The 70,325-nt window shown below is 46.9% G+C and overlaps 2 protein-coding genes across 2 annotated transcripts; one reads left to right on the top strand and one right to left on the bottom strand.

Moving 5' to 3' along the window:
* Positions 1-19,329: 19,329 nt before the first annotated feature.
* Positions 19,330-38,350, bottom strand: TMPRSS3 (transmembrane serine protease 3). Its single transcript, XM_038141693.1, has 13 exons — positions 38,114-38,350; positions 36,681-36,825; positions 35,066-35,176; positions 34,063-34,179; positions 32,554-32,677; positions 31,044-31,169; positions 30,051-30,094; positions 29,148-29,313; positions 26,736-26,905; positions 25,229-25,324; positions 23,981-24,123; positions 22,672-22,824; positions 19,330-19,997 (listed from the first exon to the last, which is right to left on the bottom strand). The coding sequence occupies exons 1-13, from the start codon at positions 38,129-38,131 to the stop codon at positions 19,977-19,979; spliced, it is 1,434 nt and encodes a 477-aa protein (XP_037997621.1). The 5' UTR covers positions 38,132-38,350; the 3' UTR covers positions 19,330-19,976.
* A 1,634-nt stretch (positions 38,351-39,984) lies between these two features.
* On the top strand, positions 39,985-61,397 carry UBASH3A (ubiquitin associated and SH3 domain containing A). Its single transcript, XM_038154246.1, has 14 exons — positions 39,985-40,169; positions 44,304-44,357; positions 45,667-45,853; positions 47,364-47,562; positions 48,258-48,427; positions 49,819-50,027; positions 50,804-50,930; positions 52,990-53,098; positions 54,543-54,665; positions 55,423-55,515; positions 56,810-56,954; positions 58,916-59,022; positions 59,533-59,639; positions 60,330-61,397. Exons 1-14 carry the CDS (start codon positions 40,057-40,059, stop codon positions 60,465-60,467), a joined length of 1,881 nt encoding a protein of 626 aa, XP_038010174.1. The 5' UTR covers positions 39,985-40,056; the 3' UTR covers positions 60,468-61,397.
* Positions 61,398-70,325: the final 8,928 nt, after the last annotated feature.

Here is a 70,325-nt window from a genome sequence, read left to right as displayed (position 1 = left end):
TGGCAGCGTGTAGCCATGATATTTGATGAAAATCCTTTTGCCAGGATTTTTTTTCCCCTGAGAAGCTGAGGAGCCTCAGGAAAGAAAGAAAAACAATAACTGTCTGCTGCTGTGGAATGCAACAGGTCGATGTTGGATGTTTCTACTTAATAACCAATCAAGGAGGCAGCTGGGTCAGACTCTCTGGGAGTCACAAGACTTTATTTATTCCATTCTATTCCCGTCTCGCCTTCTGATGATTCCTTTCTCCCTGTTCTTTTAGTATCGTTTTAGTTTAGCATTTTTAACACAATACATATCCTAATATAATAAACCAACCTTCTGGAACATGGAGTCAAGATTTCACGTCTCTCATCCTTGTCCTGGCTATCCTGAATGCCACAGCAGTGAAAACACGAGGCAGCTGCTCTGATGGGTTGTGCACAATGGGATAACTGCAGGGTCGGATGGCACGAGAGGCATCATTCTGGAAATGTGGAGTGATGCTGCTCACCTGGGAAAGGAGCAATCCCACCTTTTCAGCTCCAGCAAAGGACCCTGAGCTGGCTGTGATCACTCGGGCTCCTGTGTGCAGGGTGAGGATGACAGGAGCATACGGAGGATAACAGTTTGGAGAAAACACCAGCTCAGTGCTTAGCAACCGTGACAAAAGCAGAGGACAGATTAACAATTCTTAGGCAAGGAATAGAGAATCGCAGATTTACCAAGTTTTTCCATTTTACAAACCCACTCCGTGTCTACTTTTTCGTGCTCTCCAGCCTGTAAAAGTCCCTGTAAAAGGGGACAGCAGTGTGGGACAGCATCCACCTCAGGAATATTTGTGCACACCAGGTCTCCCCAGGTCCAGACAGGTCACGGGAGGCACAGCTCATGGTCTCATCTACCATAAAAGTCTCAGAAGAAGTAAGTTAGAAGCACATGAAGGAAGATGGTTCATCACCTGGCACAGGGATATGATGCAATTTAGCTGTGGATGCTAAAACTTCCCACAAGTCTGAAAAGCAACTGGATGAATTCATTGAACAAAAAATGTTTGGGGCTGTCAAACCCCCAAACTGCACATCTATCTCAGGAAATGTCTAAGCTGCAAATCCTTGGAAGTTGGAAGAGTATTTTTGGGAAAGTATCGCTGCCTGTGGCTGGCTGGATTTGGGCAAAAGTTGCTCATCGTTTCTCAGAATAAAACAACCAGAAAGCATTTAATAAAATGATGGAGCAGGATTGGGAAATGAGAATAACGTGGTGTGTGACTGGATTAACTGGCTCAGGAAACCGGGCTAGGGAGGGATTAATTTGGCCAATCCCATGATTTTACCATTGCATCTTTTGAGTTTCATCATTTCTCAGGGACATCTTTTCAAATAATCTTGTGAAAGTTTCAAGCTCAAAGCCAAGATAATCCAGTTTGGGTTTAATGCTGAATCTGGTGAAAAGTCCTAGTTTGGAGAATGGAAAATGCTGATGGGTGGATCTTCACAGATCATTCAGAAACTCACCAAAACCTGAAGCAAACCCACGCCTGTGGATTCATTGTGATTCCCAGAAGACCCAAATCCAGCACTAATTGTGACGTGGAGAAGGTTTTTGGGTCTGTTCCCTTCCACAGTGACTGGCGGGAAGGAGGGAGGGATTAATTCTTGCAAGTTCAGTGAAAAAGCAACACCTGCAAGGGGCAGGAGCCAACATTCTTACTGCACACAGGGACAGGGGGTCACTGAGATCACCCAGCAGCCCCAGCCACTGATGTTCTGAGGGCAATGGCATGAAACAGCTGATAAACACTGCCCACACTGCATCACTTTAGCATAATTCATTCATTAATGTCAGAGCAATTAGCAGTGTAAATAGGAGCAGGCAGGGGTCAGCAGCCATTCACCCTGCAAGCCAAAAGGAAATGCTCCCCTTTTAGTGTTCTGGCAGTTTCTTAGAGCAGATTGAGAGCTCTGGGTTTCACCTCACATGTCAAGGACTGAATAGTATTTGGGACACATGAGATATTAAAAAAAATTAAAAAAAAATCCATGGCTCTCATTTGCTGCTATGGGAACAATGATCAAAACTTTGAAAGCCAGGCAAAGGGCTGCAAGGTTATTTCTGGCACAAATAGCTGAAGAGATAAATACAAATGAGAAATGCCTGAAATAGGAGAAGCAGGAGACTTGGGAAATAATAAGTGAGCCTAAGACCCTGTGTGGGAGGAAAAGGTCATTTCAGAGAAGTTTTGCCCTAGTGGTTTCAAAAGTGGGCAGCAAAAAGACACTGCTTGAGCTGCTGGTGGTGAGGACTGGAAAGGCTGAGAGGGATGTAGAGTGTGACAGGGTCTGTAAAAGAATTGAGGTCAGAGAGTGACCTGGGCTGGCTCAACTGAGCTGATAGCAAAAATTACCTACAGAGCTGGCAGAGTGGAGTCGAGATTATTGCTGTTTTTAGCAAGTTTCACTCACTGCTCTTTTCATTGATGACTGTGAAGGGAGGAAATATTGGCTAGGAAGTGTTTTTTCTGCATCAATTAAATGTGGTTAAAAATAGAGGGAGAAATATTAAGCTCCAGTGTTAGCAAGAGTTGATATATGATGATTAGTGGGAGAGCTACTTCAGGGGAAAACTGTGTCTCTGTTCAGTTCAATTCTTCAAGGGATTTAACAAAATAATGATAGAGAAAAGGCAGAAAGTAGAAAGAAAAGAAGCAGAAATTTCAACAGAAAAAAAAGAAAGGCTAGCTTTATCCTCACTTTAGAGATTTTAAAGAGACTGGGCATACAAAATGAACTGTAAAGTTCTGGCAAGAATCAGAAAAGAAAAAAACAATTCTCTCGAGACAGGAAAATCTTAACAGGAACATCTTATTTTATTGTGGTTTTTTATAAAAAGTTACTGCAGGTGAGAGCATTGCAGGAGCCAGAGCTCAGCCTAGAGGAGCACACCGGAGGTTTCCAGCTGGGATGAAGGATGCCCCAGCACAGGAAATGGCACCTGAGGCTGCCCTTGCTGTGTCCTGCTTACCCGGAGTGACCCCAGGAAAAGTGCTGCAGCCTCTCACTGATGTACAGCTGAGGAGCAAGAGCTGGATCAAACGCACCCAGCAGGATCAAAATTCGGCTGCTGGAGCTGGCTGGGATCTCTCCAACATAAAGTTTTGCCAGGATGAGCGGATTGAAGCAGAAACTTGATGCCTGCAAGGATTGTGTTGGCAGAACAGTGCTGTGACAGCTCCTCCCCACCTGAAGGTGTTCTGGGATGGGGCAGACAGCAAGCAAGAGGGGTCCTTGCCACCTCAACAAAAAGCCATTTGCAACAGCTCCTGGGAGGGAAAAATCCATCTGGGCTTTTAAAAACACCAAAAAACATCACACCTGGTTCATGAATTCCCTGAGTCTGGAACAACCAGCAGCTGGGAGGACACGTGGAGAGGACGCTTCCCCTCTCACTGTGGCCAAGTGTGCCCAGGGCCCGAGGCAGCACAGCTTTGCCCTTCCACACTTGCCAAGGATGTGGCACTGCCTCAATCTTCCCCACTTTCATAGGAAGACCAATCTCAGATGTTCAGGGCAAAGTGAAAGCCAGAAAACCTCTTTGACAGTGAGAACACGAAGCTAGTTTGGTGCAAACAGCAGAGCAGTCAGGTGTTGACGATGACAGATTTTGTTCACATTTTCTCTGCATGTCACACGGACAATGCAGTAGCCCAGGAGGGCTCTCACGTTGGATCACTGGGTTAAACCTGTCATTTGTAGCACCATAAAATGAATTGTCAAACAAATTTCCCTCCACAGCAGCAAAACAGCAATTAATCCATGCTCATAAATACAGGGGGGAAATGCTAACGCTGCAGTAAACCAAGCAGCTTCCCTCTCTAATGTATTTTGCTTTTCATCAATGAGACCTGAATTCTCAATGTCTCCCCGCTAATGGGAAAATTCTTAAAACCTAATTAAAAGGTCTCTATTCAATGGGCTGTGGAGAATTTATAGCAGTGAAACTGCCTGTGTCAGACAGATAGTCCTGTGGGATCTAATGATGAAGGGCTGCAAGTCAGAACGGAGAGGAAAAGGAACTGGGAGAGCAAAAATCACTGGGCAGCAGGCTGGGCATGGTTTCAGGCAGCTGTGGTGGCGTGCAGGGAGGCTGGGGAAGGGACAGGGCTGGTGTGAGAAACAGCTACTCACTTTAATTTAGAAAGGTTTATTAAACCTTATCAAAAGTACAACAGAAGACTGAATAGAGAAAATGTTACGGCACCAGGAGCAGAGGATTTTCCCCACCATGTGCTCACCCACACAATGGAGGTTTCACCTTTTAATTCTTTAGCCCCTCCCAAAGTTCTGTCCATCAACTCCTTCTTCACTGTCCAGTGATGGAGTTTGCTTCCTCAAATCCTGTGGAGGTCAGGTGTCACCAGAGTGACAAGCCAACCCTCCCAAATGTCCCAGCCCCGGCTGCCCCTTGATCACAACACGGGGGGTGAACAAAACCCCACCTTTTCTTAACCTTTATACATGCTATTTGTCTGTGAATTGTGAGGGTCAATCATCACATTACTCACCTGTCACAGCTGGGGACATGCTGGTGTCAGCCCTAAAATGTGCTGGTGAGATCCAGTGGCTGTGGTAAGAGCCACTGAGGCTGCTGGGAGGGCAGCAGCAGCACCTGTGAGGAAAAACTGATGCGCTGAGAGCAGGCTCTGCCACTGATGAACTGCATGGAAACCTGGTGGATTCAGGGGGAGCTCACAGCACTTCCCATTTCACCAGCCACAGAGCAAACAGCGCTTTTCTCCCAAAGGAAAACCAGTTTGCCCAAAGCTGGGACAGGCTCTGGCCCAGCATTACAGGCACGTTCATGCCCAGCAGGTAAATAAAGGAAAGCAGCCCAGCTCTTTCACCAGCCCTGCCCCACTGAAAATGCTTCACTGGGGGCAAACGTCCCCCTGCTGCACCTTCAGAGAGCACTGCGTTCAATTCTGAGCTGCTCCACAAGCACACAGCACGTTGCAGCCAAGGGTCTCCCACTGGAGATGTTCCAGAGCCATCTGGACACAATTCTGTGCTCTGGGATGCCCCTGCTTGGGCAGGGAGCAGGGATTAGATGAGCCTGACCCATCCTGTGAAGGGCTTTGCAGTGGCAGCACCCGCTGCTGACAGGAGGCCAGCGGGGTTTAATTGCTAATGAACTGAATGACGAGCTTCTGCCTGTTGGAACCCACTGTTCCTCTGTTCTACAAATGCTCTCTCCGGGTTTTTAGTCCCAGCCTGGTTGGACTTTGTTTGGAGTGGTTCAAAACCTCCTTACTCACCTCCTCGATAACAAAGGAGAGGGTTGGAAATGTGGAGAACGTGAGGCCCCTGTAAAAATAGGGGACTGCTTTCTGAAGAACCCTTCCCCGCCTGCTGAATGTCCTCCCCATATGGCAACGGGAGCAGCCACTTGCACCTAATGCCCACTTAATTTTTTGCACTAAGAAGGGCCACTGCAAGGGGAGAAGCTGAGAGGGGAATTACGTGAGCCAGAATGAAGCTTTGGATGTTGGGAGCCCCATTCTCTGCTCTCACCTGAAGGTTTCAGGACTGGGGCTTTTCCCCTCATTCTCCCCTCTAGCCTGGACTGGAGGTAAATCCCTGGCTCAGTCCCTTTGACCCTTCAGGATATTTTTATTTAATAAAATTGCATTAGCAGTAAGAGAAAAAAAAGTCCTGCCAAGGATTTAAATTATTTGTTGCCACCTCTACAAGCCCTGCTGCTTGTGCTGGGACCTGTGCAGAGTAACTGTTATTTAGTAAATGCTTTGTTTGCTATTCCTAAGGGTAGTTTTATACAAACTTTGATTAGAACGTTCCCTACCAGTTATGGGAGTGAACACACTGGTCAGGAATTTTTAGCCAGAGGTTTTCTTCCTATGCTGGAACTAAACTTGGCCGTTGCAGCTGCATGATGTAACAAAATAATCACTACTGCAAGGCCTAATTTGGTGAATTCCTTGGTATTACACTGCTCTCAGAGGTTTGCAATGTTCAAAGCAAGGGATCCCTATTGCTGGCCTTAGGGAAGCACAGACCTGCAGAGGGTGTGAAATGGTGAGACACCCTCAGCAGAAATGCTCCTGAAAAACAGCTCCCAAACAGATTTCAGGTGAGGGGACAGCTGGGGAGGGCTTTAAAGGGCAGCCTTGGCATTGAGGCTTTCTCCTTTTTTTTGAAGGAGCTTGTCTGGACACGGAAAGGTGAAATTCATTTGCTTTAGATGTCCCAGGTGACAGGGATCAGCCTGGCATGAACATCTGGCTCCCATTCACATTAGGTGGGTCATCCTAGTGCCAACAGGACTTTCTGGGACTTTCCTGACCTCATTCATTTCACCTTTTAATAGAAGGAAAGAAAACAAGTTTGCCTATGTCCTTGGAGAGACCAATTGCTGTGCCACGGTGGCAGCAAAGTGGGTGAACAGGGGCAGGATGAGGACACGGTGCTTTGTGTACTCCGTCATCTTTATGTTCCTGTAGGATATAAAAATGTGAGTCATCTGTCTGTGGGACTGATAGAGAGAAAATGAACCCTTAAATAATCTCTTTCTTCCTGTTTTTAGTTGGTTAAATCCAATAGGCTTTGTGCATGGAGACCCCTACAAAGCAGATGTGCCTTAAATCCTGCCCTTCACTGAGGTTTGGGCCATTCCTGTCTTGAACTCATCCCTCTCTCATGCCACAGCTCAAAGGAGGGTGAGATTTAGCAGAAAAAAAAAAATTTTATTTTAGCATCCTTTTACCTTTCCAGGAATTTTAAAGCAAAAAATTTGCTCATGCCATAGTGAACGCTCGTTTAACAGCTTCAGGGTTCCTGCTTGCACTGCAGGTCACCCCTCTGACTACAAGTCACCTGAAGCTCAGTGTGGGCCACTGATGGCTTGATGTGACATCTCATGGTCACCAGGGAAAACAGCCCTGCAAAAGCCCCATCCTCATGTTCCTGCTGGTGGATCTCAGTCTGATTCCAGGAAAATGCTACAACAGTCCCAGACTGAGGTGGCCAGACCCTTTTCCACCTCCCCTACCCACCCCAGGAGGCAGCAGGGCTGTCCTGAGCCCCTCATTGTGCTGGCTCAGTGTTTGCTCCTGCAGGAACAAGGCTGGAATTGCTGGATCAGCCTCTGCCCCTGGTTTTGGGAGCCAGCCTTTTGCTCCAAGCTCTTGCCTACCTCATTTTCCCCGCAGGAGAGTCAGCAATGCCTCTCCTCAGGGAAGCAGCAGGATGAAAGTAGATTTCAGCAGGTTCTCTGCTTCACCCCCTTGCCACCCAGCTAAACTCAGAGGGTGTCTTTCCTCTCCAGTCCTCCATAACAAACCTAGAAGTTAGCAAAACTGGCTTTGAGATCACAAATTAATTAGGTTGGGAAAGACCTCTGAGATCATGGAGCCCAAAAAATTCTCCTCCATGTACTGAGGGGTGTGGTTAATTACTCAGAGCTAAAGTCACGGGAGTAAAACCCATCTGAAATGAGAGATCCCTGCAGGAGATGGGGAGGGATGAAGCCACAGCCCTGCACTTTTTGCCCCACTTTTCCTGAAACCACAAGTGCCCAGGGATAAAGCAGCAGGAGTTTGGCTTTGATTGGGCCACAGGGAGGGCAGAACCTGCCCCAGCCATGGCTGGACCCTGCCTGGATCTGGGGCCATCCCTGACCTGGAGGAGCTGCAGCTCTGGAGCCAGTCCTGAGGGCTGCAGGGGAAGGGCTGATAATTGCAAACTCCATTTTTCCTCCAGCTTTCCTCTTCTTCAGCAATACTGGGACAGGAAGCAGGAAGGAATTAATGACCAGAGATAGAGGTCTTTATTTTTTCTTGACAAACTGAGCACGTTTGGGTATGCCCACGTCCCTGAGTGCTGTCCCTCAGGGCTCAGTTTGGTTGTCTGCACCCTTGGTGCCAGCTGCCATAGCCCGTGGCACCTGCAGCACTCCTGGGAGCTGGGCAGCACCACACAGGAGCTGGGGGATTTGCACAACACCCCGGTGTGAGCATCCCAATCCATGCCCAGCCTCTCTGCCCTGCCACGCTTCCTGTGCACAGGTGGGCCAGTGCTGCTTTTTTAAAAGATTCCCATGATCCAGGGGTTCTGAGGGGTCAAGTTTCCCCCTTCCCCTCCCTCCCTCCACCAGCATCTGAGCACATCCATGCCTGAGCTTGCTGCAGGAGAAAGGAATTGACTTTTTCTGGTTAATTTGTGTACTTAATGACCTCGAGATAGAGTTGTTTCCCTTTGGCTCGGGCCAGCACCAGGATTACCCTGAGCTCCTCCTAGCCCTTCTTCTTGCTCCCCAGCCATGCTCAGGAGACCTCTGCTGTGGGCACACAGTGGCATTTGTCTCCCCAGTATTCCCAAGTCCTCCTCTCATGCCACAGCCCTGGAAGAAGGGACACCACACCACAGGCTGTCCCCTGAAGGCTGCGTGTCCCAGAATCACTGGTTTGGCTTGGAAAGAGCCTTAATCATCTGGTTCCAACCCCTGCCATGTCACAGGGTGTCACTGACATATATTATGAAAAATCCTTTTGCCAGGATTTTTTCTCCTGAGAAGCTGAGGGGCCTCAGGAAAGAAAGAAAAACAATAACTGTCTGCTGCTGTGGAATGCAAAAGGTGCATTGTTGATTGGTCCATGTGAGGTGTTTCTACTTAATAACCAAAGATCCAGCTGGGTCAGACTCTCTGTGAGTCACAAGATTTTGTTTTTTATTCCTTTCTATTCCTGTCTCTCCTTCTGATGATTCCTTTCTCTCTATTCTTTTAGTATAGTTTTAATATAGCATTTTAATATAATATATATGATAATAATAATATATAATAATAATAATATATATTTTAGTAGAATGTATATGATAGTATAATAAATCAGCCTTCTGAAAAATGGAGTCAAGATTCTCGTCTCTTCCCTCATGCTGGTTGCCCTGCAAGGACCACAACAGGGTCCTTGTCAGCTTCTCCTCGGTCCCTCTGCTCCTGCCCTTGCCCTGATGGGTAGCCAGCCCTGCATCTGAAGTAGCCACGAGCTCAGGGCTGCGCTGCCTTCCACTATAAATAGGCCCAGCACAGGTCAATCCTCTGAGCAAAGGGCTGCTTAGTGAAGTAGGTTATGGTCCTGGCCTGCTGTTGAAGTAGAATATATTAATCTTCACACTTCAATGTGGTATTTTTTTTTCCTATTCGTACCAGCCCTTCTCTCTGCCTGCAGCCCAAACGCTGCTGTGCAGGGTGGTGTGTCCCTGAGCAGCCTCTGAGGGGGTGGCACTGCCCTTCCCTGTGGGAACAGGCTGGGCTGGAAGCTGGAAACATCAGCTCTTCAAAGGCGCCAGCACAAGGGTGGAATGAGAGTGATGCCAGGAGACCACGGGCAGGTCCAGGTGTAAGAGCTGAAATGAGGGGTGTGGGACTCCAGGTGGCTCTCCAAAATGCAGTTTATTGTATGCAACATGTCACAGCAGCCAGGGGTGACAGAGCCTGTGCCTACAGCTGTCAGCTCCAGCTGCAGGCAGGCCTGGAGACCCTGAGTTTAGGTTACAAATGCATTATATACTTTTCTTTTGGTTACAACTGCATTATATACTTTTATTTGCTGGGCGTCTTAATACAGTGGAACCAATCTATACCTTAACTTTTATCTACAGCCTATCACAACTACTATAATTACCATATTCATGTTACTATTCTCCAATCACTAAAATTTAGTACATTACAGTTTGAGCTAGAAGAGGTTTTTCAGTTTTCTTGCAGTGGAAAATTCAGAGACCTTTTTTCTACTTGCAACATCAGCAGGCTTGTTTGCCTGTGCTATCTTTTTGCTTGGTAAAAACATCTTGTTTGGGGAGGGTTTATCCTTTGCTCTGAGCCATAAAAACCCCTCTAACTCACACACCCTTTGCCTCCTTGGTTATCCAGTAAGACTGGCTCAGCAAATCTTTTCTTCCATATCAAAACTTGCTTTCATTTCTAGTCCTTCTTCAGGTTCTACATTCAAAAATCTTTCTGCCAAGCACACACACCTGTGAGACTTTCTTGTCCAGCTTTCATCCTTCCCAACAGCCGGGGATGGTCCATGGGACAGAGGACGGTTTGTGTGACAGAGGATGGTCCCTGTGACAAAGGAGGGTCCATGGGACAAGCAAAAAGGCTCAGGGAAAACCCCTCAGCTCCACTGAGACACTGATGATGGGTTTGGCGGCTGCTTTTGGCCTGCTCTGAGGCAAACCAGCCCTTCTCCCTCCATCCCCTGGCAATGCTCTGCTCCAGCCACCTCACCAAGGATGCCCCAGGGGCCAGAGGTCCAGCCAGGGGCTCTGAGGCATCACAGCTTGTCCCTGCCTGGCCACAAACCCCACCAGCACAAATCCTTTGATCCTGTTTCACAGAGCATTGCCCAAACAACACCTGAGAGACTCTGCCTGTCCCTGTGCCTCTCCTACTGCTCCTTTTCCAGGGCAGCTAAAGGCACCTCCATAAGAAAGCTTAAGGTTAAAGGTTTTCTCCATAAGAAACCCTAAAGTTAAAGGTTTCTCCATAAGAAACCTTTCTGAGCTGTGTATAGCATGGATTGTACAGGATGATGCCACAGAAATGTATTTAAATAAACCTTACACTATTAGCAGATTAACTAAACATTTTGCAAATCTCTTTTCCCTTCTGAATATTGGCTTGTTTTTTGAGTTCATTTATCTTGGAGAGTGAAAATTGATTTTATCTTGTGTAGCACAGTCCTTGGGGTATGTTCTCAATGCCACTTTATTTTTCCTGGTGTCACATACACAACAGAGTGAGAGGCACCCATACAGAATTTGAAAGCATCAACACAGCTTTACTCCCTAATTCTCTGCTGGTAGGATGGGGCTGCTCCCTTTGAGCTACTGAATGGTTTAAATCAGCTTTTCACCAACTCGAGAAAGAAAGAAGATGAAACAATTCCCGATCTGATTGAGGAAAATGTGATTTTTCATCTGCTCAAAAAGCAGCACTGCTGGGACAGCAGATCTCTGTGGGACTGTGCTACCACAGCTCAGAGAAACACAAATCATCGCTGTCCCAACCTTTACCCCCACTCCTTTTCTGAGGAATAATGCTCAAACTGCCTTCATTTGCTGGGTCCATCATGTCCACCATGATCCTGTTCTGAGCTACATTTCACCTCTGCACATCACTTCACCTCTGCACATGACTTTACAGCTGTAAGCATAATATTCACTTAATGTTTAATATTTCTTGATAGTGAAGCAAGCTCCCTATGAAGTGCTATGCAGAAGCCCAGGCTGATTTCAGGTGCTGGATTTTACAGTTCCTGGATGCTGATAGAGAAACTCCTGAGCTTTGTCTCCGGGTCACTGCTGCCCCACAGCCAGGGAGGTGCTTGGGGTTCAGGATAATGTCCATCTGCAGGCTTTGGGCAGGATGTGGACCCAAAAGAAACAATCCCTTTTGAGGCTTTTATTTTACACCGGTTGTGTTTACTCAAACACACTGATTGTAATTGTGGAGCTTTTAATTGTTTTAATTTTTTTTAGTCCCTTTTGATTGACATGTTTCTAGCACATTTAAAGCTGGCTAGTGGCTGATCCTGGGCAAAGGGAAGTTCAGCCATCAGTTGGGCATTCTCACCAGCCTGGCTCTCATTCATCACTGGGTGTGTGTTCTGCCAGCTGCTAAATCAGTTTTCCAATACAGTGAATCACCAGATCAATGCTTTTATATGTGTGTGCAGCAATATTTTCTATTTGCTTCTTAAATTATGCATGCGATGGGGAGCCTTCAAGCAGTGCTCAGTCCAAGGGACAAAATGAACGGGGGCTGCAAGTGATGGGGGCAAAAAAGGAAGAAATTGTTTTTTTCTTTTGTGAGGCAAATATGTGCAGCCCCAAATGAGACAGGATTTGCAGAGGGGCTTGTTATTATTCCTCCTTTCTTTTAGCAGTGTTTGGTAGATTTGGTACCTGTGCCTTAGGTAAAAGGCAGAGCAGTGGTGCAGTCCTTCCACTCCAGGCTCTCCCTGCCTTGCTGGATAACGTGCAGAGGTTGCAGCACTGGGGAAATTGGGATTATGGGTCTGGTGGAGCTGCAGTTCTGCTGCAAAACCATCCCTGGCAAAAAAAAGCCTGGGAGAAGCCCCATTCCTGTGTGTGCCTGTGGTTTCTGTTGCTTCCTGGGAACTTCCACGGGGCCTGAAGAGAGCTCATTAAATGTTACACTCATTGCAGGGATTGCTATCCATAGGGACTGATTAGGGCTCAGTCAACATTGCAGGGCTGGTGACGTCAGTGGGGTACAAAAGGTGACACTGCTGCCTGCCAAGCTGTGGGGCGGAGGGGTTACCCCAGGCAGGCACCAGCTGGGTGCAGGCAGCCCTGGGGAACAGGCAGCCCTTGGGCAGAGGAGTTTTTGGGAAGAGGGAGCTTTTGGGAACAGGCAGCTTTTGGGAAGAGGCAGCTTTTGGGAAGAGGCAGCTTTTGGGAAGAGGCAGCTTTTGGGAACAGGCAGCTTTTGAGGACAGGCAGCTTTTAGGAAGAGGCAGCTTTTGGGAACAGGCAGCTTTTGGGAAGAGGGAACTTTTGGGAACAGGCAGCTTTTGGGAACAGGCAGCTTTTGAGAAGAGGGAACTTTTGGGAAGAGGGAGCTTTTGGGAACAGGCAGCTTTTGAGGACAGGCAGCTTTTGGAAAGAGGGAACTTTTGGGAAGAGGGAGCTTTTGGGAACAGGCAGCTTTTGGGAACAGGCAGCTTTTGGGAAGAGGGAGCTTTTGGGAAGAGGCAGCTTTTGGGAAAAGGCAGCTTTTGGGAACACAGAGCTTTTGGGAACAGGCAGCTTTTGGGAAAGGGCAGCCCTTGCAGGACTGCAGGAGCCTTTCCTGGGGGGAAGGATGCTGTGTGGGCTGGGAGCTCTCCCCAACAGCTGCCCTGTCCCTGGGATGGCTCTGGCTCCATCCCTGCTCAAGTGCTCACGCTTGAGTTGTGTGTGGTATTTGTGTGATTCTCCTGAGTGACAAATCCCCCTGTCATGCAGGTCCCTGTGAGGACAGGTCTCACAGTGACATCCCTGGTGTCTCACAAAGGGATGCTGGCAGTGCTCAGAGGGCTGTCAGGAACAGCAGTCATCACCCTCTTCTCCAGCAAATCCCTATATCAGGCAGGGACCAGGATTTTCAGGTCCTAAAATCAGCATTTGCAATGGGAAGGGGATGAATTAATCACCTGAAGCAGCATTTCTGAATTTCCAGTCCCAGTCTCCTGGACTGTGAAAGGGGGGGAGCAGAAGGTCCTGGATATAAACCACAAACTTAAAGCTCTTTAACTTTTCCAAGGCATTTTTTCCTTTTTTGGTTGCTGGCTTATGTTTATTTTCAAGTCTATCTGCAGTTTGAGGCTTCATTCCCTTCTCTGCCTCCCTCCTTTCTCTGCAAACACCCCCCCAGGAGGCTCAGTTCCACAGGAGTGAAGGACGAGGTGCCCAGAGGGGCTGTGGTTCCCCTGGGAAGGAGCAGAGCTTGGTGCCCAGATGTCACTGGAGCAGGGGACCAGGATCTGCTGTGAGTGACGCCCGTGCAGGGACAGCAGGGCAAGTCCAGGGATGCTCAAGGGCTGCCTGGGACTGTGACAGGGGCACAGGGCAGTGTGACAAGAGGCTCCACCCTGGAGGGGTGAGGAGCTGAGGAGGAGAGGGTGCTGCCTTAGGAAGGGGATGAAGGCTTTAAGTTATCTTCTACTTTGGGGTTCTGCCTGTTTCTTGCACGTGGGGAGCACGTCTGCCCTCCTTCCTCTGGGCTGCCCAGTCCCCCCAATCACTCCACGCCCTGGTTTTGGCTGGGATAGAGTTAATTTTCTCCTCAGTAGTTGGTACAGCGCTGTGTTTTGGATTTAGCAGGAGAATAATGTTGATAACGCGCGGATGTTTTGGCTGTTGCTAAGTAGTGACCACTTTAAAACAAGGACTTCTCAGTCTCCCATGCTCTGCCAGTGAGGAGCTGCACGAGAAGCCCCGAGGGACAGGACAGGTGATCTGAAGAAGCCAAAGGAATACTCCATGCTGAGGAACCTCATCCTCAATGTAGAAAATGGGGGCAGTTGTCTGCGAGGGGCTGGGGCTGGGCTGGGCATTGGTCAGTGGGTGGTGAGCACTGGGCATCACTTGGCTCTCTTGGGTTTTATTTCTCTCCCTCTCTCCTTTTCAGTGGTGTTGTTGTTGCTTTTATTAATATTATTATTTTCAATTACTAACCTGTTCTTATCCCAACCCACAAGGTTCACCTTTTCCTTCTGATTCTCCTTCTTCTGAGGCAGCTGCGTGGGACTGGAGTCAAACCTCAACACTCCTCATCCTGTTGGACAGAATTTGAGAGAGAAACTGCAGGGGACACTCCTGAAGCCGTGATACCAACATCTGACAAGTTTTTGTGCCAATTTGTGCCAGCTCCCACTGAGGGAAAAGCAGGGATGTGGCAGGTTTGGCTTGGCACCAGCTGCTGGGCTGGTGGTCTGCTGCCCGCCCTGCCTCCTGCCCATGGGCAGGGGACATGAGGGACAGCCAGCAGAGGGGAGGTTGGCATTTAGGGACACAGAGCTGTGGAGGAAGCAAAGGGCTTGTGAGGCAAGAAGGTCTGTGAGAGGCAGAGAGGATCTGGGGCATTGCAGAGGAGGAGCTATAAAAATCAGGGATTATGGGGGCGTGGGTGGATGTGGGGATGCAGAGCCACGGAGGGACAGGGACACAGAGCTCTCCAGCTGCCATGGACATCCTTTCCTCCTTCTGCGGGGAGAAACAGGAGGAGGAGATGAAGGAAATCTTGAACAGGTGAAGGAAATCTTGAACAGGTGTCACCTTTCTCTTCCCTCTTCAGTGCAGCCATGGTGCCATGAAGTATTTTGTTTCTAAAGTTTAACTTCCACTTCCCTACCAGCTTTTTAAAATTCAGCTTTTTAAAATTTTTAAATTTTTTAAATTTTTAAAATACATGGCTGTAAGTGTCTGGCACTGGGTACCTGTGCAGAAATCTTTTTATGTGATGGTCTTATTTTTGCTCTGAGGCCTGTAAGCTGTGATCCCATCCCAGTCCTAGTAAAAATGCTAATAAAAAAGGAAGATTGCTAAACCTTTAAATAAACTTTTTTTTTCTTTCTGTCACTGGTGAGTGACAAAATAATTTCTAAGGAGAAGGTTCTTTTTTGCTGTTAATGTCCAATTACAAATTCAGCCTCCAAAGGGAATAGACAGGTATTTGGAGATGTGGATAATAAACTGCTCAACAGATCTCTCTGGATCACAGCCAGCTCTGCAGTGACATCTTACTGCTATTCCACTGCCACTTTTTTAATGTTTTGAAAATAACAATATATCGCAGCATGAGGAATCCTGAGGCTGTGATTTCCAGGGCATCCCACAGCACGAGAAGCCAGCAGCACTAGCACACAGCAGTCACACAATTTGGGGAGCTGGGGTCAGCACCACCAGAGGAGACCTGGGGATGTCTGAGGATGCTCTGACCACCCTCCCAGGTGCCTGGGAGTTCCCTCCTCTGCTGGGGGAGCTGCATCTCCTCAGTAACTTCTCCTCAAACAGCCAAAAATGTGACAAGTGCTGTGACTGCATTTGCAGTATTCACTGCTGGTGGCTGAGGCACAAACTGGTCAGCGTTTATTTATTTTTTTTTTTTTAACAGAGGGTGGAGGCAAAGCTTTGCTGTATGCTGCCATCTGCTGTGGGCTTCATGTGATTATGAGCATTTCAAATTTTTTTCTGACAGAGATAATGCTGCTTAGAGTAAAGGTGACCAAATAAATGGCACATGGAGTTGTATATGTAGGATCTAAAACTCCCTTTCCACTCGACTCCCTATGCAAAATATCCTTCAAACAGTGGGAAACCTGCAGGAAGGAATTATGATTTACCGATGATTTTAAAAGGCAAATTATTTCCTCTAAGTGCTTCATGCCGTGGTGCTTCAAGGCATTCTTGTTCTTTTCTCTTCCCTCATGCTTTTTCCCTCCCTCCCTGCCTTCCCTCTCTCACCTGAAAGCTCCAGGGGGACCAATTTATGGCTGGCAGCCTCAGAGCAGAGCTCTGACGTGGGTGCCCGAGGCAAGGCCAGGCTCCTGTCTCAGCTGCCAGCCCTGTGCCTGCATTTGCCTTGAGTAAATACACTCCAGCATTAGGAGGTGGGGAAATCAATAATCTTTTTTTTCCTCTTGCTCGTTGCATTTTACAATTGCATTGCTCAGACTATTAAAGCTCTCTTCAGGGAAAGAATTGGTGATGGAGTCAGTTTTCCTTTGATCGGGAAATCCTGGTCTGGTTGTATTTTGACAACCCGTAAGACTGGTGCCTTTTTTACCTCTCCCTTGCCAAAAATGATGCAAACTACTCAAAAACTTACTCATACACCTGGTGTCAATGCTGGGGCCACAACCTGCTGTCCTCTGCTGGGGCTGGAGCTCCACCAGCAAGAAAACAAAGTGTGACAAAAGCAACAAAACAAACTTGGAAGCCTCTGCTGGTGTTAAACACATCAAAAGAGAGATTAGAGGCAATGATCGTGTGCTCTTTCAGTCCAGATAAGAAACACTTCCTTGTACCTTCCCTAAAGTCAAACACACCAGGTAAGCTCCTTTCTTGCTGTGCTTTATGTAATCTGGGGCTCTTGGTGCCCACAACTCTGGAACTGCTTCTCACAGGGCTTTTTTGTTGGAGGAAATAAATTCGGCCTGCAGGTCTGAAACCGGTGCTGCACTCCCAGAGATGCTGGAGTGCGTGCACCTTCCAGGGATCCAGCCAGGCTGGAAGCAGCCCCAGCAGGATGCACAGAGCAGCACTCGGAGTGAAAGCTTTCAACCTGCTTTTTTTTGGGTACTGGAGACACTCAAAGAAGTGAAGAGCCAGATCTAATATTTTTTCAGCTTAATGTGCAGTTCTTGAATTTGCATTTACAGACTTACTTGAATCTTGCCCTAAGGGCAGAGCTCCCCACCTCTGTGCTGGGATGCCCCTGGTGCAGGATGTGTTAGAAGCATGTGGAAAGCAAGCTAAATGCATGTCACCTCTTAGGAGGCACTTTGCCTTCCTCGGACACCAACCTTAGGCTCTCATTTTTATGCTTATCTCTGACTCTTTACAGAAATTTCTTGCTTATTTGTCCATCACGAATGGAAAAGAAAATATTTTGGGTTGGCCAAAGGAGAGTTCCTCCATGTGATATTTCTCAGAATCTCTGGCAAAATTGCATATTGAATAAAAAGCCACTTGTGGTTCATCCAGACTCCCCAGCTTTGTCTCAGTTTCCTGGCTAAGCTGTCATGGTGACAGGAACAGATGATGAACGGCAAAGGAATTTTTCTCCACGTGCTGGACATGTCTCACAAAGTCCAGCACGTGGAGGACATTGCCTTCATTTCCTGACAGTCCGTGACATGCTGCTGCAAGGCTGTGCCCACAAGCAGGGTGTGTTTCTCAGGGATACCGTGGTTGTAATTTAACCCTGTGTCACAGCAGTGATCCGAGTTCCCAAAGCAGAGGCTGTTTCATCAGCCTCTTTAATAACGTGGCAAACAGACACTCCCCTAATAGAAAGGTCTTAAACACTCCCAAGGTGTTTACCATGAAACCCCTAATCAGGATTGCTTAAACCAGGGCTACCTTCAGCCCCACCTGCTTTGGCAGCCCTCTGTACCTGCACGTGTGGTGTTGAAAATGATTTTTGTTGGATGAAGAGAAGAAATGCCAAGGAAAAAGAAAAGTTGGGTAACCTGCCTTAAAAACTCTCTGAAAAGTTGCTCTCCTGTGCACCAGTTCATTCCAGCTGTGATACTGATAACCAGCTCATCAGTCCCACACCTCTGAATAAAGCACAGTGCCCATGTCCATACAAACCATCCCCCACAGCAAATGTCCTAAACCCCCAGGTAAATTCCCTTGGCTTAATATAAAGAAATATGTTAACATTGTGATTATATCAATTTTAAAGCCTCTGGCACGAATGGTAATGGCATATGGAGGGGGAGGAAAATCCAGCTGCAGGGAGAGACTCTTTCATGTGGCAAGGGGGCTGGAGCTGGATGATGCAAGGTCCCTTAGAAACCAAACCATTCCATGATTCTGTCACTCTACATCCTGCCTGTGCATCATTAAGACAGCACAGCGAGGGGTCTAGCAGAAATCAGAAGGAAGAATGAAGGAAGATTTGCAGGCTCACTGGGCTGGGTCCACCCGTAAGTGACTGTCATTCATCTGGGGGTCAGTGTGGCTTCTGCTTGGGACAAAATCAGTAGCTTTCCACATTTTACACTGGGTTTCTCTTTAATACAAAAGCAGACCACAATGGATACTTATCATACGGCCTCTTTATAGAAACAGAAGAGTTCAAAAGGAATTTTCAGGGGTCCTTTCAGAAATATGAAATAACAACACTGTCAGCTCCGAGAGCAGCACTCTCATCTCCAGACTGATGATAATGCTAAAATATCAGCCACGCTGGGCTGTGAAAATGTCACGTTAGCAATCAATAAACATGAAAACTCTTCTGAAAATGTCTCAACTACGCAAGGGTTCAACATACTTTGTTGTAGTTCTGTCATGCTTCCGTCAGTTGAAATTAATCCCAGTTTTGGTGTCAGCTTTGCAATAACGATTCCCTCTTCTTTTTAACAACACGCAGGCTTGGGAAGTGCTGTTTCCATTGCACGGCAGTTTCTTCAATCAGGGGGAAAGGTTTTGGAGCAGTGTCCTGTGACATCAAGGTTTGTATCCACAGAACAGGGTGGAGGCTGACAGTCCACGTGGGTTTGCTGTTTTCTCCCGGATTTGACCCAATGCGTTGCAGCAAAAATTAAGTTCTGATTCTGCTGGCGCTTTCTTGCAGCAGTGGTGATGCAAATACTGATTTAGAAGCACACAGACTGCTTCCAAAACCACATCTCAAGCAGATCACCAGCACCTGATCAGATGATAAGATCAATTTTGGCTGATATTGGAAAGTTCTGACAACATTATCCATTATTCAGCCCACGCCATCCCCGGCGATCAATTCTGAAATTGACAATTTCACCCTGGGATTTCTACAAAGGGCAAGTGTCAAACAAATCAGGCATTTTCCAGCCTAAAAATAGCTGAGACTGTTGCAGTAAAATGGAAATCAGGAAACCCCAGCAGCATTCAGATATTTTGTCCTTTATCTGGCTGGCATCAGTCCATCCACACACTGATCTCACTAAGAGGCACAAAGGGTGTAGGATCTGTATTGTCCCATTAGCAGAGAAAAGGAGGGAAAGCGAGGCATAAAGAAGCTCCACTTCCATTTAAGTTCAGCAATCTCAGAATTTTCCAGTCTAGTTACAACCTGTTGCCCATTTCAGAGCTATTTACTGCAGGAAAACACACAAGAATTTGATTTTTATGAACTTTGTTCACAGTGACATGACAATACATTTGAATTCAGAGGTTATTTTTTCTAAGAGTTGAAGGTACTTGTCTAAAGTGCCAACCTTCTGCTCCCTGCTTGCTTTTGGATTCAAAGGAAGCTGCTGCTGCCTGTGCAACAGAGCACAGACCTCTTGTGTACCAAATGAATGCTTTCAGGAAAAAAGGTATTTTTGTAGTCTTGTTCTTGGAAGGTTAAGTACAAAAATAACAGTGAGCAACCTGATCTATAGTTATTCTAGTCTTCTTCTGCAAAACTTTATTGTGACAGCATTCAGGGTTATCTGCCTTAGCTTTTTTTTCTCCACGTGCAATCTGTAGCTGACAGTAAACACACATACTGATCATCCATCTGCTTCTTGCACCCAAAACAGGCTGAATGTGCAACAGTTTGCATCAAGTGCAGCTGCCAGTAACAAAAAGAAACGCTGAAAGGTGCTCTGTGAAGGTCCAGAGCTCAGAGCAGGTGACCAGAAGAGTGGGCTGGGTCCTTCTGCAGGGCTGGAGTGAGATGTGGGTTTTCAGGAGCCCAGAGCACGGCCACTCCCCTCAGGTCTTCAGTTCTTCTCTCTGGGGGAAAGAAAAACATTTATGCATCCGTTGCAAATGCTGGTGTTGGCACCCACTGAGCTCTGGAAGGGTTTTCCCACTGCACTCAGGTCTCCAAGAGGGCTCAGGGGCTGCTGGAGCTGGTCCTGCCAGCAGGATCACAGAAACATGGAATGGTTTGGGTGGGAAGAGACCTTAAAGATCATCTCATTCCAACCCCCCTGCAGTGGGCAGGGACACCTTCCACTATCCCAGGCTGCTCCAAGCCCTATCCAACCTGGCCTTGGGCACTGCCAGGGATCCAGGGTCAGCCACAGCTTCTCCGGGCACCCTGTGCCAGGGCCTCACCAGCCTCACAATAAGGAATTTATTCCTAACATCTAATTTAAATCTACTCTCTGTTGGTTTGAAGCCACAGCCCCTTCTCCTGTCACTCCAGGCCTTTGTCAATAGTCTCTCTCCATCTTTCCTGCAGGCTCCCTCAGGCACTGGAAGGCTGCAGTTAGGTCACCCCAAAGCTTCTCTGCTCCAGTTTGATCTGGGCTATGCCCCAGTACAGCTCTGCCAGGTACAAGCCATTCCCTTGGCCCCACTTCCAAAGGCACACTAGTTCTACTTTCTTTAGGTTTGCTTCAGAGTCCATTAAAAAGCGTCCAAGTTTCCATGTTGCACCTGAAAATCCTTTCTAAGGGGATAAACTTACATCTGAAGGATATCCTTCTGAATAATTCCAATATTTTAGCTTTTGGCTCAACAAAGATTTTGCTGTACTTTTTTCCTCCTTTGATCACTTTGTAATGGGGATCTGTGATTTCATGTGATATGAGCTCTTAATCTGAAATGTTTGTGTATGCAAATAAATCCCAATGATCTATTCAGGGGGAATAAAATCAATTAATATTACAGGTCTTGAAGATTCAGAAACATTCTGTTTTCCTTCTTTCTTTGACTGACAGATAGGCTTGTGATAGCACAAATCATCATGTGCGATACAAGTTGTGAAAACAGCGTGTGTCACCCAGCATTCAGACGTGGGCTGAGCTGAAATTGCACACATCACCTTGCTTTGGGCGTCCGCTTGTCTGTGGATGTTTGATACTGGCACTTTGGTTTGAGGAGGAAGTCTCACATATTTCACCAGTGAGACGGCCACAGGGGTGGCTCCAGCCTGTGCCTGCACTGCTGGGTTGCTGCTGCTGGGATGGCACCGTTGCTATCCATGCACTCTCTCATCCCCCCCAGGCCGGGTGGGGGAACAGCAGCTCTGTCTGCCAGGGCAAGGCTGCAGCAGAATGGGATGCACACTCTGTGGCTTTGCCACAAAGACAGGAGAATCTCGATTAAAAGCCTCTGCACTGCCAGAACCTGTCCAGAATCCTCCCAGGGCACTGGAGGAGGGTTCTTCTGCCTTGCACTTGCCCTGTCTAGTGCCACTTGAAGTGTCTGAGTGCACTTGGCACCACCTGAGCCTACATAGGGTACCTGAGCCATCCCCATAGGGATGCAACCCAGGGCGAGCTGCAGATCCTTGCCTTCTGCAGGAACAGCTGTGAGCCTGGCAGGACAGCCTGAGATCTCTGAAATGGCTCTGGATGGCCCTGCCTAGGCAATGGAGCCCTGCCTGGAGTCCCACCTGGAGCACGGTGCCTGTCTGTGCTCAGCTGCCTGAACCCAGCAGCTCTCTGGCAGCACCTGAGCTGCTCTCCTGTCACTGGGCCAGCCTTGGGTCAGCTACAGAAGGTGGCTGCAGTGTCCCCTCACCTCCCTGTCTCTGCTCTCCTTCTAGCCAACACCGTGTTCCCGCTGCAATTTCTTTGGCCCACTCGGTTTCCACTCCCCAGGCTCCTCTGTGGCAGCCCCAGGGCTTCAAACCGAGTCACAGAATCACAGAATGTTAAGGGTTGGAAGGCACTTCTAACATCAGCCCATCCCAACCTCTCCTGCCAGAGGCAGGGACATCTCCCACTATCCCAGGCTGCTCCAGGCCTTATCCAGCCTGGCCTTGGACACTGCCAGGGATGGGGAGCCATCACCTCCCTGGGCAACCTCCCCACCCTCACAGTAAAGAATTTCTTCCTGTCTAACCTAAATTTCCCCTCTTTCTGTTCATACCCATCTCTCCTTGTCCTGTCACTGCAGTTCCTGACAAAGAGTCCTTCTCCAGCTTCCCTGCAGCCCCTCCAGGCTCTGGAAGGTGCTCTGAGGTCTCCACACAACCTCCTCTTCTTCTGACTGAACAGCCACAGCTTTGCCAGCCTGTCTTCTTTGTGGAGGTGCTCCAGTGCTCTTATCAGTGCTGTGTCCCTCCTCTGGACTTGCTCCAACCTTCCCATGCCCTTCCTGTTTTGGGGGCACCAGGACTGCACACGGTGTATTCCCCAGGGATCTCTCTCCTCGCCCCCATCTCCTGACTCAGCCCTTCCACGCCTCCCTGCTCCCTGCTCTGCTCCAGTCCCCCTCCCCTGTGATTCCCACCCCTGTGGATGTGCTGTCCTCTCCTCTCTACCCCTGTGGGGTGCCCCCAGCCCCTCACCAAGCCCCAGCACCCTGCTCTGCCCAGGGGCCAGTCCCAACCCCCAAACACCCCCTCCAACTCCACACGTCCATACAACACAGCTCAGCTCTGACAGATACGGGCCAAACCCCGTGTGGCACAAAGTGACAACCAGAGGTGACAGCCAGGGCAAGCCCAGACCTCCATCTGCTCATGGATCCAGTCCAGGAAGGAGGTGGTTCTGCTGTAGACGCCTGGCTTGTTCTTCTCTGCACAGCCCACTCCAAAGCTGGTGGTCCCCACCAGCTTCCAGACACTCATATCTTCACATGCTAAAGGCCCCCCACTATCTCCCTGCGGAAAAAAAGAGTTAAAATGAATGTCAGCACGCCAGAAAAGGAGGGAATTGTCTGTTTGGGGAGGTAAGGGGAGAGACATAATCCAGTAATTCAGAATCTCTTGTTTCTGCTTTGTTCTAGGTCCTGGGAAAAGCACATGACAGCAGGGCTTGGAGACTTTTGAGACATGTATGAGGTTGTGTTTTGCTTTCCCTGGCTCCTGCCTAGTGAGCTGAGCTGAGCCCAAGGTTGCAACACCAAGGTCACATCTGACCTCCTCCCCTGCCTGCTCCTGCCTGCTTTTCCAGCCCTTCCCAGACACTTTCCCACACAGATTCAGCTCAATGGACTCACATTAAGTACTGAAAACTTCCCATTTCTTCTTTGCTGGGACAGTTTCCTGCCCTATGAGAACCAGAGCCAGCGCAACAACTGGAAAAAAGGGAATTTGGAACAAGCCTGTCCCACTGGTGAGCAGGGCTCCTTCTGTCACGTGGAGCTGTGTGCTGAGCACGCTGCCTTTGGCCAGGTCTCCTGGGCACAGCTGCTGCCAAGTGCCTTTTTGGGGGGATTGTGTGCAAAAAAGGGGATGAAATGCAGATCTAGGCACCCGCTGCCTTTGCTTTTTTGGTTTTTTGGCCCAAGTGTGATTGGGATGGAGCAAATCTGGAAACATGAAGTTCACAGAATCGTAGAGAGGTTTGGGTTGGAAGGGACATTGAAGTACGTGTAGATCCAAGCCTCCTGCTTGGAACAGGGACATCTTCCACTAGAAATTCTTCCCCAGCCCTATCTGGCTGCTTTTCACCATGGGCTTTCTGCACCCTGCAGGTCTCTGGAGCTGCTCACAGTGCAGGGAAGTGCAATTCAGTGCAGTGCAGAGGTCACAGCCAAGCAGAGAAAGGATGGCACCGTGCTGCAGCACATGCAGCAAAATATGTCTTAAGCAAATTTGGCTTTAGAAGTAACAGATAAGGTCCAGAGAAGAAGTATAAAAAGGAAATTGTAGCGTGTGAATGCACACGGCCAGTGATTGATAATTGGGGTAAGCAGAATAAATGGCACAAACCCAAATGTTTGCCCAAGAAAAGCCTGGGAGTGCCTTCTGATAACTTATCACTCATGTTTTTCCATTTCCAATGAGCACAGTTGCAGTTTGGAAACTTCCATACCTGGCAGGTGTCCACCCCTCCCTTTAGGAAACCAGCACAAAGCATTGAAGAAGTTATGATCCCACCGTAGACGTCCCTGTGATTGCAAATTGCATTGGAAATCAGAGGAACACCTGCATAATTCATGGTGTCAGATGTGTCACCTGTTAAAAAAACAGAAAAAAAAAAGGAAAAAAACCTTGAAAATAATCTCCATTTATAAACAGAATGTTTTATATACAAAGAATTGGCAAGGAAGGATGAAAGAAGCGTGGTTAAATGGCAAGACAAAAGTAAGGCAACTTGGTGTCTCATCACTTACAGAACACAGCAATTATCTGCTCTGCAGAGATGTGGATTATCACAGTGTATGAAATAACAATAAAATCTGGACATCGTGTGTTTCCACTTCAAACTAGACAACAATGATACTAATAAACTAAAAAGCTGGTTGAACACTGTGTTCAGTACTAGTGCCAAAACCTGTTCTGAATTTATCGCCTGTTGGTCAACAAATCATCTGCAAACATCTGATTTACTTTCTAAATATTTATTTTATTTCATTCAGAGCCTGAACAGATCCCTTCTACAAATGGGAGTATTTGCACACTGCCTATTGTCAATTTAAGGCTGGTTTTTTTTTTTTTTTTATGTGGCAAACCTTGCTTTCATTTTCCCCCCACCTTTGGCTGTTATCTGTGGGTCAGGCAATGTTCTGTTCTTGTTCTCTGAACAACAGGAACACGTTCAGTGACATGAATGAAGAGTGATAAAAAACAATTAACGGGTGACAATTCACCCATTTTCACGTTTCAGTTTTTATTATTGATTAACATGACCCATGAGTCATGGTGAAAAAAAATTCCCTTTTCTTTTTGATTTTGTTTTATCCCACTTCTACATCACCTTAAGATACACATATGCTTTCTCTAAAAAAAAAGGGATGGTTAATTCTTGCATTCATGCTGTGCTTTCTATGCTTGGAGTTCTATAGGGCACAGCCTGTTTGACTGAGGCTGAGTACAACACTGAGCACATTTTATATGTGTAATTTTCAACTGTTTCAGAGGATACCCATCCATTCCTTGTGATAAGTTTGCACAGCACTTTTGCAGCGCAGTTTGTGCATAAAATTTAGTAATATGTCTTTTTTCCCCCTCCAGATATTCCAGAAAATTTAGTGTTAAACAGTGCCCCAACCAAATCCTGTTTTTACTGCATGTAAGATGTGTGCACGTAGTGAAATCATCAGCAGGCAATTTAAAATACCTCCTTCCACAGTTGCTCCCCATCCTGATACCCAACACATTTTCCCTGCTGGGAAATGTTCACCAAAATTGGGCAGACAGATGGGTTCAGTGTGACCTATTTAAAAAAAGAAAAAAAAAAGGGAAAAAAAAGAGAAAAAAAAAAAAGAGGGAGAGAGAAGAGAATCAAAATTTAGCAAAAAAACGTTTATATGTCTCAGAAAAAACTTGAAGATTTGGCTTGCAATGAACTTGTGGTGAACACCACCCACTCCCCACATAAATAGCCTGGCAGTTTTCTGCAGGTTTTTGTCTTGTGGGCAACACTGAGGGTTTGAGACAGCACCCACGGCAGCCCCTGTGAGTTCTGGGTATGAAGCAACACAAGGAGGCATCAGCAGGTCAACAAGTTGAAGAATGAGCAAAAAAGAAATGCAGCTGAAGGGCAGGTCAGAGGTTCTGGGGGTGCTGGGGTGAGACAAGGAGCTGGGTGTGCATATCCCTGAGAGGGCAAAAAAAATCCTTGGATTCTTTGCTTCCTCCCACCCATCAGCTCACAGAGTTTTGGTGCCTCTGTGCTCTGAGACATGGAATTTCATGGGGTAAAATCCGAGCTTGATGCTTGCAGGGACAAACGGGTGCTGAGGAAAGGGAGGGAAAATATAAAATATGACTGGGCAGCTCCCAGGGGTTCTGTTCTGCACAGTGCAGTGATCACAGCTCAAGGCATCAAGCCCCCAGCATGGGACACAGTGGCATCGTGCTCAGGTGCAGAGCCACTACTGTTCCTTAATATTCCTTCCTACTATTCCTTATTCCTTAAATATCCCTTAATAGTCCTTATTCCCAAAGCTATTCATGAGCAGAAGAAATCAGCAGAAATATGAGACAAAACAGAGCAAAATTGAGATCAATTTTTGTTAAAAGTGAAATTTTAAACCATTACAAGGGAATTGATTTAGAAAATGACTGTCTGGATGTGTCAAAGAGCACCAGCTCCCCTTTGCAGCCAGCTCACAGTGATTAGAAGGTATTGGCAGGTCTTTCATTTCATACAATATTATTACATATTATTTCAACTCATTGTATCAACTGCAGGTAACATCCTAACAAGAAAATAACATTAGTTTTCATTTAAATAATCACTACATTCAAATTGCCCTCTCTTTTCTTTGAAAATCAAGCTTGATTTTCAGCTTGGGACACTTCTGGATCCCCCAGTACTCATGGAAAGGACATGATAAAAATCTCTGTGACCTCCAAGCAGAATGAGGCAGGGTGTTTATTTTAGATAGGAAAAATATTTAAAAAGAATAAAGTTGTTTGCCTATTAATAAATGCCTGCAGTAAATCAATACCAGAGTGGACTGGGAACGTTTTGCAGCACGTTGTTGCTGTCCATGCCTGGATATGGAGCACAGAGGAGATGCTCACACTGAGGCTGGGGGGTTTCTGCTGGTGCTGTGTGGACAGGGGGGTTTTAGCTGGGAAGGTGAGAAAGTCAAGTGAAACTCCCAGAGATAAATTACCATTGAGAGCCAGAGGTGCTGCCAGTTTCATCAGTGCTATGTCATTCCCCATAGTCTTGGGCTTATAATTCCGATGGTAAATGATTTTTTCCACTGAATGTGGGTGAACCTGGGTGTCCTGCTGGGTCACAAAACCAACCTGAACGCTCCAGGAGCTCGGCAAGTACAGGCTGGAACAAAGAGGTAGAGGAGAGGGTCAGACCTGCAGGAAAACCCTCAAGTTTTTCTAATTGTCCCCTGAGCTTATACGTACAACAGGCAAATAACTCCAGTCTGCTGTACTGGCTTACCTCTCTATCAAGAGTGGCCATGTTTTGCATCTAATTTTTAAAAATGTAAAATTAATTTTCCTAAGACACTGGGTGACTAATCTAAGTAAGACACTGGGTCACTGGTACATTATCAGGGCAATCCTATGTATCTTATTACAAATAACTGAGAGTTTTGCATCAGCCCAGCTGTCTGTGCTCCTGTGAGACCCCACAGCTGCTGCCTGGCACACCTGCACTCAGCCAGACCTCAGCAGCAATTGTGGCAAGGCATTTTCAAGGAGGAGCTTCCCTTCTGGAAGGTGTTTGTGCCCCACTTCACGAGCTGGCACATCCTTCAGCCTCCAGCACATGAGCAGCTCCTCTCCTTTTGGCCTCGTTCCCCTGGGAAAAGGCTCCAGGGATGTGGGTTGTATTGCCAGCTCCCATCACCCTTCAAACACTCCACAACCACCTGGGCAGAGGGGGACAAAGTCAGGGGCAAAGGTTCTAAAATGTTGATTTCCCAAGTAATTATTTTTATGGCAACACAGGGCCCTAAATAGGAACGTGGAGTGGGGTTTGTCCATCCCATCTCTTCTCTCTTCTGCGTATAAAAGTGTCCTACAAGACCTTACTCAGAGGAAGGCATCCACGTTGTAGGTGCTTAAAAGTGGTCAGACAAATCCCATTTTAGCTGTCTAAATGTCTTTGGTGAAAGTGGCCTGGAGTTTGTAAGAGCAAGAGGTGCTCCTGCACTGTTAGCATCAAACAAGACTGCAAAACCAGACAGCTCATTATAAATATGTTTGTCATTACACAGAGTTTAAACAACTATTTAGCATCTATTTACCACCTGAAGAAGGGCACAAAGGACAGTACAAGTGACTAATAATCACTGATTGGTCCTGTCAACTTGAAAAGAAACCTGTAATTTATCTTGGAGCTCCTGTGGATCAGAGAAGCCAAACACAAATTCTGTACATGCAATTTACAGAAATTGCAGGTTGGGATACCTAAAATCTGGCACTTAAATCTTGTTTTAAGATGTTTTCCCAGGGAGCTGGGAGTGGCCAGAACATCTGGAAACTGGAGTCCTGGGCTTAGATCACATCTTGGGGAAGCTTTTTTTCAATAAAGACTCATGCAAAAAGAAAGGAACAGCTTAAATGTTATGATGCCTTTTGGGGACTACCTTAAAACAGATGTCAGACAGAATTAGGGAACAAAAAGCAGTTATATTTATTGAAGGGCCTTCAGGTACATTTAGAGCAGACAAAGCCCCCCAAGGGGCTGCACCCAAAATGGATGATGGGTCACGGGTCTGCACACTTTTACAAGTTTGGTCCATTTGCATTTTGGGAATGTGATAGATGAGGAATGCAATGGTTGACTCTCATAATTAAAAGGCAAATATCATGTATATATGTTCAGAGAAGTTTTATAGATTTATAGCTGTGTTTTACCCCCCCCCCCCCCCTTGCACTGATATTATGGGGTGGCCTGGGTTTGGGAGATTTGGGAGGGTCAGCTTGTTACTATGGCAACACCTGATCTCCTATGGAGATTTAAGGAAGCAAACTCCATCACTGGACAGCAAAGAAGGAGTCCAGGGACAGAACTTTGGGAGGGGCTAAAGGGTTAAAAGGCACAACCTACATTGTGTGGGAAAGATCCTCTGCTCCCAGCCCCGCAATATTTTCTCTATTCAATCTTCTGTTGCATTTTTGACAAGGTTTTAATAAACCTTTTCAAATTTTGGAAGTGAGTGTCATTTCTCACAGGGGTCAATATTCCAATTACAGCTTCAGGTAATGAAGTCATTTACCCTAAGTTTGCTTCCCCCTAACTCACTTTTGTCTACATCTCTTGGAGCTCAAGACAGCGAGGTATCTTTGCTTCCACCTCTCAGGGCCTGAGACAGTGAAGTGTTCTTTATCCCCAGGCCTGGAGAGGAATCGTTTTGTCTGACCAAAATGGGAAAGCAGCTAACACTCTGTATGGAGTTTAGAGCTGTACACTGAAGAATTACAGGATTACAAACGCATGAAAAACACAAAAGCCAAAACCCCGCGGCATCGGCCACGGATGCGACAGCGCATCCTGCGGGTTACTTTTAAGAGCAAGCAGAGCGTGCCCCGAGCAGGGGGATTTGGGCACTCACTCGTAGACGCAGTGGGCAGCCGTGAGGATCCAGAGCGGGGTGATGACCGAGCCTCCACACAGGTGGTGGCCCTGGAACTGCAGGCTGACCTGCCACGGCCACTGCCGCGGTGACGACGCGTTGCCCCCCACGATGCGCGGCCCGTAGCTGGCGCGAGTCCCACACGCTGCCAGGAAGCAAAGGTTACAGTCCAGAGAGGAAACGCAGCCCTGGTTTGGGTCCCATTCAGCCCCTCTCCTCCCAGCCTCGCTGAGGGTGGGAGGTCTCTGCAGCTGGAGCATCCCCACCCCATCCCCATGGCCACATCCCAGAGGTTTCTCCTCCTCCCTCCCATCCCTGCAGGTCTCTCATGGTCTGAGGTTTGTGGGGTCCATGTCTCTCCCTTCCCTGCAGGTGCAGTGCTCAGCTGAGCTGTAAAACCCCCCTGCTCTGCCCTCCTTCACCCTCAGGGTCCCACACAGGCAGGCTCAAGCATCTCCTCTCCCCTCATGGTGATTTTGCTGTTGTATTTTGAATTTTTGTATCCCTCTCTGGAAACGAGATAGCATGGAGAGGTGTGGGATGAGAATTCAATTAGGCAGAATTTCCCTTTTCCTGCCAAGATGCCAAAGACTTGGAATTATGGTGTGAGTCCATGGACTCAGCACACAGTCCTTAAATATACACTTGGTACTGGGATTCTCACTGAAATGCTCCTGCTATCTGATGCTCCCAATCTGCCCTCCCAGCCTATTTTCACTTTCTGAAATTCTTTCAAATTTTACCTAAAAAAATACCATTTTTCTTTGTGTGATAAGGTGACAGTATAATATGCCCTGAGTACACAGCTGCTCCCAACTCTTGCCATGCAGTGGATAAAGAAGGAGAGTTTCTGCTTTTATTTTCACTTTTTCTGATTCTTACCCAAACACTTTAAGATGATCACATTGCCAGAAGTGCATTCCTCCCTTAGATGAGAAGACAATGCAGCGTTAGTCCCAATTCAAAAATACCTTGTGTTTTTTTCAATATTATACAATTTTCCTGTGCACACAAACATAAGTAACTCATATATTGAAAGAGGTTCAAAGGCATGAACTCATCCAATCTTATCAGGGCCTTTAACTGGAATACTGAAGTCGGGAGCTTGGCCACCCTCAGGAGGCTGCAGACCACACGCTGCCCTGCTGGAGAGGGCTTCATTCTTCCATCAGGGAAGATCTGAAATCTCCTTGGATCTATTGCTCCCTTCTCACTGGAAGGTAACTAAGAAAAACCAGCATTCCTCATTCTTCCATCAGGGAAGATCTGAAATCTCCTTGGATCTATTGCTCCCTTCTCACTGGAAGGTAACTAAGAAAAACCAGCATTCCTCATTCTTCCATCAAGGAAGATCTGAAATCTCCTTGGATCTATTGCTCCCTTCTCACTGGAAGGTAACTAAGAAAAACCAGCATTCCTCATTCTTCCATCAGGGAAGATCTGAAATCTCCTTGGATCTATTGCTCCCTTCTCACTGGAAGGTAACTAAGAAAAACCAGCATTCCTCAGGAGGAGCAAATGGACCATAAAGGGTTCATAAACCCACTGGGAAATGTGTAAGGATCTGCAAACTGAAACAAACTGCTTCATAATGGAAAAACAGAAGTGCCTGGTGCCTACCCATTTTCAAAAATGGCATCATGGGACAAAGAGTCATTTCAAGCAGCTCATTTGAAAGCCTTTTTGTTGATTTTAATAGGTCCTGGATCAGACTCTTGGTTTGTATTCCAGCAAGACTGCTGCTGAACCTCAGTCTAGCATGTGTAACACCACCAATCACAAAGTGCTGCATGCCTGAAAGAACAGCAACAATCCCAAACTATCAGTAATTCCCCTTCCCTTGATTGGTGCCCTCCTGAGGCAGCTAGGGCATACCTGAGGTTGGTGGCATTGTGCAGGGATGTCACTTGATCAGCTGAGAACCAGTGGCCGAGGGACACGAAATGTCTTTGGAACTGTTTTTCAACTGCAGCCACGGGCAGGTAACCTGAACTCACATAACTGCAAATAAACCATAAACACAGCTTCCCCAGACAGCATTGCAGCAATCTGCTCAAATAATTCACCCGTTCTGTTAATGAAAACCACAATAATCAGATTCCAGCATTCGATAAAAGTAATTATTTCCTCCCCCTGTGCTCCTTACCACGTGCCTGTATTTTTGACATTGTCATGTGTGGAAGCCACACATGCTGAGATGCATTTAACTGGCAGAGAAAGTAAATTTTAATTTTAATATTACAATGAAGCTTTTCCTTAGAAGTGGCTGGCACATTTCCTGAGACACTTACGAGCTCATTGTCTCCTTTTCCTAGAGTTATGTTTTGCAGCAGGGAGGATGAATGATTTTCAATTTTTTCTTCTCTTCTTTGTTGAAAAATTGAGAGGCATTTTATCCTAAAGGCAACAAGAACTTATTCAAAGACGCTTTATACTGCTGACTATAACAGAAATCAGAATGATGCCGTGGTAAGAAATAACAGAGCATCATGCCAAATCAGGACTTCAAATCTTTCCCAGTTTTATGGAAGTTTGTGAAAGAAATGGTGCTTTTTCAGGAATGGGATCAAGCAGCAAGAATTGCCTTGCCATGTTCTTCTCTAATTATGAGGTGGACCTTAAATCCTATCAGATGTCGTGACATGATTTGTGTAAACAATTTACCTATAGGGGAAGTAAAAGAAGTGGAAAATGCTCGTATGTTTTAGTGCATCTCTGACAGGCCACTGGAGTGACAAATAGGATTTGGGCACTGTGGTCTTCAGGGTAGCCAGGACAAGGGTGAAGAGATGGAGAAATCTTGACTCTGTGTTTTGTAAGGCTGGTTTATTATGTTATCATATATATTATATTAAAATGCCACACTAAAACTATACTAAAAGAATAAAGAAAAATACATTAAAAAGTGAAACAAGAATAGAAAGAAATAAATAACAAAAGTTTGTGACTCTCAGAGGGTCTGATTCAGTTGTTTCCTTGATTGGTCATTAAGTAAAAACACCTCACATTGACCAATCAATCACCTGTTGCATTCCACACTAGTAAATAATAATTGTTTACATCTCGAAGCTGAGGCTCTCAGCTTCTCAGAAAAAAGAAAATCCTGACAAAAGGATTTTCATAAAATATCATAACTACAGGGCACCTGCATCACACAGGGAAGATTTCGCCAAGCCATTCTATTTAGCCATCATGCAGGATTTATAGCAGTAATAAAAGGCATTTGCCACGTACAAGTGCATCATCTCAAATCTCCTCAATCACATGACTCACAAGGGTGGATTGTTGGGTCATTTTTAAGGCACAGAGGTTTCATTAGAAAGACTGAAGAGCTCAGAGCTTGTTCAAAATGCCAAATGAAGCTTCTGGCACTTGGTGTCCATACCTTGAGAAGCCCAGGTGCTTGCAGGTGGTGTTCCCATACTCTGCCCTCCAGTCGTCGGAGCAGACCGTGCGCCAGGAGCCAAAGGTGAACACCTGCAGCACTGCCCTCTTCCCACTCAGCCTGACTTTGGGATGCAGGACAAGAAAAGCCTCAGTGAGCTGTGGAGATGAACATCAGGCACACAACGGGCACATGACAGTGCCAAGGCAGCTCTGTGGTGTCTGTGTTTTCTGGCTCGCTTAGCCACTACTTATCTTTTTCATCATTTGGATTTTTTGACAGAATTTTTTTCTGTGCTTGTTTTTCCCCACCCCTTCCATTAAAGAGGGGAAATAAGGTACTCTGAGCTAGGACAGCTAGGGGAAAAAAAGTCTTTGCTCGTGGGAATGCCAACTCTAATACAGGTGGTGGAGGCTGCCTGGCCCTGCAGTGGGCTTTAAGGAAGTCTTGGTGATTGCAGTGAGCTGGAGCTGCAGATGCTTTGCCCTGAGGAAACCCATGGTCAGGCTAAGGGATGAAGGTGGCCAGCACCTCCTGTGTCAGAGAGGTGACACTCGTGCCCAGCTGTCCTGGACCTGTGAAAGGGCACATTTGTGAGGGAGAAGGGAGGCCATGCACGTGGTCACTGCTGAACAGGGCTCTCGCTCACGTGCCCACAATTCCAGTGTTATGGAATTGCAAAAGAAGACAGGAGAAGCAGAAGCTGTTCCTGGCTCCACTGACACCTTGAGCCTCCCTAGGGAAAGCTCTCCAAACGCTGAACACATTGTGCAGGGTTAGCTGGGGCCAAAACCTCGTGGTTCTTGCCAATCCTCCTATTTTTGGATGGAAAGCTGTGCTGCCTCCTTAGCTGTAGGTACAGGAGCCAGGACTGCAAGTGCACAGAGCTAAACCCCAGTTATTCTGTTTATTAAAATTAGAGTCGTTTCCCTCCAGGGGCTGTGAACACCACCACAGCACAGGACAGGGAAGTACCATTTAAAGCATCCCTGTGATTCCCAAAACTATCACAGAGAGAAACTCAGAAATAAGTTACACATTTCACACATGAAGCAGCAAGTTCTGCAGCACTGAATGCACAGAAGGCTGATTTCTCCCCAGTCCCACATCCTTTAAGATAATACCAGGATTTTGCAACCTTCAAAACTGACACAGCACAACAGCGTGCCAGTGAACACAGAGTATTCTGTATTTACACAGCATAAGGCAGTGGGGTTACACCTTGCAGGCAGAGGAAGTGCGAGCAGTCAAAAAGCATCTGGACTTCTAATGGAGAAAATTATCCAAAATGGCAGTAACAATATTCAGCAATCATCACATTTATCTAAAAAGCAGTTTGATTTTTCCTAAACTGTAAATCAGTACCTCAGAGCGATCGCTCCTCTGAAGTGGTGATTTAGATATTCCATTGGCCTCTGTCTTTCTGGCCTCACCCAAAATCTTTACAACAAGCATTCCTTGATAACTTGCCGGTTCTACAGGAGGGATTTATAATCAAAATTAAATTACCACATCTGTACTCATCCTCCCCTTCTTTACAGTTGAAGACGCCATTGCACCTGGCTGATTTCTGGATGCACTTAAAGGATGATCGACAGCGAAACTTCCCAATGCAGTTGTACTGGACTAAAAGGAATGAAAGAACACAGGGCAATGAAAACACGCTAGGATTTTAACTTAACACTTCTGCTTTCCATTATCTGTCCAGATTTCAGACTTGCTAAGGAAAAGCCAGCTCCCGTACTCCAGGAACTTTTGAAATACAACCTGGAGGTTGCTACGTGGTGCTGCTAAAACTCATTTATTAGTAATGACTTGGAGGAGGAGTCAGCCTTGCTGTGCGTAAAGCTGACTCTTTCTCTGCTCCCTCCGCACAGTTTAAGTTTCACTTGAGGGAGAGTTCCTGCCTGGTGTCTCAGACCCTGAGCAGGAAATTAGAGGGACCCTTGGAAAACACACCCAGTGCTCGCTCTCCGCAGGGGGATGCCTCAACCTCCCACAAGCCGCTCTCTATTCCAGGTGTGGAGACACAACAACCCCTGGACCTGGGCACGTCACACTTCCCAGCCACAACTAAACTCATTCTGCTTTTTCTTTTCCTTTAAAGAAGTTGTTTTTGACAGCGGAAAGTTCTTTAATTCTTTGGAAGCAAACTTAGAGAAGTGAATTACAAGACAAAAATATGGTGTGGGCGACCCACAGGAGCTGTTTTACCTCCAGTTTCTAAACTCAGCTCATTGCCTGAGGGGAGCTGACAAAATTTCACTGGAGAAAGGTTTCCTGAAGCTGCAGCTTCCCCAGTGTTGTAAATACTACACCAATCTTCCCAGGAGTGCCAGACCTATTTTATCCCTACATGTAAATAAAATTTAAAGCCATCACCTCAACAAGATTTTTACTTCCACAAACAAGCCACAGTAGCAGTTTAATTCCATTCTCAGTAAAAGGCTCATGAAAAATTAAGTATTTGAATGGCTAAGTGAGAACTTAATAAATAACTGATGGTACTCACCACCCAGGCCAATGGCAACTGCTAGGATTACTGCAAGGAATAAACCACAGATGTATGGGAAGTATTTTAGGGAGACAAGAGCATGGCACATTGAAGGTGGTTCAATATCTCCTGGAAAACAGACAGAGAGAAAACTTCTGTGAGGTTAAACCAGCTTAGCTGGCAATCAAAAAGATTTATCTAACATTAAACCAGATGACATCAATAACTCCTGGGTATGCTTCATGAGCTGACCTCACCTGCAGGGATTTAGCTTTGCTCTTTCAGGGAATGAGAAGGTTCCAAGTGCTTTGGGGCTGCTGCTGCTCTCAGACATCTCTTGAGCATTTGCCTTGGGAGGGTCTGAGTTGTGCCCCTGCAGAGCACCTGGCCTGTCCTCAATGCAATCAGCAATGTGAGCTCCAAGTTTTCATTTTCATGGGCTACATTACACTGGGAGCTTTTCAAGCATATGAGCACCTCTGCTGAAAACTTGAGTCCTGGGATAAAAAAGAAAATCAGACCTGTTCTGTCTGTGCAATCAAACCTGTGTGCAGCACATAAGTAGAAGTTCAAGACAAGAAGGAGGAAATTCACTGGTCCCTAGTCTCAAAAACTGTGAAAAAGTGATTTGTTCAAAGTTTTGCTATAAATGCAAGAAGAGAACCGAGTGATGGCTCAAGGCTGAGTCTTGAGTTTTCAAGTACAAAAAGATGCATCTAAAGTTTAAATATATACATTAGCTGTTATTGCAGAATACATTTCATGAGCTGGATCTGTTTACCAACCACTGACCTCCAGAACTGACCTCTGCTTAGGGATACTGCCAGTCTGGAAGATAACAAGAGATTCTGCTGAAAATAATGAGTGATTCACTTGTCTCAAGTGTATTCTGATATACAAAGGGCAAACTGTGGGGAAATAGCAAACACAGTCGGGTCATGAGGGCACACAGGAACTGACAGAACCTTGTCTTTAATTTTAGTTCATGCAGCTCTTCATTTCCCCGTTCCTCAGGCTTTATAATTGAGATTGGCAGATACAATCAGCCAAGGATAAGGAGTGTCTCCAAGGGTTTATAGACTCTCTAGGTAAACCCCAGCTTCCTCAGACTCTCAGGAGCAGCTGAGTAACTGGTTTTGGCAATGGAGTTGGTGTCTGGTATGCCAAAAATCTTAGACAGCTGTAGCAGCTAATGGACTAGAAAATTAAATTGCTCTGTTTTCATTCTGGAAGCTCAGCCTGTCTCTGTTGGAACCCGTGGTTATTTTGAAACCAATGGGAAGCAGCAAACAGATATGCTAATCCTCCAAGGCTGCTGCATTCTATATTCAGGTTTTTTAAAGGACCAATTTCCAGGCTGGCAAAATTTCAAGCAAACCATCCAAAAATGTGTCTGGAAAGCATGGGGGAAACGTTTGCTTCTGTGGGAATAATCTGGCTGTGAAAAATGCTTGTGTGTGCAAGTTGACACAAGATGTCATCACATCACTGAGCTGGCAAACCTCACACCTGGGGGAGGGAAGTGGTGTTTCCTCCTCCTCGGTGTGATTGCTCGCTCTGGGTGGGCAAGCACAGCTTGGCACACAGTGGCCACTGGGATTGCAAAGGCCAGAGGGCTGTGGATTGTCCCTACCGGATCCATCTGCACTCGGGTCCACTCTTGCTTGGGGTATGAAGAAAAATCTTTTGAAGGTAAACTGAATTTGTGGTACTGGCGGTTCATCTTCTGTAACGGAGATGATTTCAAGACTTCCAGTAGTGGGATTTGTCTCTTGAACCTGACTCAACAGGAGAGGGGAAAAAAAGAAAAAAAGAAAGAAAACAATCATCATCATGTTGTCATAGAGTCACAGAATGGTTTGGGTTGGAAGGGACCTTAAAGATCTTCCTGGTCTATCCCCTACCACAGGCAGGGACACCTTCCACTATTCCAGGCTGCTCCAAGCCCTGTCCAACCTGGCCTTGGACACTTCCAGGGTTGAGGCACCCAGAAATTCTCTGGGCACCCTGTTGCCAGGACCTCACCATACTCATAGTGATGAATTTCTTCCTAACATCTCATCTAAACCTTCTTGTAGCCCCCTTTGGGTACGGAAAGGCTGCAACAAGGTCTGTCTGGAGCCTTCTTTTCTCCAGGATGAGCCACACCAACTCTCTCAGCCTCTCCTCATAGCAGAGGTGCTCCAGCCCTCTGAGCATCTTTCTGGCCTCACTCCATCAAGGTCCATGTCCTTCCTGCTAGGGACCTCAGAGCTGGACACAATACATCGTTATATACTTAATTTTCATGAGAGAAGCACTTATAATTAATTTACCAGCTAACTATAGAGGTTAATTTTTGTTCAGATTTCTCTAAGCACTGGAGCTACTTTTAATAACTCACACTGGGGCTGTGAATCCATCCCCTGCTCTATAATTGCAATAGAAAACAAGAGAAAGACTAAAATGCATAGGACAGCAGCACAGCACCTGACAGGATCCTCATTCAGGGGAATTTTACTCCAGTAAACTTTTGATGACTTACTATACAGGGGAAAAAAAATAAAGTTAGCTACACTACAATTTGGGGCAAATAGATTTGAAATGCTAATTTCTGACTGTGGTTCTGCACAATGGCAAAGAGGATTACATTTTTGATCTGAGTGCCTTGAAACAGGTCCAGGTTTGTTAAAGACAGTGGAGCTGGTAAGCTGTAAAAGCAGCATTTTTGCAGGGTCAGTCCCAGAAAATGCTTACAGTGACACATTTTAGGCAAAGAATACATGTTTTATCTGTGACATATCTATAATGGAAAATATCCTGGAGTATTTTTTCACCTTTCAGCAATAAAGGCTTGTGCTCCTTCATTTGGTAAAATTTCACCTACATTTCATTGAGCATAAATTAAACTTCGTAGAGAATCTGCCAGCATGATTGTTAAATATTAAAAGCAAAAAAAGCCTTCTAGCTGGTGCATAATTTGTCCACCAGGAAACAAAACAGCATTGTGAACCAAATTGCATGCAAGCCAAACCCTGACATTTCGCTTATCCAGAGGCTATCACATGCTCCCAAAGCTTCACTCACCTCTTCCTGAGAAGTCATAGTTAAAGGCAAAACTGTTTTCCTTCTTCATTATCAACTCAAAGGAAAGCCGGAGTTTGCTGAGCCTCTCTGCTCGGGGAGGGTTTCCAGCCGGGCGCTGCATGCGGCATCAAGGCCGCAGCCTGTGTAACCCAACCTGGAGAGGGGTATCGGGTGGCCCCGGATGGCACGGCCACGGAAACGGGCAGATAAAAATTCAGCACGCTGTTTAGTTAGCTGAAAAACAGCCGGGCAACACTGTGGGATCTGCAAACCCTTCCCGTAAGCCCTCAGCAAAGGAGCCCTGTGAACGCCGCGTGAGCCGCGCGAGCGCGCGCTCATCCTCTGCCAAAAGCGAGGGCCCTGAACGCCAAGAGCTGTGGGTGGCAGGGAGCAGCAGCCCCAGGGCTTCATCTCTTCATCTCTGATCTCACAGACTCACCTTGCTCCTCCTTTGCTGGGTTTAGCCTTCGCCAGGTGCCCGCGCAGGGTTTGTGAAAAAGCAGCGTCTCGTGTTGCTGAAGGATCAGCTCGGTTGTACTCTGGGATTTAGACAATGGAAATGTTCAGCTGCAAGGAATGCTTGAGAGTAGTGGTGGTTTGGTGGGGTGGTTTTCGCTTAGAAGAGAGATTCCTGATAGAGGGAAGGATGGAGGGAAGAAGGAGATGGAAGGATGATGCAAAAAGCCACAGGAGTGTAAGTGAAACTAGGCTCCTGAGAGGCCAGGAAGGAAGATGAAAGTTTTCCATGATGAAACCCATGTCCCTGGAATATGGCTGAGATGAGAGAACCTCTTCAGTCCCATTTTTGTGCACAATGGAGACTGGCACCTCCAAAGGAGGGGACATCACATCATGATCCTGTTAACTCAAGTCATGACATCAAGAATCCTTCATCATCTCCCGTGTCACTCTTTCAGCAGCTTTCCCTGGAAATGGGGACACTCTCCCCACCTGGCTTCAGAAAGTTCTGATGGTTCTCCAAATGGCTGGAGAACCAGCTCAAGCTGGCCAGGGGGAACTTCAGCCAAAGTGGGGAAAACATGAGGGCTCATTTCAGGTGACCAGCAGCTCAGGTGATCTTTTCAGTCCAAGGAGTGAGGTGTCCTGTCCTCCAGAGGGAACACTGACACCTGCAATGAGGACAGAAAAAACTGTCTCCAGCCAATTCACCCACTCTGGCCACGCTGGAAGGGCTGGGGACCAGCCAGGGCAGCTCTGCAAAGGCTCCCACAGTGGGACTGGCACCACTGGAAAGGACAAATTCTTCTTCCTGCTTCCACCCGGAGCTGCTCCAAGCTCAGCCTCGGGGTGGGATGTCTGGATAGGACATTTGGTTTAATCTTCCACAGTTTGGTTGCTCATTGCCTTTGGCTACGACCAAAGCAGGAGCCACATATGATATGGGCAGGAGGACTTGAAAACTGAGCCCAAAAGGAAAGTTTTGGCCTCTAGACTAACTTCCTACATGCTGCAGGCCTCTAGACTAACTTCCTACATGCTCCCTACTTGTTCCCCCTGGTGCAGTTGCAGCTCAGGTGTATTTCGTGGCTTCCAGGAGACAGTTTGTAGTGAAAAGCTAAAAGATTGCACCTCAGCCCCTTCAGCAAGCTCACTCTGACTGCAGTGGTTACCTCTGGACTCCTCATCTTGTTCTGCCAGGGCAGATAGGAAAAGCTTTTGCTTTTTCAGCCACCCTACGACAAAAATTCAGAGGCGCAGATTCTGTGAAAACAGGATGTCAGCTTTTGTCAGAAAAGATCACAAGGGGTGTAAGGTTGGTTTTGGTGTTGTGTGTTGTTTTTTTTTTTTTTTTCATTTTATCTGCCTCCTTCTCTCTCTCTGTTTCATTTTCTGACTCCCTCCCTCTCTCCTTCACACCCTCCTCCCACCTCCCAGTTTGTGTCAGCGCCGTGGGCACACGGAGAGGGGAGGACACGGAGGAGATGGCGGTGGCTGAGGCACAGCTGTACGCAAAGGTGTCCAGCAAGCCCCGGGGCAGGAGCACCTCTGCCCTCCTCGAGCCTCTCCTGGCCAAAGGATTCCCGGCTCATATCGCGTGAGTAGAGTGCTCAGCTGCCCCGGCGCTGGGAGATTTATTTAAGATATGAGGTGCTTGCCATAAAATCCCTATCCAGGCAGACTGGTTTTTTTGGTCGGGAGATGGTGCTGCTCCTGGGGGTGATGTCCCTGTGCAGAGGTCAGACCTGTCTTGCTCTGAATTTCATATATGAAATTCTCATGTATAGTATGATATGTGAGATATATTTATATTTATATTTATATGAGATATTTCATTTATATATTCTCATATATAGTGTGTATTGCCCCCACAGCAAAGCCAATCTGCTCAATAGCCAATATTTTAAAATACTCTGTAAACCTAAAATACTCTGTAAACCTAAAATACTCTGTAAATCTAAATCTATAGTATGATATATGACATATATTCTCATATATAGTGTGTATTGCCCCCACAGCAAACCAATCTGCTCAATAGCCAATATTTTAAAACACTGTGTAAATCTAAAATACTCTGTAAATCTAAATCTATAGTATGATATTTGATACATATTCTCATATGTAGTGTGTAAGGCCCATGCAGCAAAACCAATCTGCTCAACAGCCAATATTTTAAAACACTGTGTAAATCTAAAATACTGTGTAAATCTAAATCAATAGTATGATATATATTCTCATTTATATATTCTTATATTTAGCATGTATTGCCCACGCAGCAAAACCAATCAGCTCAATACCCAACACTTTAAAATACTGTGTAAACCCAAAGGCACAAACCTTTCCACATCCTGAGTTTTGAGAGGCTTCTTAATGAGTTGAGAAGTTGACCATAGTTTGCTCTTGGGATGCATCCTCTTTCATTTTTTTTTCCTGCTTATTACTCTTATTTTAAGGGAATTAAACATGGGTGTAATTTCTAGCCAAAGGTTTTTTCAGGTCTGGCAAAAATCTCCTGCTGGACGATGTCACTGGAAACTGTTTTTTTCTCCTTAAGATGCCCCCTAAGTCTGTAAATGTTTCTTCCTGTCTTGAATCAGGATCTTGTTCCAAAAATTGTGTCCCACCTAAAAAATAGTAAAGAATGAGGCTCTATTCTTGGCAACTCCAATGGATGAGAGAGTAACTGGTGGCAGGTAAACAAGTTAATGCAAAAGAAAAATGCCAGTCATTCCTCCCCCAAGCATCTCTCATGTTGGATAGGCAAGTTTTGGGGAGCATTTTCCAATTTCTGGATGGCAAGTGGGGACATTTTCATTCAAACTGTTCAAAAAATGAATCTTAATATTGAAATATCAAAGAACCCCCTATAAAAATATTTCAGAAAGAAGAGCAATATCGCTCTACCTTTTGAGTGAAAATTAAGCGAGTGGAAGAGGTTCCATTCGTAAGTGCTGTGTTGTTTTTTGGGAACAGCTGTGGTAGCAATCAGTATCAGACACGATGGGCACAGCTCACAAGGGAACTGTGAGTCCCTTGTTCCCAGGGATGCACAATGGAATTTTAGCTGAAAATATGGCTCATAATTTCTCTATTAATACTGTAACTTCAGTCACCTCACAGTAATGGCTAATTTTGAATATTTTTCTGTTTTATCTAATGCTTTTCCAATCCCCTTCAAAACACTTTCTGCTGTTACAGAGATGACTTTATGCTTCCCGGTTCTAAATCAAGAAGCAGCAGCAGAAATACTGTGCAAATTGATGTAAGATAACAAATGATCAAAAAGCAATTTTAAAAAATTTGATTTCCTATTATTGACCTTAAGACCTTCAAAATTTTGGTTGCATTTTTAAAAAACCTTTTAGCTGTCTCTGTTGTTCCTCAATTAAACTATGAATGAAAGTACCGAAAAGTTTCTTTTGAGATGTCCTGGCCTGAGAAATATTACAAATTTTTCCATCATGTAGAACCAACAAGCCAAAGCAGCATTTCCCCAATAAACAAAACTCAAATATGTGAGGGTCAAGTCTAGCCTAAGATCAAAAGTTTCCATAAGAAATTTTTGCCAGCAGTTTCAATTTTAGGGAAGACCCAGCTTATTCTCACTGTAGATGTATTTTTTAATCTACTTTCATTACAGATTCTCAGTGGTTTATTCTTCTCTCTAGCTGAGAGAAATTGGTATATGCAGAACTTATTCTTTGCATTATTTTTCAATTTTGACTTGTCATCTTGCAAGTGCAGGATTAGTCACACCCCTGGTGCTAAGGGCTCTATAAACCTTGCTGGAAATCATCCTACTGGAATTTCCTGCTGGAAATCACATCCTCCTACGTGATGAGACAAAAGGTGGGACAGGTACGGACAGGAGCACGAGAGAACAACGAGATGGGACTGGGCAGGATGGCAGTCCATGGCCTCAGGTCTCACTTGTCTTATAGTTATTTCTGAAGGCTCCGTGATAAAGAAAACCTGAAGCCAAGCTCGGTTTCAGCTTCAGAGCTGTTCGCACAGAGCTTGTGCCCGGGTGGGAGAGCAGCATGACATGAAGTGGTGAAACACTCCCCTGGAGGTGGCAATGAGTGGTTCTGAACCCTGACATCGCTGCCACTAACACTTCCACAAGGCACAGCGTGGGAAATGGATTTGTAGGGAATGCTCCAAGCCTGACAGAAGGCTCACACAGTGTGCACCTGTGTGCAAACCTTGAGATGAGAAAAGCTGACTTAGAAATGCCATGGAATAGGACTGACATTGTGGAGAGAGAAATAGAGCTAGAAACAAGTTTCAAGGGATGGCCTTGCAAGTAAGACTGGAAATTTTGGAGAAATAGAACTACGAAAGATGCATTGGAGTAGGACCCACGAGGGGGAATTTTAGATGAGTGGCTTTAAGGCACTTACAGCATGGCGTGGCAAAAGCTGATAGGCCAAAAAACACTCGTGATGATTTGTAATTAGGAAATAGTCAGCTTCTGATTGTGATGGCGTGAATTATAACATTTGTATTGTCTCACCTCTCTCCTGAGACTGATGGAATAGAAGTTTTTTAAATGCCTCCAGTTGCCCCATCTGTGTGTCAGAAAAGGGTGTAATTTGACAGCACAGCAGGAAAGGCTGCAAGAAGAGAGGGACAGAGGGAGGGCTCAGAGGAGAGGTAGAAGGTAAAGTTCGAGTGGGAAGGCTCATGTTCGTCCTCATCCCTGTAGATCCCCACTGAAGAGCCAGCAATGGCTGCATATAAATGTTATTAACAAACCCAAGTGTAGTTTTTACACTGAAGAGAGGACAGAAGACTGGGAGGGAACAGAGGGATGAGCCTGAGTCCTGCAGCTCAGTACACACACTGCTGATGTGAGATGGTGTCATGGGGATGGATGAAGAACAAAAATGGGAGGAGACAACACAACTCAATGCCCTCAGAAGCCAGAGTCCAGAAAAGATGGCCTCAAAAGAGAAGGAAAGACATCAGCAGATGCCAAGAAATTCAGTAGTTTTTCCCCAGCGTCCTCTGTCTCTACTTCCCCTTCATGTTTCTTCTGAGACATTTGTCGGTGCATTTCAGGGGTGGAAATGGGGTTCATGAGTGCAGCTGCTGATTGAACACTGGAATCCATCGTCCAGTATTTAGGAATAAAGATTTGCTCACGTGAAACACGCAGCTTTTTGAAAGCTCTAGTTAGAAAAGGAAACCAAATCCTACCTCAGAGAACGGAAGCTGCATTAACAGAGAGAAACAAGAGATTTTGTCCCTCCTGTTGGAATGAGCTGCTGGCTTAGATCTGGCTCTCTGCTGGCTCTGGGGGGTCCTCAATGCAGATTTCAAACCCCAGTATAGTTTTAATGTATGGGCTTGGCCCTGGCATCTTGATCAGACCCTTTCTGCTATGAACCAAGAAAACCCTGTTCTTACAGCGCTTGATGGATGGGTTGTCTACCCCCAAGGAAATTCATATGGTCTGTAAGGCTGCTAAGGAAACACCTCCAGAACACAAAGGAAGGCATCTCATGGGGAGGAGAGGTTACCAATCTTCAAGGAATTAAAGACTTGCAATGAGAAAAAAGCTATTTGGAAGGCTTCAAGAACAGCAGCATTTGCTAGGAAAAACCTTCTTGCTAAAGGTCCTGCCTGTGCTGGAAGATAGATTTGATGACAACAGTCATTAAATGCCTTTACTTCATAAAAGTTTTCTTTCAGGAATTCTGAGGAACCAATTTTGTGCTTTTTCTAGGCAAAAAGCCTTGGTTGCTACTGGACAAAAGACAGTAGAAGATGCAGTAAAATGGTAAGTACCTGTGATTTCTAAGGTGTGCCTTCACATTAGAGCTGCCTAAAAATCCTTGTTGATGTGCTCATCCTGTCGCTGAATTTGAAGTTAGGTGCCATAAAAAAAAAAAACAAACCTGAATTTGAGATTTTTTTTTTCATTTATTTCACTAAGAGAGAGAAATATTTATGTTTGTACTTATTCTGGGGCACAAGGTAGCTTGCAGAAGGTCCAGGTAAATTAAAAACAAGCAGCTACTTCTATCAGTGAGTCAGTTCACAGGACCAGCTGGTCTGGTAAGAACATCCTCCTCAGCTTTAAGCTTCCTGAGAGAAAGGAAGAAGGAAAGAGGGAAAATTTTTGTAAACCCACGACTGCACTTAGCAACACGTACAGAAACAACAGCTGAAGGGGAAGAGAAAGGCCCACCACAAATTAAGGTGAAAGGCTGATGGTCAGAGGAAGGTATTATTACAATTAAAATCACTTCTCAGTTTTGAAAGCCACAAAGTTTTCTCCTCCCTACCAAGATTCTTATGAAGTATTTATATGTCATTCATGTGCTGATAACTGATTTTTTGTTGTTGTTTTAATTCACCTTCATGTTAAATTCAGTCTTTCCTTGCACTTTTTTTTGCTTTTTTGTTTTTTTTTCCTTGGTTCAGTTGTTTTTTTTTTTTCTCTTTTATTTTCTTTTCTTTTGTAAAAAGCCAGAGGAGGCATTTGAGAATGGCACATTCTTTCCAGATAAATTTTTTCAGGGATGCTGCCACACTTCCCAACAGCCATTCTCAATCCAACAGCTGCAAAGACAAATAAACAGCATGTGAAAGACATGGTGAACAATATCATCATATGGCATATAAATTTATGACCTTTCCTTGTGTGTTTCTGATTTGTCTCACTAGCTTTTCTTAGGGCTGAATAAAAAGCCTCATTCTGAGTGTTTTTTTAATCTTCAGCTGGTTTTAATTTTGTCATTCTTCAACATGTTCCACCCATCGCCTTTTTCCTCCTCCAGCTCTCTGTTTCCAGTCACGAAAAAGGGGGAAAAAACCCCCAAAACCCTAAAAAGGTATTTTTTGTTTTCTCTCATTTTCAGACAGACACTGACAGAAGTAAAGGCGCATGATAAAATGTAAAGTAGTCAAAAAATGAGCAGAAAAAAATTTTCTCAGAGAGAAAACTGAGCTTTTACTTCAGCTTTTCATTTGAAAGAAAATAACAAAACTGTATTTCCTTTTTCTGATCTCTGCTATAGAGGCCTTGAGCCACAGCAAACCAGCGGTGCACACACTCACTCTCAGCACTACACTCTTGATTTCAGGTTGCATTCCCACTGCAACGACCCCTCCCTGGACGACCCAATCCCCCAGGAATATGCCCTTTACTTGTGCCCCAGGGGCCGCCTGCACAGCCGCCTGCAGGACTTCTGGAGGGAGAGCAAGCGCCAGTGCGGGAAGAACAGAGCCCACGAGGTTTTCCCACACATCACCCTCTGCGACTTCTTCACGGTGAGGCAAGGAGAGAGCAAGGGTCGGATTTCAGCCGGGTCATATTTGGTGAAACTGGGCCACCTGCTGTTGTCTGACACCAGAACTTGTTGGTGATCAAATGACATGACCCAGCTCCAGGCACCTTGCTCAGTGTTTGAGTGATGCTTAATGTCTGAGTGATGCTTAATGTTTGAGTGATGCTTAATGTCTGAGTGACGTTTAATGTTTGAGTGATGCTTAATGTCTGAGTGATGTTTAATGCCTGAGTGATGCTGAATGTTTGGGTCACAGTTAATGTTCGAGTGGGATGTTTCGGGGTAGCTGGCAGCTGGAATCAGATTCATTTCATTTCCTGAGCCTTTCATTTTCTTTGCTACAGTCATCTTGCCTTTGCCATCCTTAAGAAAATCTCTGCCTGCTCAGCACAGTGTTTCAAAGAGCATGGTTGTTTCCAGTGCCCTTTTGTAGATCCATCTGGAGCCTCCCTGTGCAGTCCAGCTGCTAGGCTCCCATGTGTCCATTGCTGCATGGATTTAGGAAGATAAACCTTCCCAGCCAGGGCAGCGGTGGCTGCCATCAGCCAGACGTGCAGCAGGGAAAGTGTTATCCTAGGATGCAGACAGCTTTGGCACAAACCTGTGGGAATCTCAGGAAAAGATTTGCCTTCCCTAGAGAGCCCCATCAGCTGGTCACTGCTATGGTGGCGTGTCCCAGATTTTACTCTTTTATTGAAGCTGAAGATTTTGTGAAATCTTTTGTGATGTCCAGCACTGGACTGGTCTGGAAAAACTCTGGAGCCTCCTGGGATCCAGTTTTAGCACGTTGATGGTGAACCACATGAATGTCAGCTGTGCCTGGGATGTGCTGAAACAAGCTTGGGCTAGAGCAGCTGGACAAAAATTACTTTGTTCCTCATACTTTTCTGTTAAACCATTAAGTGCTTCCTTCCCCCTAAGGGTGGGTCATCACAACCATGCCAAAAAGTAGACAGTGAAAATAAGACTATTTTGTGGCAAAATACTGAGTGGTGACCATTAAACACAATTATACAGAACAAAAATCATTCATTAATAATGAATGCCACGCTCTTGGGAGGCATCCAGTTTAAAGGCCTGTCTGGAGGAGACGACTGAACTGCAACCCTCACCTTGCACATCTCAGTAAAGGACTGTAGGAGAACAACAACACACATTCCTACTTAGAATTGAAGAAGGAAATTGTGATCCCTGTCTCATTTCAGACTGGTTCCTGCACACCTGACCTGGTAAAATATTTTGGCTTTTTCCTACCTAAGCTAGATAAACCTTGGGTTGAAGGCTCCATCTCCTGTTACAGAACCAGGACACTGTGCTGATCCAACCAAATACTGCTGGGTTTAATGCCAGGAATTTCAGGCAAATTCCTAGGCATTTTGTGTTTCTCAGGAAGGTTATAGCCCCACGGTTTTCTGGCACTGCTGTATGACAGAGGCTACAACACTGGCTGTGAGCTGGTGGGTAAAGCCTGCTCCTCCTCTGTTTTCTTTCAGTGTGAAGACCAGAAAGTGGAGTTGTTGTATGACATCTTAAAGCAAGTCGGTGACAGCTTTTCCCCGAGCTTTCCGCCATCCATTTCCCTAACACTACATGCATCTCCCAGCTACCTTGGCTTCTTCATTGATGACAGCCAGGCAAATGTCCTCAAAGACTTTGCTGTGGCATTCTCATCAGAGGCTTCAGCCCTGGCAGGTAGGACCAACACCAGAGGGAAAATGGGTGGGTTGCATCACAAATGTGTAGTCACAGTACTGAAAACATTTCCTGTGTCTCCAGGGGAGCTTGGATGATGTTTTCCTGCCCGCAAACAGCTTTTGCTCCTACAGATTTGCAAGCAGAGTAGCCAGAGGAGCATGTTTTAACCTTTGGAGACACAGCACTTTGGCCTAGGAGCTGAAATGATCCTGTGTGTAACTTGGCAGGTGATTGATCAGGATATCCGAGATGGGAAGGGACAAAACACATCCCGGATCTCCACCCTCATGGTGCTGTGGCCCAGCTTGATGGTCTGGCTGCATCCCTAGGAGTAGAGCCTAATACCTTTTCCAAGGGAAACTGCATCACCAGTGGAGACTTGAAGGGGCACAGCCCCACCACAGCTTTGTCTGGGAGAAATGAGTTCAGGACACCTCAGGCTGGGAGAGGAAATCCAACCATGACCATTTCTTTTCCTCACAGATGAAGCCCGGAAGCAAATCCAGTCCACATTTGTGAATGATTTTGGTGTGATTAAAACTATGACATCCTTCAAAACCATTATTCAGTAGATCTACTCTACCACTGGTTACTATAATATTTCTTACATCATGCAGATTGTTTGGGATAAAACAAGAGGAGTTTTAAATGGCCTTTGTTCCTATGTTGTGATGTGATTTTCTCATCCCTAGACTGCCACGTGAAGCCCTCCTTGAAGCAGTTCCACCTTACCTTGGCTCACAGGTTTTATCCTCACCACCAGAAGACTTTGGAACAGCTGGCCAAATGCATTAACCCAGGGGAGCCCTGCCAGTGGGTGGCTGCTCTCTATTCACGGGACATGCGTTTTGTGCATTACCAGGTACTGGAATCAGATTTATTTCATTTCCTGAGCCTTTCATTTTCTTAGCTACAGTCATCTTGCCTTTGATATCCTTAAGAAAATCTCTGCTTGCTCAGTACAGTGTTTCAAAGAGCATGGTTGCTTCCAGTGCCATTTTGGGCTGAAAAGCTGTACTCCTGAATCAGTAGATAATACCTTTATTTCGGTAGGTTGCCTGACCTACATGTCTCAAAATATAACTCCAAACCCCAGAGGGGAAAAAACTATTCTTACCGTGACATGATAAAATAAGGGACAGGAAATAATGATCCTTTAATATTTTCTAGGGTTTATCAGTTTACAGCTTTGCAGCAAAATTCTCTTCAGCAAAATCAGTTTTCTTGTTTGTTCCAGCTGTGATGAGAACTGCAGCTGTGAGCATGGGTCAGTTCTTGCTGATGATTTTCTGCTTAGCAGACTCTTAGTTGAAACCAGTCAACATTCTTTCAGTTCTCATTTCCAAATTTAAATTACTGAATGTTCAACAGCTTTTTGTCAGATCAGTAAATCACTTTGTCACAAGTCTTGAGTTGGATTTTAGTCACACTCAGGAGAGCTGCAAGCAGTCACAAAAATAGGTCAGATCTATGTTTGCTTTCAAATAAGTCTGTACTAGTTAGAGGGGGGGAAAATGCATTTTTGTGAAAACCAAGTGCCTCTTTTTAAACATATTGTAAGCGTGGTAGTGCCTTCCTTTTCTCTTGGAATCCGAAATGCAGGAAGTTCTCAGAACTTTGGGCCTGGAAGCCAAAGAATTTAACCCAGGATTTTATCTGAGACCTTGTAAAAGGCTTCCAAACACAGGTGCTAGCAGTGAGAATGTTGATTTATAGTCTAAAGCAGAGACATGTTGAGGAAAGTTTAGAGTTTTAGAGTGAAAAATATAGAAAAAATAAAAGTAGTTACAAAGGTAAATAAGAAGTTTAGAATGCAGCGCTGTAAGTTTGTGTCTCATCACATGATTGGCTAAGAAAGCTTACACTGTAGCATGAGTCCACAAGATGAAATATTTAAGGATTGGGTCAAAAACATAAATATCCTTGGTGGCAGTGCTTCATTGGTCAACAAATCCTTAAAAGGTCTTGTATGTAAAGGTCTTGTGACCTTCTGAACCATGCAGTGAAGATGCGAGCCAAACTCACCCTTCCTGCCTATGCAGATGAAAAATAAATCACATCATCTAAAAAACTCAGAGGTGCCATCTCAAATTCTTTCCAAAACCCCCAAACTTTCCCTCTGCCAAAGTGCCACTAAAGAGCAGGCTGCAGAGTGGAAAACAGAGCTGGTTCTGTGTCCAGGAGAGGCAAACAACCATGCCCGGAGCAGCTGCAGCACGGGGAACACCCTGACCCTGCTGTGTGTCCCCGCAGAGGCTGAGGGCCCTCTTCCAGTACAAGCCCCAGAACATTGACGAGCTGATGATCAACGCTGGGGACTTGATCTACGTGGACCCGAGGCAGCAGAGCGACGCCGGCGAGGGCTGGGTGATCGGCACCTCGCACCGCACCGGCTGCAGGGGCTTCCTCCCCGAGAACTACACCGAGAGAGCCCACGAGTCGGACACCTGGGTCAAGCACAGGTAACTTGGGATTCCGTGGGCGCGGCTCTCCTCGGCGGTTCCTCCTTGCTGGGAATCCTGAGGGTCTGGGTGGGACATCTGAGAGAAAAGGGACAGGACACAAACCTGCAGGAACCCAGAGTTCGTAAGTTCAGCTGCTCGAGGGATGACCCCTGCTCGCTCTTGAAGAACCTGAACGCCCTAATGAATTTTGAAAGAGCACATTCTGCCAGGGCAGGCTCAGCCTTCAGCCTGGCTCCCTGCTCTCTTCTTTTTTTTCCTCCTCATTTCAAGGCCTTGTAGAGTTAGCTTGAAATGAAACCACATAAAGGTTGCTCCACCACCTTGGCACCACCCTTATCTTGTCGATGTGCCCTGCATCAGAAGGCACCTGTCTGGCTTCCTGCACTTCATTCTGCAGCTGACATTCTGCAGCACAGCTGATGCTACTTGTAGATTAGAGCTGATTTTTCTAAGCTGGGAAGTTTTGGTGCACTTCTTGATGTCTCAGAGAAAGGGAGGAGGCCACCAGGCAGTTATTTCCTGCTTGAAGGTCCCACTTTGGCAGGGTTACACCCAATACACACCATCAATTCCTCATATTTTAACCTCATTTTTATGGGGCATATTCTAAATGACCAGCAAAGGGATGAGGTGGATTGCAAGTGTGCAAAAAGTATTGAACGGAACACGAATCCTGACTTGCTGATCCTGTAAATAACATCATGACTCAAAAGTCTCTTCTATTTGTCTGCCTGTGTGTGTTTGTGTGTATGCTGATTCTGCTTTTTCTACAGGGAATATGTTTTTGACACAGCTTCAAGACCCTTCACCAAAACAGAAAAGGAACTCAATGTAAAGCCAGATGGGGAAGCCCATAATCTCAGTATGTCAAGGAGTGTAACTAATGTTCATTCTCTTCAGGTAATTATTTTTTCCATTTCTTATCTTCGCCACATGCTCTGGCAGATATGCTATTAATTAACTGCATTTAGTAATTTTAGTAGCATCTTCCTTTTTCCCCCTCATTTTTTCATGTTTTGTTGTACATTTATACACAGTTTTATTTGTTATAGTGTACATTTATATATACATACACGCTCATACTGTATTGTATAATATCTCATACATTTTTCTGTAATGTATATGATGTATATCACACTTGTCTTTCATAAATCCTTCCCTGTTCCTGTCAGAGTAGCACAACACATGAGTTCTCTGCTCAGGTTTCTCTGAGCAATAAATAAATCAGAATTCTCTGAGAGTGAATAAATCAGAATTAGGCTCACTTTTCACGGCTGCTCTTACGCCTGGATTCTATGGGTGTCATCTTGGAGGTTTCCATGGCCCCAGATCACATTTAAATGTTCCATTTTCTTCTTTATTTTTAGATATGTAGCCAGTGCAGATAACTGCACAGAACAGCTAGCTGGAGTGGTTAGCAGCACTGGTAGGATCACATTTTTCACCCACGTCCAAAATCAACAGCTATCAATTTTCCCCATGCCCACTGGTCTTCTGGTAGGAAGAGCAAAACAAACAAGGACCTGGATTTTTTCCTGCAGCACATTTGCACCCGTGTTGCCTTTTTGGCTCTGTCAGAGGTGCTGAAATGCATTTTCAGTACAGACATGCCTCAGAAATCTCTTTAGCTTCTGGCCCCACAGCCTCTCTTCCTGCTGTGCTGGGCAATAACCCTGGGCTGGTTTGTGCTAACATCAGAGAAACTGAGGGCACCTTGAGGGAACTTCCATCCTGGGGCCTCCAGGACACCATGTATATGACTGTTAAGAACTTTCTGAATAAGTCACACCTCCTTCCTCTGGCTCTTGGCCTCTCTTATCCAGGTCAAATCTGTGGCAGAGCCAAGGCTAGGCCTGAAAAGTGTGTTTTGCAAAAAGGCATGTCTCCAGTCAAGAGTTTCCCTGGCCTCTGGGTTCCTCTCGAGGAGAAGAGGAAGACCACAAAACCTTGGGTTTATACTCTGATCTTGTGGCAGTTGATGGGTGTTTCATGGCAGAATTGCAAGTATTTAACAGAATGCATGAGTATCAACTTCAAACAACTTCTTAAGAGTTCCCTTCTCTGCTGCTGAAGATGCAGAGCACTTATTCAGTGCTGCAGCACTGTTAACAGTGCAGTTTTAAACAGTAACACTGTTTTAAAGTTTTAAAACCTTTGGCCTGTTTCTCCTTATCTTCTTCTCATTTGTATTTAATGTGCATTGTATACTAACCCCAAACTACTTCAAATTTATTTGTAATTCCATGCAGTCTGAGTAAAAAAAGGGGCCTTGTAGGAGATCTGGGTTCACTGTTGATTTGGCCACACAGTTATGAAAATGTAGAAGTAGTATTTTCACTTGGAAAAGGAGCAGAAGCTTGGTTTTAGTGCTGGTGCAGAAAAGGGCATTGCCAGTCAGATCTTAGCTAATTTTCTGCTTTTTGTTTATATCACCTATAGGATACAAATTAAAGTTGTGATTCCTTCCCACACTGAGGTGAAAAGATCTGTTACCAGCACTGCCTTTCACTTGTGCTAACACAGAATTAGAACCTGCAGCCCATGCGGGTCAGGGATGTGACAGGACAAGAGGAAGTGGCCTTAAGAAACCCCAGGGGAGGCTCAGGCTGGATATCAGGAAGATTTTTTCCACTGGAAGAATGGTCAAGCATTGAACAGACTTCCCAGGGAGGTGTCGAGTCACCAAACCTGGAAGTGTACAAGAAACAACTGGCTGTGGCACTCAGTGCTGTGCTTGAGTTGACAACACTCTGGTCAGTCAAAGGCTGGACTCAAAAATCCCGAAGGTCTTTTCCAACCTTAATGATTTTATGATTGTCTTTCATTTGCCTTCAGTGGAGAACCAGTCAGGCTTATCACTGTCCTAAGGAGAGGCATCTATTCTGCTGTCTCTTCTCCAGGAATCCAGGCTTTTCCTGCAGGTTGTAGATAACATCCTTATGAAACTCCCTTTTCCCAGCTGTCCCAGAACGCTGCCCTGAGGAGAGGGGTGCTGGTGCTGCGCCACGGAGAAAGAGTGGATCAGGTCTTTGGCAAGTCTTGGCTTCAGCAGTGCCTGACTGCAGATGGTGAGTAAGATAACAGGAGGATCTTCAAAAACCAGGATCCGATGTGGTCTTCAGGGCAGCCAGGACTTGATGAAGGGAAGGAGAAATCTTGACTCCATGTTTCAGAAGGCTGGTTTATTATATTATGATATATATTATATTAAAAAAACCACACTAAAACTATACTAAAAAGAACAGAGAGAAAGATGCATCTGAAAGCTGGACAGGAATAGAAAGGAATGTATAACAAAGGCTTGTTGCTGACCAGAGAGTCTGAGAGCTGCTGCATTCTTGATTGGTTATTAAATAGAAACATCCAACGAGACCAATCAAGGAAGCACTTGCTGCACTCCACACTAGCAGATAATTTGTTTACATTTGTTCCTGAGGTCCTCTCAGCTTCTCAGGGGAAGAAAATCCTGGCAAAAGGATTTTTATAAAAATGTCGTGGTGACAAGGATCAAACCCAATTAACCCCAGTAATGGGTAGAAGAGATTCGATCTTTGCGTAAATGTCAACGCTGCACGAAGGAGTGGTAACAGTGCAAGTCAGGCACAGCACTGCTTCAACCTGCACACAACCAGCTCACAGCGTCCTAAAGTCCATCATGTTTATGCTCCCTAATTCTGCAGATAAACAAAGCTCCTGTGGTGCTGATGGAAGCATCTCACTGTACATGAACAAATCACAGGAGCACCCTCATCACCTCTCATTACGTGATTCTTGTCAGAACCCTCCACCTTTCTTTGAGTCAGAATCACAAGCTCTTGATCAGAGTCACACTACGTCACTAGTCCAGCCTGGGGAATCTGTGGTAGAAATGAAATGTCAGCACTGACCTAAATGAAAATCTGAATTTCCTCTCTCTCTTGCTCTCTCTCAAAAAATAAAAATAAAAAGGTATGTTTTCAGGTGAAGAGAACTGACCCAAAACAGGGAAATGTGTGTCAGGAGGAAGAAAGGGAACAAGAAGGTGGGAGTTCACAAGTGAGAGGTTTATGCTGAAAGTCTGCCTTGCAATGCTGGAGACTTCCCATCTTTAAGGCATGGAATTCACAGCAGATAAGGAGAGTGGAACCATATAGCTGTATAATCAATAATCAATTGCTCTCATTTTGATTCAGTGGAAATGGGGGTTTTTTTCAGTCATTTTGGCAACTGTAAAAGAATATAGACAGGGAGTCGATTTTTGTTTCTCCTCAGTCCCATAAAGACAAATTCTTCTGATTTCCTGTTTTTTTTTTCCTCTCCTCCTCCCCATTTGCTTCTTCTGAGCTTGAAGAAGAGGGGATGTTGTCTTAGGACAGATAATTTCCCAAGCCAGTGTTGTGACCTTAAAACATGCCCCCTTTAAGGTAATAGCACTGGCTGTTTTTCTTCAGTGAGACACTGACTGTCTGCAAAACAAACACAACACAGCTGTTGCCTCCCTGTGCCACAGCAAAATGTCCTGCCTTGTTTCAGGGAAATACTACAGAGCAGATCTGAACTTTCCCTCCTCCCTGCCGAGGCAGAAAGACAGCATGAAGCAGTTCGAATGTGATCCTCCTTTATCTTGCTGTGGTATTTTCCAGTCAAGGCTTATAGGTAAGCTGGATATTATCCTCCTGCAAATGTAAGGGTTTGGGAAGCAGGCTGTCATCATCTGCCAAAATTCATGCTGGCCTTGCAGCAGAAAAATTTCCTGCCAGCACTCAATTGTGGCCACAATTCTCTGTGGGCAACCACTGCACTATCTTCTTAAATAGTAAAACAGAGAACACAGCTGGCTACTTGTCTTTGGGACCCCCTCTGCCAGTTCTGGAAGAAGCCTGTGCCCTACCTGTGCCCTGCTGCTTGTCTGCAAGGGATGAATGTCTTGTGCAAGTTGTCCCTGAGTGGAAAGTGAGGCGTGAATGGGCTGGCCAGAGGAAGCAGCTCCATGGTCAGCAGAGTGCAGTCACCTCGCTGCAGGAGGATGGGTGGTGTGGGTTAGGCTGACTCAATTCACTCACCAGATGAGGTTGTTTGTGCTCCCTGGGCAAGGGGCATGGCTGTGACAGCGCTGGTCTGCTGCAATTGCTTTTCTCTGATGGTTCAGATATATGGAGACAGCCACAGGCCTAACTGCTGTTTGCAGATTTGGGGTGAATCTTCTGTAATTATCTTTCTAACACTCATTTTCGAATTGATGTTTTCACCAGAATGAGCTTTCTAACAACCTCAATCAGCAGATAGTGGGAAAAAAATTAATAGAAAGGGACTGATGAATGAAATTCATGCTGATGAAAGCTCTGAGGTGTTTTTTTTTATAAAGTGTTATGTAGTAATCTCTCATCTGTCACACTTTGCTGTTGCCATCTAGGGGAAGCTCTGCTGGACCAGGAGGTGACAGTCAACTACGTGTACTCGTCCCCTGCCCTGCGCTGCGTGCAGACAGCTCAGCACGTACTGCAGGGTAAGGCAGCAAAACCTGCCAGGTGCTTCTGCCACACTGCAAACATCTTCACCAAACCCCTGTGAAGCCTCTGACATGAGCAATTAAGGAAGATGCACAACTTTGTGGTTGCTTGTGGTTTTCTTTGAGCAGGCAAGACGAGGTGGTTTTGACTGCTGGTAAGGCAGGCAGCAACAAACCTGCTGGTGTGTGTGCATGCTGTGGGATATATCCCAGTAACTCTGGGCCTTCCTGGTTAGAATGGACCTGCTGGTGTGTGTGCATGCCATGGGATTTATCCCGGTAACTCTGAGCCTTCCTGGTTAGAATGGTCCTGCTGGTGTGTGTGCATTCCGTGGGATATATTCCAGTAACTCTGGGCCTTCCTGGTTAGAATGAGCCTGCTGGTGTGTGTGCATTCTGTAGGATTTATCCCAGTAACTCGGGGCCTTCCTGGTTAGAATGCACCTGCTGGTGTGTGTGCATGCTGTGGGATATATCAGAATAACTCTGAGCCTTCCTAGTTAGAATGGAAACTAATGTTATATGAAACAGAGGTGTTTCATACCTTCTGGAATTCAACATTAGTAGCTGCTCATCAAATCGCCACTGCCACCTCTTCCAGAAAATATTTTGACCCAAATAGCAGATGTTTCCAGAGCTCTGAAGGATCTGAATGTGAATCAGGGAAAACTGTTTCCATGCTTCCTTTTGCAAGCCAAACGATTTTAATCCTTCATATTGCAGAACATCTTTCCCTTCCTTTTCTCTCCCTCTCTCGTTTTTTCATCTCCTGTTCCTTTCAGCAAGTTCACAGTTCATTACCATGTTTACATCGGAATGCATTCACCACCACTCAGTAACCTGTCTTTAGAATACTCAAAATAAAATATTTCTTTTGGCAAGAGAATTCCATTTCTAATACTGGACAATTCAGACAATTTACTGCCCCACTGAGGGCAAATTTACTGAGGAACATTGAGCAAAACACTATATAAAAATGGTAAAAATATTTCCTGTCTGAAGTTTATTCAGATTGCAGCATTGCAAAACTGTGTTTTTTCCTTCTCGCAGAGCATCACAAGAGAGCTTCAAAGATTATGATTATGATAATGATGATGATGATGATAATAATTTGCAGTTCCTTTATGTTAGTCATACAAGAATATAATGGTGGCTTCTTTAATCAGTTGGTTGATAATAAGTAATTCATTTTCATTAATGAAAGTACAACAGCAAACAAGGCAGAATGTATAGCCTGAATGTAGCACTTCGAGTGTACCTTTCTCCTAAGATCTATTTCTTGTTCTTGCAGGGCTTAAATTAAATCAAAAAGTCAGAATCAGGGTGGAACCAGGGCTGTTTGAATGGACCAAGTGGGAAGCAAGCAGAGCAATCCCTAAATTCATGACCGTGGCAGAACTGGTGGAGGCATCTTACGACATAGACACAAGTTACAGGTAATTGCTCTGCGTCTGGCTGATAAAGCTGTGGGGTTTTCCCCTGAGATATCTTGTCCTTTCGTGTGTCATAAATCATTGCAAACACTGCAAAGATGGGGTGATTCTGATCAAATTCAGATCAAAATAGGATATAAAGATAAGATAGGCTGTCACCAGCACATGGGTGCACTAGCACAAATGTCTCGTGCATGGGACCAGCCCTCCTCTGGTATTGCGTTGAAATAATGGGCATTAATGTCAGGTCCCAGGAGCTTTGCTTTTATCTTTGGTTCACGTGAAAAACACTTTGGAAATGTGAAGAATAACCTGATTTTCAGTGACAAAGAAATGTGACGTTATATAAGGTCAGTCAGCCCTTGGCTGAGGGTCTGCAGAGCAGCATCAAGAGGTTTTGGGGACAGGCAAGATAAGAGCATTTCACTTTAACTGATGTTTCTGGCATCATTTTAAGTTGCTCAAAGATTAATACTGTGCTCAGCAAGGACTTTTTGGAGCCCTCCTAACTTGGTGGGGTGAGGGTCGATGCCTTTTCTGTGCACTTGCAAACCACAGCCTGGCAGGAAATGATAAACCTCCAATTCAGTCTAACTCCTCATCTTGTTCACAAACCGGGCTGCTCAGTGTTTGCAGTGCACAGCCAGATCCAGGAAATTACTCAGCTGTCTCTGGGATTTCCCACATAGTCAAGAAAGGGGGAAAGGAGACATCTCGTGTATTAACACAGTCCTTACAGCCAAGGGATGTATCTTTGTTTGAGACTGCACAAAGTCTCCAAAATCCTTCTTTTTTTGGAGCACAGGACTTTCTGGTGTGTTCTTCACTAACAGACTGTATCCTCTAAGGTTTTTTTGGTCCAAAATCACCTCAAAAGAAACTGTGCAAATGCACAGCAGGGGGACGTTCAGAGGGGATCCTCTAAGGCAATGTTAACGACAGTGCTTAGGCCCCTCACAGCTCACTCAGGTCCCGGCAAAAACAGGGTGGATGAACTATAAACTTGCACATAGAATGCCAGTTTCTTCCCACCACATGCAGGGCTAAAAAATCCTTGGGTGCCAGCTGTTATGAATGAGTGAGATCACATAAAGAATCACCAGCAAGGGGTATCAGTAAAACCCAGATGTAAACTTAGGTGTCAGCACAACAAAATTCATTGGCAAGGTGCACTCTACTACTGAGCTCGTGGGACAGCAGAGCCTGGTTTTACCAATTCAACCACTGCAAAAGCTGTCCGTCACCCAAGCCCCACCAGACCTCTGAGGCTGCCCTGATTCACAGCAGTGTCAAGGTCTGGCTCTTAGGGGTTTTTTTTTGGGTACCTGAAAAGCCTTAGTATATAAAAGAAAGAAGAATGCCTGGTCTCAGCAGAAGTGCTCAGATACTTTAGAGTGATGCATTGTGATTACTGTCCATGGAAACACCTTTTTTTAAACTCTAGCAGTGGAAGTCTTTACTATCCATTTGGCCAGCATTGCGGATAAGCCTCGTTCTTTGCAGATTTTTATTTACTTGGTTTATTGAGGAGATTAATGCTGAGGTACCAAATCTTGCAAGCATTCACATCATCATTGTCTCTCCTCTGTTTGAACTCAGTCAGGATTGGAAGACCCAGGCAGCTCTGCAGCTCATATCTGGACAGGGGTCCTTGCAGGCAGAATTGCTCAAAGCTTTTCTTAGGCACAAATCCTGTTTTAAATAATCTCCACTGAAAACTACAAGTTTTATTGAAGCCTGGTTTTCCCTGCATCTGGTGCTTTATGAGCTATGAGACCTAGCCATGAAATTTAATGGAAATTACTCAGAGAGAAGCTAATGCTTCAGACAAGCAGAGGTACCAGTGTGTCAGCCAAGCCAGTAGATAAACCTTTCAAGTGAGTGCCTTTTCTCTGGTGTAGCCATTCAATGTTGCTAAGAGTGTATTCATCTAGATTAACATATATTTGTGATTTTATTGTCAGGGGTGACTTCCCACTCTCCTCTCTGGTGCCATCAGAAAGTTACGAAGATTATGTCAGTAGAAGCTCTGCGGTTATAAAACAGATCATCAGTGCCTGCCCCTGCAAAGGTAGAGGTTTCAGGTCTTTGAATATTCTGTCAAGCCCTTGCAGTAACAGAAACTGGCAGAGATTTGCCATCAGAAGCGCATTTAATAGGAGCTGTTGGCACTGCACAGAGCTTAAGGTAGATTCAGTGCTTGCTCTGGGCTACAATGAAGTAAACATAAATGCAATTTATGGAATAGAAATGAAAAAAGTAAAATAAAACTGAGACAGTAGAGTACTAAATTGCAAAAGTATATGCTTTTCTTTGTCTTTCTACATCAGGATGTAGCTCAGCAAAAGATAACATGCTTTTCTGGAAAGCTTTTTTCTCTTTCCCTCACAAATGCCTTCTCTCAGTAGCTGGCATGCTCAATACACCAGGTATTTTCTGCCCATCACAACACACTCTGCCACATTATCAAAGAGGTTTGCAAAGATGAACAGCCCCAAAGCTACTTCATCCCCATCTGCTGATGGAGATGGCAGTGCTGCAACTCCCTTACCATGGTTCTTTGCTTTTCCTGCTGTGCCAGGTGTCATCCTCATTGTGGGCCACGGCTCCTCCTTGGCACCTCTCACCCGAGCGCTCACAGGGCTCCCCAGCAAAGACAGCAAAAACTTTGCCCAGATGGTGCAGAAGGTGAGAGGATTTTATTCCATCAGGAAGCCTTTGGGTTGTTTCATTATATTTTTAATAAGGAGACTGCTTATGCAGCTAGACATGTGTAACAGCGTGCCAGCACCAGTGACAGCAGCTCTCTCGTTCCGAAGGGAGTCTCACACAGTTTTAGCAAAGCACTGGAGGCAAAGAGAAGGATTTTATTCTGGGGGCTTTGGATGTGAGTGGCAGCTAGGTCTTTGGAGAAGATTTTCATCTGGAAAGCCAATGCCATACCTACAGACAAGAGGCACATTCGGAAGCCTCTCCACTTGGAGCTAGCCTCCTTCCTTTCAAAGTGGGAAAAAAAGGCTTTGGGGTGACCTAATTGCAGCCTTCCAGTACCTGAAAGGAGCCTACAAGAAAGATGGAGAGATACTTCTCAAGAGCCTGGAGTTACAGGGCAGGGGGCAATGGCTTCAAACTGCCAGGGAGTAGGTTTAGATTGGATACTAGGAAGAAATTCTTTACTGTGGGGGAGGGTGAGGCATGGGAACAGGTTGCTCAGGTATGAATGGGGAGTGGTGACACAAGTTCAGCTTTCACCCCTCAGGCTTCCAGCCTGGTTATAGTTCATTTCAGAAGTGACAGAATATCAGGGGCTGCTCTTTTTTGTAGCAAGACCCCTACGACATGCCAAAGCAATGACCCTGCTGGTAACTTCCTTCTCAGATCCCTGCCCTGGGCATGTGTTTCTGCGAAGAACAGAAAGAGGAGAACAAATGGCAGATGGTCAACCCACCAGTGAAGACATTAACTCACGGAGCAAACACAGCATTTAACTGGAGAAATACTATTATGGAAGATTGAAGGGTCATCTCTGCCTTTGCAGTTGTCAAAAAGGAGCCAAAGGCAGGTTATGGTTCATCACAGTCCAATGATTCATCCAGAAGACACACAGAAGGAGGGAAATGCTCTCTCTGAGTTGTCAAAGCACAGAAAAACACTTCTGAGTTTGGTGCCTGGATTTTGTTTTTTATTTCGGGGACTGAGAAGAATGAATTTATGAAGTGGCATTCAAGTGAGAAATAACACTTCTGGTAGTGGTGAGAAAAGCACCTTTTAACCTTCCTGAGCATACAAATGTTTAATAAATATGGATATAAAACTACCTGATCATAAACTCCACTCCAAGAAGCACTGAAGTAAACAATGCTGTATTTTTAAGACTGAACTACATCCAGCAAGAATTCCCCGTTTTTTTTTCTTTCTTTAGTCACTTGGATATTTTCAGACAACAGAAAAACTGTGACTAAAAAAAGTCAACTTCTACCTGAAGAGGAGACCAGCTCTAGCTAAAGCCACTGTGTTTCCTGTTCACTCCATCAGTTCTGAGACAGCAAATACCACACTGACACTATATTCACCCCTTCTACAAAGGCAGTCCATTTTCTATCACGTCAGCTCCTCATCCAGCAATTCTCAAGTGATGCATATTGCAAAAGGGTCTAAATTATTTCTTTCTGAAGAGAAACGAAAGAGAAATCTTCCTAAAGAGTCAAGCTGAGAGGAAAACCTGCCCACTGTGAAATTCTCATGCAATGATTTGCTGGAAAAAAACCCCAACAAAAGCAGTTTGTGGTGGACAGAAGATGATTTTGGCATTTGAAAACACAAGGTGGTTTGGATGGCTTGTGGAGTATGTTTCTTTTGCCTTCTTCTGGCCTGTGAGCTTTGTTTCTGTAGATTTCTTTATCATCTGGGGAAATAAAAGTGGCAGTGAGGGGGAACAAAAAAAGTCTTGTGGGTCTAGTCAATTGTTATTGTAGGGAAATCAAAGTGGAAGGAACACAGGTTTGAAGAGGAGAAAGATGAGAGTGAGAAGAAAAAAAAAAAAAGCTGTTTTGGTAGTGAGCGTGTGCGTTAGTGTGAGGTGTTAGGTGTGAGTGCGCAGTGGAGAAAGAGAGGAGGAAAGGAAAGGATAGGGGGAGAGGGGTGTTAAGAGCAAGAAGTAGGTGAGTGGAAGAGAAAAACGAATGTACAGGAAAAGGGAGGTTTTGCCTCCCATGATTGGAAGTGCCCGTCTGGTGCAGGAGCCGAAGTGTTTGTATTTTGGGCTCCCGCTGGGACAGGGCACTGAGATCCTTTGCAGTCTTGCGTTGCTGAGATGGCCCAGAGTGTAGGATGCTGATACCAGGGGAGCAAGCCTCTCCTGGCACTGAAGAATCACTCTCCGTGGCCCTTATGAGGCGGCCAGCGCTCTGCTTGACACCATAGAGCTCAATACCCGCCGCGGGGCGTTCCAACACCGCAGTGCCCCGGACTGAGCCTGGAGGCGACTCGAACCTGCGCTGCGGACTCTCACGGGCAGCGCCGCAAGGCACTGAGCCAAGCACCGGGTCCGCTCCTCCTGCGAGCGCCGGGGCTGCTGCTTGCTGCCGGGCCGCCATGCCCACACCGCTGCCACCTTCCCCTCTCTGCCGCCATCCCCACACCGCTGACACCTTCCCCTCTCTGCCGCCATCCCCACACCGCTGACACCTTCCCCTCTCTGCCGCCATGCCCACACCGCTGACACCTTCCCCTCTCTGCTGCCATGCCCACACCATTGCCACCTTCCCCTCTCTGCTGCCATGCCCACACCGCTGCCACCTTCCCCTCTCTGCTGCCATGCCCACACCATTGCCACCTTCCCCTCTCTGCTGCCATGCCCACACCGCTGCCATGCTTCCCCTGGCTCCCTGCACTGCACCTGCCCAGCCTGCAGCCTCAGGCTCTGGGCACAGGGGAGCAAGTGAGAGCGCTCTGGCAGTGATAGCCAAGGGAAAGCTCCAGCAAACCTGCTGGGAGCAGATTAGGGGAAGGAAATATTCTGGCAGTCTGATGAGAAGGCTGCAGTCTCCATTTGCAGGGCAACGTGGAAATGAGCCATGGCAGCCATCTCCTCAAATCCCTCAGCTCAGCCTCCCTGCGCAGTGCCAAGGGATGGAGTCAAGCACCTGGCAAAGGGGGACACGCAGGCATCACCGGGAAAAGTTAGGAAATGCCTGAAAGGGAAAGACTGATGTCTGGAGGATTTGCCCTGGCCTTAGTGCCTGCAAGCTGTTTCCAAAGGCAATTCTCAGCCATGACCCAAACTCACGTTTTTCTCACTGACAGCTGCAAGCAGCACCTCTCCCACAGCACCCTGCCCCTGAACGCTCACCCCGGAGATGGGAAAAAGAAAGAATTGTGAAAGGCAAAGTATTTGAGATGGCATTTCCACTCAAAGTGCAGCCCAGCTTGACCAATTTGCAACTTGCTGTTAATTGCTGCCTGCTGTGGGCAGAGTTGGAGTTTTCTGGAAAAGATTTCAGGAGAAATCTTCCTAAAGAGTCAAGGTGAGAGGAAAACCTGCCCACTGTGAAATTCTCATGCAATGATTTGCTGGAACAAAACCCAACGAAAGCAGTTTGTGGTGGACAGAAGATCATTTTGGCACTTGAAAAGAGCAAGTGGTTTGGATGGCTTGTGGTGTACGTTTGCTGTCTTCTGATGGCCAGCCGCATTTTTTTGTTGGTTTATTGAAGATGTAGGGAAATAATAGTTGGGGGTGGGGGCAATCAGCATGCAAAAGTCTTGTGGCTCTTGTCAGTTCTTTTTCTAAGGAAATGAAAGTGGAAAGGACACAGGTTTGAAGAGGGTGTTGAGAAAAAAAAAATCTGTTTTGATTGTTGGCTTGGTTGTGAGGCTGTGTGTTTGTGGGATGGGGTAGGTGTGAGTGCGCAGTGGGGCAAAAGGTAGAAGAGGAAAGGAAAAGCTGGTAAGGGGGTAAGAAGTGAGTAAGAGAAGAATAAATAAGGAAAAGGGAGATGTTTATCCCCCATGGTGGTAGGGTGTGAGGATGGTTTGCAGTCTTGCATTGCAGAGATTGTTGGTTGCCTGTAGGCGGTTAAATGGCAGGTTTGGATGTCCACGACCCCAGTCACTGCAGGCTGTCAGTGCTGGGGCACTGCAAGGACCAGTGATGGAACTTGATGTGCACATGTCCTGTCTTCCCACCTAGCAGGCACTGCAGTAGGCCTTGGGGACGCCGCCGAAGGAAGCCCGCGACGGAGGAGCTGACTCTCAGAGAGTGACGCGGGGCGGATTAGAACCCGTGGCCTTAGGAGCTTGTCCAGCAGCGGGCGAACGCTGTGAGCCGAACATTGGGTCCGCTCCGCGTCCGTGCGCCGGGCAGCTCCTTGCTGCCGGGCCGGCTCGCCCCGCCACCGGCCCTGATGGCATCTTCCCCTCTCTGCTGCCATGCCCACACCGCTGACACCTTCCCCTGGCTCCCGTCTCCCCCCGCCATCCCCAGGCCGCTGCCATGCTCCCCGCTGCCCCGCCGCCTCTCCGCCGCCGCCAGCCCTCCCAGCTGCCTCTGCTTGCCCCGCAGAGCCACCGAGCAGCGCTGCCGTGGCCCTGCCTGCCCTCGCACGGCCCCGCACGGCTCCCGCAGCCCCCGGGCCCGCAGCGCTCCAGGCTGCAGCAGCTTTCCTGCTGCCGCTCGGGACCCCCTGCGGGAGCCGGCCCGGAGCCGCCTGCCCTCCAGGGGCTGCAGCCCGTGCAGCCGGGAGCCACGCTGCAGCGCTCGGGCACCGCTGCTGCCCCAGGGATGCACTCGCGCTGCAGCGATTCCTGCACGCGTCTCCCGTGGCACAAGTGCAGGCACAGCCACGGCCCGTTTGTTTTGTCTTCTTCTGCCCTGTGAGCTTTGTTTCTGTAGATTTCTTTATCATCTCGGGAAATAAAAGTGGAGGGGGGGGTGGGGAACAAAGCAAGAGTCTTGTGTCTCTTGTCAATTCTTATTCTAGAGAAATCAAAGTGGAAGGAGCACAGATTTTAAGAGGAGAAAAATGAGACTGAGAAAAAAAAAGATGGTTTGATTGTGAGCCGCTGAGTTTGTGTCAGGTGTTAGTTTGTGTCAGGTGTTCCTTCTGCGGCTGCCACTGCAATTGTCAAGCACTCCATGCAAAGGCCCACGGCAGAGACTCTGCTTCCTGCGATTTCTGCTAAAGCGGGACACCAGCAGTGTTGGTTCATTGCATGCGCTCGGAGCAGGAGAAGGAAGGAGCTTTAAAGGCTTCCAATTCAAATCAGAACACCAGCGACAGTCTCACCAACGCAAGACTGCAAATGATCTCAGGGCTCTGTCCAAGTGGGAGTCCAAGATACAAACTGATCTTACTCCACTCCTGCCCCGCATGGGCACTTCCATTCTCACCTCACAGCAGACAAAACCTCCCTTTTCCTTAATATTCATTCTTCTCTTCCACTAATCTACTCTTTCCTTAACCCGGCTGTCACTGCCTAAAGGCAGGGTGCCCGGCAGAGCCCTGAGGAACAGCCCTGGTGCTCGGGCTCCCGCGGTCCTGGAGCCTCTGCCCACGAGTCCCCGGCCCGTCCGTGCGGCCAATTCCCGGTGCCCTGGGCAGCGCAGCCGGCAAAGCCAGGGCTCTGCGCTGTGGCGCTGGGGCTGCCGTGTGGCAGCGTGGCCAAAGCCTCTCGGGGCTCTGGGCACAGCAGGGGCCACAAGGCCACAAGTCTGGGGCTGCTCCCAGCCGCTTCCTGGCTGCTGCGCTGATGTTGGGCTGCCATGGCTGGTGGCCCTTTGTGACACAGGCACACGGTGTCGGGGCCCTCTGTGATGTGGGACGTGGTGGTGGCCAGAGAGCCTTGTGACATCAGGGAGCCCCACCCTGGCTGAGGGTCTCTAAGGGGCGCAGAGCCCTGGCGTGCCCAGTCACAGGAGAGCCGCTCTCGGTGCAGGAAGCAGCTCCCTGTGTCTGTCTGCGCTGGACGCCAACGGTGACAGAGGCTGACAGCGACAGACAACAATAGCGACGAGCACAAAGGCAACTCCAACTCCCGGTGCCCGGCCCCTTGCCCAGCTGGCTGGAGGCCCCCAGCGGGCAGTGGTCGGGGGCAGCAGGCAGGTCAGTCCTGCCCCTGTCACAGACTGAGGAGGAGGAGCGGCCCTTTGTCAAAGCGCACCACGAGCTTTCCCAGTGGGAAGCTCTGCAAGAGACGGACCCACGAGAAATACTGAGAGTCCAAGAAATGTCCCAGCAGGGTTCCAGGAGCAGCCAAGAGCTGCACCAACACCAGGTACATGTGAGAGTTGGGGAAGTTTCCCAGTACAGAGGTGGGACACAGCAAACAGGGAAGAAACTGTCCTAGTCTGGGAGCTGTGGCAGTGGGGAGAGTCCCCAGGGAGATGTAGCAAGAGGTGTGCGAGTGGGAAGAATGTGTGACAATCCAAGAGACATCCCGGAGGGAAATAAATGTGAATGGGCAGCAGGAGCTGGGATGGGGAGAAGAAGAGAGATCCCAGGAGCTGTCCCTGCAGAGAGATGGGAGTGTCCCAGAGGATTGCGAGTGGGACGATGCCCAAGAGCTTTCTGAAGCGGAAGGTGAGAGTTATCAAGACCTGTCAGCATGGGGACAAGGTGTGCACTGCCACATGTCCCGATGGGAAGACAGGAGGGAAGTGGAATTGTGGCAGGTGAGAGACAGCAGGGACCAGGAGCTGTGGCAAGGAGCAGACGCTGCAGCCCAAGAGCTGCCCTGGTGGGATGATGGCAGTGAGCGAAAGCTGTCCCAGTGGGAGGAAGCTGTGAGCAGGCAGGAGCTGTCCCAGTGGAGAAATGCCATCAGCTCTGAGATCTGGGACAGACCCTTGCTAGCAGTGAGTGACGAGGAGCCTGAGGCTTGTCCCCCCGGGGGCCCAGCTCTGCCAGCCCCGTGGGCACAGAGGTGGCAGCAGAGGCAGTGCCTGCCCTAACCAGCGCCTCTCCTTCCCTACAGAGTCCCAGGGAGGCCGAGCCGGCAGCTGCTGCCCCGGCGGGAGCTGCTGAGCGGGAGGAGCCCCCCGAGCCTCTCCTGTCCCAAGGGGAAGATTTGGGAGACCAAGAGCTGTTGCCGGGGGAGGATGATGTGAGCTCCAGTTCTGGGGAGAAGCCTGTGGGCCCAGTGCAGGACGAGGAGAAGACCCAGCCTTGTCCTTCATCCTGCGACGAGGAGCTGTCCCAGGTAGAAGAGGCCATTGAGCTCTCTCGAGGTGACAGCAACACCGAGCCAGAGCTGTCCTCAGTGGAAGAGGCAATCGAGGACCTTCCAGAGGACAGCGCAAAGGACCAGGAGCTGTCCTCAGTGGAAGAGGACATCGAGGACCTTCCAGAGGACAGCAAAAGTGACCAGGAGCTGTCCTCAGTGGAAGAAGACATCGAGGACCTTCCAGAGGACAGCAAAAGTGACAAGGAGCTGTCCTCAGTGGAAGAGGCAATCGAGGACCTTCCAGAGGACAGCACAAAGGACCAGGAGCTGTCCTCTGTGGAAGAGGACATCAATGGCTCTCCAGAGGACAGCGTGAGTGACCAGGAGCTGTCCTCAGTGGAAGAGGACATCGAGGACCTTCCAGAGGACAGCGCGAGTGACCAGGAGCTGTCCTCTGTTGAAGAGGAAGTCGAGGATGTTCCAGAGGACAGTGCAAGGGACCAGGAGCTGTCCTCTGTGCAAGAGGACATCAATGGCTCTCCAGAGGACAGAATGAGTGACCAGGAGCTGTCCTCAGTGGAAGAGGACATCGAGGACCTTCCAGAGGACAGCGCAAGTGATCAGGAGCTGTCCTCAGTCGAAGAGAACATTGAGGTCTCTCCAGAGGACAGAATGAGTGACCAGGAGCTGTCCTCAGTGGAAGAGGACATCGAGGATGTTCCAGAGGGCAGCACAAGTTACCAGGAGCTGTCCACAGTCGAAGAGGACATCAGTGGGTATCCAGAGGACAGCATGGGTGACCAGGAGCTGTCCTCAGTGGAAGAGCACATCAATGGCTCTCTAGAGGACAGCATGGGTGAAGTGGAGCTGTCCTCAGTGGAAGAGGAGTTTGAGGTCTCTCCAGAGGACAACATGGGTGACCAGGAGCTGTCCTCAGTGGAAGAGCACATCAATGGCTCTCCAGAGGACAGCGCAAGTGAAGCGGAACTGTCCTCTCTGGAAGAGGACTTTGAGGGCTCTCCAGAGGACAGCATGAGTGACCAGGAGCTGTCCTCTGTGGAGGAGGACATTGAGGTCATTCCATGGGACGGCCCGACTGCTGAGGAGCTGCCCAAAGTGGAAGAGGCCAGCGAGCTTGGTGCAGAGGACAGCACGGCTCTTCCCCCAGAGGGGCCCAGCTCTGCCAGCCCCGTGGGCACAGAGGTGGCAGCAGGGGCAGCCCCTGCCCTGCCCAGCGCCTCTCCTGCCCCAGGCTGTGCCACGGAGGCCGAGCCGGCAGCTGCTGCCCCGTCCAGAGCTGCTGAGGAGGCAGCAGCGGGGTCAGCGCTGGCAACGCCGGAGAGGACGAGCGACTCCAATGAGGAAATGAAATTTTGGCAGTTCTTGGATGACCTGGAGCCTTTCCTCTTTGGAGACCCAGAGCTGTCCCAGGAAGTGTCGGGCTGCGAACAATGCACGGGCGAAGATCTGCCCCAAGGGGAAGTCACGTGTTGCCACCAACTCTCTGCCTGGGATGAATATTCAGACCAGGAACTGTCCCAGGAGGAAGTCAGCAGCTCCCAAGACTTCTCAGATCGGGAAGATGGCATGGAACAAGTTCTGTCCAGAGGAGATGTCATCAGCTGTGCAGAACTTTCTGACTGGGAAGAATGCATTGGCCAAGACCTTTCCCAGGGGGAAGCCTGCATTGGCCAAGACGTGTCCAGAGGGAATGGCAGCAGACCCTCAGGACACTGCAGTTGCGAAAATGACAGTGACACGGGGCTCATGCAGGAGAACAGGGAAGATGAGACTGAGCACGGCATCGGGACCAAGCCCTTGTCCCCAGAGGACGATGAGTGGGACGAGGTGAGCATCCTGGAGCTGCCCCCAGAAGAGGACAAGGTCCTGAAATGGGAAGCTTTTGGGGCAGCCAGGCTCCCAGTGCCCTTCCCCCGGGAGGCCTGGGTGGAGTGCCCGGCACAGGAGCCGTGCAGCCAAGGGCCGGCGCCTGCCCCGCACAGCCCCCCCAGCCCCTGGCCTGCCCAGATGGGAGCCCAGGCCCTCCGCGGGCAGCCGGCTGCCCCCAGGAAACGTCCCTCCCGCTTCAGGCGGGCGCTGCGGGCGCTGCGGGGGCTGTTCCGCTGTCCCTGCCTGAGGCCACGGACGGAGGAGTGAAACAGAGGAGGAAAAAGATGAAGAAGATGGAGACAATGAAGGAGAAGGAGAGGAAACAGGTGAAGATGACCCCTCCTGCCGCTCCCGCTCCTCTGGTGTCGCAGCAGCAGCTGCTGGGTTCAGCTGGAGGCGCTGAAAGATTGCTGCTGCAGCTCCTCCAAGGCAGGCAAGGGAAGAGCTTTTGGATGGGCCAACAAAGGCAGGCAAGCCAAGCCCAACTGCACCAGGCAGAGCCACCAAGGCCTGGGCAGTGAGGCTTGGAAAATGCCCACCCAAAGAGCCCAAAGCTCCCCCCTTCTCCACCCCGCACACAGCCGGCCCCGGGCCTGGAAGGTACAGCAACCATTTCTTGGGCACAAAGCAGAGGCTCCTGGAACGGACTCTCAGCATCAACCACCCGGAGACAAAGACAAAGAAAGACGACGAAGAAGAAGACAACAAAGGAAGAAGATGAAGATGAAGACGAAGATGACAATCTTGAGAAGGCTCATTTTAGAATAGATAGAAGAAGAATAGTAACAAGTATTTAGAAATACTTAGAAGAAGAAGAGTACTGGGAATAGGAATAAGAATTTAAAAATATGTAGAAGATGAAAAAGAAGAATAGGAATAGGAGTAGGAATAGGAATAGGACTAAGAATTTAAGTATACGTAGATGTAGCAAAGAAGAAGAGTAGTAAGAAATAGTAGTACGAAGAAGAAGAATAACATTAAGAAGGATAAGAATAGAAAAATGAAGAGAAAATTGAATGAATAAATTAAACTAGAAAATAATTTGTTTTTCTTGGTACTGTATATTTATTTTCCAGTCTATGATATAAAAATATTAATATAGCATATGCTGTAATGCAAATATGCACAGAACATCGCCCAGAAGGAACTTGCGGCTGCCCCTGCGGCTGAAGCCTTGCCCCCTCTGCTGCCCTGTCCCTGCCCAGGGCCCGCTCAGCAGCCCTGTCCTTGCCCATGGCAATGAGATGATTAATTTTATGTCCCTTCCAGCCCAAACCATTTGTTACAGATACATATTATAATATTGGCTTTTTGCAAATATTAAAATGGATTTTATATGTGTGGTGTTAAAGTAACTTTGTTATCAAGATTTGGTTTTTATTTCTGTTGTTCATTGAGCTCAGTGAAATAGCTGGTCTGGGTATGTTTGTGTTAGAATGCCTGCTGGGATGGGATAACGCCCCATGAGCACAGGATGAGGACACCTGTACAGATCTGCCAGCCATCAGCACTCACCTCTGAAGGCAGTGTGGGCTAAAGCCCAAAAACTGGAGGTGATGCTAAAAAAGGACTACAAGCACAACCAAGGAATATGCATGCTCTAAAAGAGTGGACCCAAGAAGAAGATATGCGAAATAGTTTTTGGAACATGTAAAGTAGTTTGGGGGAAAGTTTGCTATGCGTAATGGTCTGTGAATATGCAAAGGGCTGATGTAATGAAACGGTATTTAAGGGGTATCCCTGAGGATAACGGGGTGCTCTTGGCTGAGTAATAACCTTTGCTCTGTGGTCCCTGTCCCCCATCGTCCTTTATTAAACTTT

The sequence above is a fragment of the Motacilla alba genome, chromosome 1 (genome assembly GCF_015832195.1).
Source record: "Motacilla alba alba isolate MOTALB_02 chromosome 1, Motacilla_alba_V1.0_pri, whole genome shotgun sequence".
Classification (NCBI taxonomy): domain Eukaryota; kingdom Metazoa; phylum Chordata; class Aves; order Passeriformes; family Motacillidae; genus Motacilla; species Motacilla alba.
This window is presented reverse-complemented; position numbering and strand designations above follow the sequence as displayed.

Excerpts from the sequence above, each read along its gene's own strand:
- TMPRSS3 (XM_038141693.1), bottom strand. Across the intron at positions 30,095-31,043 it reads CACAATGCCACCAACCTCAG|GGAGGAATGCACTTCTGGCA; the intron begins GTATGCCCTAGC and ends TTCTCATCTAAG. Across the intron at positions 25,325-26,735 it reads AGCACCTCTGGCTCTCAATG|GTCACACTGAACCCATCTGT; the intron begins GTAATTTATCTC and ends TTTTTTAAATAG.
- UBASH3A (XM_038154246.1), top strand. The coding sequence starts at position 40,057 with ATGGCGGTGGCTGAGGCACAGCTGTACGCAAAGGTGTCCAGCAAGCCC. Across the intron at positions 40,170-44,303 it reads GGATTCCCGGCTCATATCGC|GCAAAAAGCCTTGGTTGCTA; the intron begins GTGAGTAGAGTG and ends TGCTTTTTCTAG. Across the intron at positions 50,931-52,989 it reads CTAATGTTCATTCTCTTCAG|CTGTCCCAGAACGCTGCCCT; the intron begins GTAATTATTTTT and ends CCCTTTTCCCAG.